We start from the raw sequence: 72,089 nt of genomic DNA on the forward strand, positions 1-72,089 counted from the left end.
TGAGTCAAGACAAATTTTCAAAAATAAAATGACTGGCTTGTGAGAGTTGCAAAATAATCAGTTCATCCTGGTTTGAATGAATTGCTTGGGTGGTTTTTTAGGCATATGAGGCATTGCTGGAGGAGGTGGCCACTGGGGTAAAGCCCTGGAAGCATTCATCTTCCTTGTATGCCATTTCCCCTTCCCTTTCTTTTCTTTCTTGTAGCCACATCCAGAGCAGTTTCCCTCTGCTGGGTCCTTCCTCAATGTGCTGACGCCACCGATACAATGCCATGAAATTAATCAATGAGATTAAGTCTCTGAACCCCTGAGCCAAAATGTGCTTCCCCTCATCTGAGTTGCTCCTTTTAAAAGGGAATTTTTGATTGTTTCTTTATTTTTTGACCAGGTATTTGTGTCAAAAAATGCAAAGCTGACACACAATTACTCAGCATAATTATAGAATGCACTGAATGTGTACCAGAAATATTAAAGATGCCAAAACATAAGAGAATAAATTAATCAGCCACATTATATTAATGGAATGAAGAACAATATATCCACCAAAGGATGTGTTCATTGAAATATTTCTGACATATATATGTAGTGGAATGTCATTCATCCTTAGGGAATGAACTAAAGATACATGCTACAAGTTGGATTAATTTTGAAAACTTTAGGCTTAGTCAAGCCAGTAAAAGATATCATATATTGAATGATTACTTTTTATGAGATTTCACATACAGGTAAAGATTCAGAGTAAATTTAGTGTTTTGCAGTGACTTCAATTAGGGATAATAGGTACAGTGTGTGTAAAGGATTTGACAGTTCATCTGAACTAATAAAAGTATTCGGGAACAAGAGGTATTTGGAAGTTTTAAAATTTTGTCCTAAGGTAAATGACACTGAACTGATAACAATGAACTGTTACAGAGGTTAATTTTATGTCAGGTGGATTTCATCTGAATTATAAGAGTTTTTGCTGCAAAATTGCACACAGTGTTAGCTGTTTTCCGCTTGCAGGTTGGTGAGAGACTGAGAGTTTTCACCACCCTAATGTTAACTGATCCCCATAAACACCCCTAATTCACACCCAGGTGAAGGAGACAGAGATAAGAACACACAGTGAGCCTGTCAGCCTCTCCTCAGTGCTACTCACTTCTCAGTAATGACGTAGGGCGATGCCCAGCAAAGGACTCCCCTGTGTCATCCATTGTTCATGCTGGCATGTGGCCAGGTCTCTCTCCTGGGCTCTGGAGATTCTGCTGCCTACTGGAGTGCTCGGTCTCCTCCTATCTCTGCATACTGTGCTCTGGTCCCCCCAAGGGCCCTGCACCCTCTAGCAGGGCACCAGGTTCACATAAAGCAGAGGTGAATGAGCTGCCCATATCCCTCCTGGCACTGTGCTGACTGCACAGGTCCACCCTGGCTGCAGACAGAGTAGGTGGGAGAAGCCAAGGAGAGACTCTGTTCTGTTCAGGTTGGCAGCATGCGATACTTAGGAATGAGTAATTACATTATGTAAAGACACTAATCATTTACTTATTTTCCTAAAACCGAGGTTTTGGAATAGCTGTAGCCATAATTATGTCATCAATAATGTCTTTTGATCAATTACTGCTTTAGATTTTACCTTATGAATGCATGGGTGGCTAGGATTTTATTATTTCAAACCAACCCAAGTTATATATGTTACAGGAGTGAAGAAGGTCCAAAGCCTATTTCAGTGCTATGCATTTGTAAATCAGTAGAATAAAATCAGTCCACCTTACTGGTTAGTCAATAATGTGACAATACAATTATTAACTAATTACTTTGCAGGATGTCATGTCATTTCTACTAAATGTGTAAAACGATGAACATTACATTGTCTTAAATTCAATGATATGTGACTGTGTTGTGGGGGGTAATGAACACATTCTCATTTCCTGCAATTTAGTATGATATGCCAATTTTTTAAGAAAACAGATGTGTAGAAAAATAAATTAGAATTTATGAAGAGAGTTACAGAGGAAAGTTGCATATGAGCCTCCTTTCTAGTTCCATACATTCTAATGGGAAAATCAGATCATTATGTGACAATAGAAAAAGGGGCTCTAACAGCTGTGACAAGAGTGTCACTGAGGTATGAGTTTCAAGTTTGTGTCATGGAGGAACAGAGATGGGGATCAGATGAGATTGCAGGTAGACTGAGTAGGACCATTTCAACTTCACCATGACTCTGAAATTAACATCAACCCATCCCTGACCCTGGAAGACTCTCACATTTCAGAGGACCCCAGGCAGACTCAGCAGCAAGATCACGTTTCTATGTGTGTGTGTGGTGAACATGGCAAGATGCTGATTGGGACCCAGGTCTACAAAGGGCAGAGGAAAGGGTGATGTAGGTGACTCAGGATTGAGCTTGTCTGAGCTGCTGTAGCAGTGTTACACCAATGATAATAATCCCCCTGTTAAGGATTGCAGTCAGTGTCTTTTTAAGTGATCACGATACCATTGAGAAGAAAGAAAGTAAATGGAAAGTGTCAATGAGACAAAGGCAAATTATTCTAAGCACAAAGGAATCCAACTTCATGCAGTAAAAGCACCAAGGAGAAAACATTATTAACAGTGGATAGAGTGGTAAGTAATGTTCTCAGTTTAATTTGTGGAAGAGAATGATGCTAACTAAGTTACGGAGCATTGAAAAATGCCCCGCAAGACAGGTGGCCCTGCAGAAAAGGAGGTGAGCAACTCCTGCAAGTGCTCTGCATGGGAATCTCTGGAGGTCATGGGAGGCATGATGGAGGAGCTGGGGACATGTCCTGCAGGTCATGTCCAGACCCTGGTCTGCAGACCTGCACACCTGCACTGGGGTATGCACTCTACCTAGAAATGATCAAACATATGAGAAAATCAGGAGTGACCTTTCTTTGCAGGGAAATACCTTGGACATAATTATGTAGCATAAGTGCATTAATCATGTTTTTTGCTTCCTATTATCTCTTTATCTTCCCAGTTAAAGAGAATTTCCTGTAAATGGCCAATTCCACTATGGTAACTGAATTTCTCCTCCCTGGCTCTCCTGATGGCTGGAATATGAGTTTCCTCTATTTTACATTAATCACAGTGACCTACATGGGTACCTTGTTAGGGAACAGGCTCATTGTCACTGTCATCACTGCTGACCAGAACCTGCACACACCCATGTACTTCTTCCTCAGGAACCTGTCCATCTTGGACATGTGCTATATTCATCACTGTCCCCAACGCCTGTGTCAACTCCATCACTGGCAACAGGGCCATTTCAGTGACTGGCTGTGCAACCTAGATCTTCTTGGTCATTTTTTGTGCATGTGTTGAACTTCGGTTTTTCACCATCATGGCCTGGGACTACTATGTGGCCATCTGCCAGCCCCTCCAGTATACCATCATCATGAACCCTCAGTTTTGTGTCCACATGACCCTGGTTTCCCTGCTCAGTGGCCTGGTGTATGCAGGTGTGCACACTGGACACACATTCTAAGTGTCCTTCTGTCAGTCAAACCTTGTCCATCAGTTCTTCTGTGATGTCCCCTCTCTATTGATGCTCTCTTGCTCTGACACTACCAGCCACATGGTCCTTATTCTAGTCTCTATTATAGTAGTTGGGGGTGGCTGCTTTGATTTAATAATCATGTCATATATTCTCATATTTTCTACTGTGATGAAATCTACCACCAGAGCCTCAGTAAAGGCCTTCTCCACCTGCACCCCTCACATCCTCATAGTGTCCATCATCCTCAGTTCCAGCACAGGTGTGTACCTGAGACCTTCATGAACCTCTGACACACTCCAGGACTTGATTCTCTCTGCCTGTTATACCATGGTTCCTCCCTTCTTAAATCCTCTCATCTACAGTCTCAGGAACAAACAGGTAAAGGAAGCAGTGATGAGTGTTGTGGGAAGACAGTTTTTCTCAGGAAAATAGTAAAGATGCATTTCAGCATTATCCTAAGTTTACTGATTGAAGTTCATAATTGTATACAATGTTTTGCACTTCAGGACTTTATGAGTTACACTACCTACTCTGTTATCACTTGTTTTCATTTTGGTATGAGGTGTCCCCCAGAAGCCCACCTGTGAGACAATAAAAGAGGTTCCGAAGAGAAATTATTTGGTTGTAATATTCTCAACCCAATCAGTGATTTAATCCCCTTAGTGGATTAACTGAGTTGTAACTGAAGTGGTATGGTGTGACTGGAGGAGGTGACAATTGGGATGCGGCTTTGTGGTATATATTTGTATCTGGCCAGTGGAGACTCTCTGCTATCTGATCACCATGATGTGAGCTCCTTTCTTCCTTTCCTCCACTACCCTCATCCACCATGATATTCAGCCTCACCTTGAGCCCTGAGGAATGGGGAAAGCCTTCTATGGATTAAGACCACAGAATCTTTGGGTCATCAAAAAACTTTCCTGCTCTACAATTGATCAGGTCAGATCTTTTAGTCATATCAGTGAAATAGCTGCTTTAAGCATCACCTTGTTAGAATTTGTGATTTTGTATAAAATAAATTTATGGGATTACCATAAAATCTCCATGGATCCTTCATAAAATATGTAATATTTTCAGTGCATCTCTTTTTTTGTGGGTGGGTACCTGGAGTTGAAATCAGGGGCACCTGTCTACTGAGCCACATCCCAGTTCTATTTTTTATTTTATTTAGAGACAGGATCTCACTGAATTACTTATCGCCTCACTATTAATGAGTTGACTTTTGAAATCAACATCTTGCTGCCTCATCCTCCTGAGCCACTGTAATTACAGGCATGTACCACCATGCCTGACTCAATTCATCTCTTAATGAGTATATATAATTCAATATATTTGCTGAAATTACTTGAATTTACATATATTGAAGAATCACTGACTATGTTGCAGTGTCTTTATTTAAATATGGTCATACAGGGAAACTTTACCAATCAAATCTGGAGATACTTACATTCACATAACTGGTTCTTATTCAGAGCATTGTCAAACAATATTTAAGAACTACAATACATAATTTTGTCAATTAACTACATTTAAAATATTCTAAAATCAAATCCTAAAGAAAATATATCCAAAAATATGAGAAAATCACAAGAATAATTCTCTCCATCTCCATCTGAACATGTGTGATGGGCTGATAGATCTGGCTCCCATGAGAATATTATAGGTCAGACTATAAGTTAAATGACTGAATAGACTCCATTTTGCTCTGAGACTCTACATTATTTTGGAAATAAGCTTCTCCCATGAGTACACCCTGCCTCTGTTCCCATCAATGATTGCTTAGCTTCTCCCATGGGAGCACCCTGCCTCTGTGCCCATCATCGGTTGCCAGCGAGACATGTTTAGCAATACAAAATGACAATTCTTATGTCATGAAATATTGCTCTTTTGATCTCTATTGCTCTAACCAATGTACCATGTGAACGGTGGTTGTGTGGATGTTAGTAACTATTCTTTAGTTTGTACCTAGGTAAGGGTCATTTTGACCCACTTTCCCCTCTGTTGATGATCTCATGATGTTAGTTTGTAATTTCAAATCTTAGCAACAGACACTTATGATTGATTTGATTTTTGGTATAAGAACCCCTACAACCCTGTGGTCATGGCTGTTCTCCCAATAGCCATTTTTTGGGGCATTGTGAGACACAGTCAGTCAGTCAGCTTAATACAGACTCTCAAATTTGGACATCACAGTGGTGATAGGTCTGTTCATAAGTTGTGCCCCATAACATTTGGAGGCCCCAGCGAGATCCTTGCTGCCTGGTGGGTAACCACCACTCACCACTGACCTAGAAACTCCTGCAGAGTGGAGGCCACAGTTTTGCTCCTAGAGGAAGACTTCTTAGAGATGTTCCTCAACCCCGGCTGCTCGATCTGTGGAGCCCCACCCAGAACTGAACAAAATTCTCTTAGAGAGTCTCCTGTTTCTGCACCCCTGGGGGACCGGTAAGTCTGTTTCTGGCGGATCAGTATCTGGGGATTCTGAGGAAGGCTGGGCACAGCATTACTTCCCAATCTGGGACTGGCAAGACGTTGTCCAGGCCCTCAGGTCAGGAATCAAGAATGGTCACTTGTCATTATCTTTGGTGTATTGCCTGTTCTGTATTTGTTCATCTTTTTCTGTTTTTTGTTGCATTGAGTGTTGACATGGGTCAGTCTCCCTCATGTTTGTCATGTAAACCTTCAATGCATGTTGACAAATTTCCAGGAATTCTACAGAAGAGCTGCTGATGACAGGACCCACTGTGACAACTTTTCTTTCTCTAAATTCTGTGAGAGAGAATGACCAACTTTGGAGGTCAGAAGACCACCAAATTGTTTTCAGCAGCCTGAACTTCCTGATTAAATGTTTTATTGTCAAATTTTGGGAAAAAATGTCAAAAAACATTTTTAACCATGTTCACTAACGCTTACATTAAAATATAAACTGCTGCCAATTGGAACTTCCTACTCCTGGAGTTGGTACACCAAAATGTCAGGCTACAATCTTGATGTCAGCTATCCAAGAGGCCAGAAAAACCAGTTAGAACAAGACCCCAACCTGAGGGAGCTCTCCCAGGAGACCAGAGGAAGCAGTTCCCTTTCCATCTCTTTGGGAAACTCTTTCAGGGAGGGATAGGCCATAACCTTTGTCTATATTCTCTTAATTCCTTTCCATCTCCGATGAGATGTACCACATCAGGATGGAGACCAAAAAGACTTTATAAATTTTATTTTTTTGAGTTCATAATTTTGATCTCATGTACCTAGGTTAAATTTTAAGCAGACCTATTTTATCCAAATATAAAGTGTTCTTAATGCTCTGTTTCATTCAGAGGCCAGTTTACAAGGGTTAACTCTCAGTCTAATAGGTTTTAAAAAATAAACTACAAGACCTTTGTCCATCTCTTTATTTTATGTATATGTACACTGGTGTATTGTCATGTCTACATATTTGGTACCAAAATTAACATGTGAGCCAATGAATTAAAATTTAAATAAATGGATCCAAATGCTTTTGATTCACATGATTTAAAAGGTCTTTAAATTGGGTAAACAAAAGTATGGCTTTCAAATTACTAACACAGTTTTGTTTCTAGGTCAAAAATAAGCAAATATTAATTTTGTAAAATGTCTAATATCCATTGTTTTCAGGTTTTACTTCAACAGGAAAGAAATGACTGAGATGGCCCATTACACTTCTCTGATATCTTCATTTAAAAAATAACTATGTGTTTGTTGGAGACATCTGATTGGTTTAGAGAGTTAAAATGCTAAATTAAATTTACCATCAAGTATTCTTAACTCCTTAATTTCCATAGGGTAACATACTTAAAACATTTTTGGAGTTTTGACAAATTGGTAAATAAAAAGAGGATTTAAATTTACTTTGTGTTATCACTGAAAACATTGGTACTAAAAGTCTTAACAGGTATTATTCTACATAAAGGGTCCAAAAGTTTCAACTATATTTAAATAGATTTCTGCAAGTAACAAAGTTTTTTATCATATTAAAATGGAGTAATTTATCTAAATCCATAAATTTATAAGGATTTTTTCAGAATGTAAATTTTACAAAAGGAAATCAACAGTTTAAAAAAAACATTACAAGGTTTTAGATATAAAAATGTATTTAGTAAAAATGTTTCTAGATAAAAAAGTCTTTATGTGATAAAATAAAGCTGTAATGCATCTAAGTAAACAAAAGTGTTTAATTAAGAGATTAAAAAGTATAAATTAAGGGTAAATTTTAAAATATATACAAGTATATATAAGTAACAAAACAGGTAAAACTATTCAAGATTTTTTTCTAAGGTCAAATATTAATGTACTGATATAAACCAAAGTTCAGTCCATATGCTAAAATGACCAATAATTCTTAAAACATTAATTTACTCCTAACATTGGGTCTGTTAAATTTTCTTCTCTAGAACAACTAGTCTTAAATTGGGGTTTGCACAACTCTGGTTAAACAGCAACTGTTAGATTATTGTACTACATTACAAAGTCTAAATTTTCTTTAAAAGATAAAAAGGGTTAGTATAAAAACATCAATGTAATTATGATTTTATTAATCTTATTTATATATTAAATATGTTCAATATTCCAGGTATACAAGTATTTAAAAGGATTAAAAAGACATTTTATCAAACTGGTGTTCTTCAACCTAAGTTTGTAATGGTAATCTTAAACTTATCAAAATGAGAAATTTTAATGGAGATTTATTTATATCATTTAGTGTTCTGCAACTGGACCTGAACATTATGTTACCTTCTGCACTGGGATAAACATGTATATGTATTTCTAAAAGATAATGAGAGCCTGATCTGTTTACAAGTTAATATCATCAAACAGGAAATCATTTTGCCACTTTAGTACACAAAAGGAAAGTCAAAAACTCTCTCAGTTTTCTTTCATTCATGTTTTAGGTGTAATATCATCATATAAATGCTAATTAACATTTGTATAGACTTAGGAAATAATATATGTAAACTTTATATAATGATATTTAAGAAAGATAAAGATCAGCTTCAGAACTAGATGGCTTTACCTAAGATTTATTATGAGCCCTGCCTTACCTGATATAAGGCTCTTCTTCCAACCTTACTACATGTTACAATGGCACCAAAAATATGTCAATCTTCAGCTCATTTAATGTTATATTCAAAAGATTGATTTTTTGTTATAAAATTACTGTGATCTCAAACAGGGGATATAATATATAGCTCAGTCAAAATTTAAGATAGCTATTACACAACTAAATATGTTTTTACTATTGTTAATTCCATTTTGTATTGTCCTCATAAACTCTACCACTGTTGCCTAATTAATGTTTGGCAGAGTTACTGCTTCAAGGTCAAACAATCTCAATTAATTTGAGATAATAAGTCATCACCTATAGGACAGATAATATAGATCCCATTTAAATAAACATGGGTAAATGATTATAAAGTCATAGACATTAATGTTGAAGCCCAGTACTCTTATGGTATGACAGATGAAACTAACTTGCTGGATGTTTAAGATCAAAACTTAAAAATTAAGATTAAAATAAAGGGGTCAAAAGAACCAACATTTGGCTCTTGCCCTCAGAGGCAGCCTGAACCCAGGGAACAAGAGAATATCTCTAAGGAGTTTTGCAACTATAGGCTATACGACCTTCCATCTGGAGATTGATGAGACCACTTGAGAATGAGAAGTCAATCAGTGCACCTGCAGCAGAGGAGGGTTATTGGAAAAAGGAACCATCCCTAATGCTTCCAAAGGAAGTCACCTCATCAAGGAGACCCTACCTAGTGAATGGCACTAAAGGTGCTAAGAGGTTGCTCTCAAGTTCCCCAAAAGTGACCTCTATGGGAATTCATCTGACTTTAACAGCAGATAGGAACAAGGTCAATTTGACTAGCTTGGTCCTAAACACATAGGAAAAAACATCTAAAACTAAAACACAGTCATTCCTGGACATTTTAAAAACAAAACAATAGTTTTTAATGTAAGTTGAGATGTACACTTGTGTTGGCCACCCCAAAATAAGTAAAACTGGAGGTGACACAAAAAAATTCTTAGACAAAAATGCCTGAAAACTGTCAAGAGAAACTGCCAGAATTATAAGTTTTAGTCATTTTAAGACCTACGGATCATCCTAACCTCTGATACAAGTCAACTTAATCAATGTTTGCTAATATGCTTCTCTAGCCCTAAGTAACAAAAATAAAGGGATCTCTACTAAACAAAGAGATTATGCCAGTAAAATGATAATTTACAAAAATAAGATGACAATAAGTAAATTAACTAAATGTTGTGTTTACATTCCTGATAACTCCAACAGTTTTAAGATTTACAATTAAGGCCTTATCCTCTCCAGTCTTATTAGACTTTATTAGGCCTTTTTATATAAACAACATCTCAGGTCTTCCACCTCCTGGTAAAATACTATTAATTTCCATCTTCTTCATGATATTCATTGACATGTTCCAGGTGCTATTTATTTTGTACTTGTGGTTTTTCATTTCTTTCCTAAAACAAGAATTTACCCCTAGAAAGATCCAATTTCTAAAAAAGGAACTCTTTGCTGCTTGCCCCACCCCACATCATCCCCTGTCAGGTTAAAGCAGCAAGAGCAGTCATCGTCCTTTTTCCTTACAGCAGTAAAAATTCACTAAAATTACAGGGGTAATAATAAAATCTTAAAAGACAGTCAATATAGATAGGTAAATTGGGTTAAACCACAAAAACAAGGGCCAGTTTGGGTCCAGAAAGTTGGAGGCAAATGAGTTCTGAGAGATTAAAATGTTAATGCTTCCAGATCTCTTCCTCCACCCTTACCAAGAACCTGCTCCTGTTCTAACCTGTTGTTAAGTCTCTCCAATGGCTTCAACTTATGAAAGAACCAGCCCCAAGAGACCACTGATTTCCAATACCCATTTCAGTCAGAAGACTATGTCTACATCAAATTTTCCAGAAAGGACTAACACCCGACTGAAATGGGAAGGACCTTACTCACAACATGTATTCATCAGATCTGAGTCAAGACCACAGAAAAATGGACATCTCTCAGAGACTCCAACCATCATCTAAAGATAAGAGTGAAAAAATATTAATTATGTTTTTTTTTCTCTTGCTTGGGCAATGTCAGGAATAAACCATTGCTTGGCCCTTCAACATTTTGAGATTACCAAATGGGATGAATTCTGTGTTACTATTCACATCTTTCCCAAGGTGTACTATTATGATGGGGAGGGAAAAGGGGAACTGATGGGACTCAAGCATTGATCTAAACAAGTCGCCCCTGTGTTAGTTCCCCTCCTAGTGCAAATAAACTCCTCATTATAGGAAACCAAAATTTCAAAACCTTAAGTGGACAAATAGACCTAAACTTAAGTGAATTAAAAAAAAAAAACTCTGTAAGTGACTTAAATGATCCCTTGTTTCACCTGCTGAGGTAGTTTATAAAACAAAAGAGGGTGAAGTTTGCTGTTTTTAAAACAAGGAAAATTATGTATTATCTTAGGGGAGACCTATTGTTTCTATACTAATCACCCAGGTGTCATTCATAATAGTTTATCTTTGATTAAAAAAAGTCTTAAGGAGTGGGAGAAAAACTGAAGACCTAAAAAAATTGGTATCAAAATTTCTTCTCTTGGTCCCCCTGGTTAACTATGGTAATAACCAGAATGGCAGGACATCTCATCCTAATTATGTTAGGGCTTTTAATCAAGCCATGCATGATAAACTGTTTAACTAAATATGTTAGAGATAGAATCCAGTCTGTTAATCTAATGGGGTTGCACAATCACTACAATCACCTATACAATACCAATGAATCAATGATTTGATTATGTACATAAAATCAGTGGGGAGTGTGATAGGGATGAACAGATCTGGCTCCATGAGAATGGTATAGGCCAGACTATAAGAGAAATGACTGAACAGACTCCATTTTGCTCTGTGACTCCATGTTATGTAGGAAATAATCTTCTCCCATGGCAACACCCCGCCTGTGAACCCATCCTCAGTTTCTTAGTGTGACATGTTTAGCAATACAAAATTACAATTCTTATGTCATGAAAAATTGCTCTCTTTTGATCTCTATTGCTCTTAACCAATGTACCACGTGAACAGTGATATTGTGGATGTTAATAATCATTCTTTAGTTGTACCTAGGTAAGCGTCATTTTGACCCACTTCCCCTTCTGTTGATGATCTCTTGATGTTAGTTTGTAATTTCAAATCATAGCAACAGACACTTATGATTGATGTGATTTTTGGTATACGAACCCCTACAACCCTATGGTTGGTCATGTTCTCCCAATAGCCATTTTTGGGGGCATTGTGTGAGACAGTCAGCCAGTCAGCTTAATACAGACTCTCAAATTTGGACTTTTCAGTGGTGATCCATCTGTTCTTAAGTTGTGCCCCATAACACATGAAAAAAGATTCTCCTTGTCCATGAAATAAACACAGGGTCATTGTTACTACACCATACTGACAATAAATCCATACACCATAGAAGAGAGAACCCTGACTTCTTGCCAGTGAGGACTGCCAGTGTTTTGTTATGTCAATGAGTTGCCCAGTGTGGTTGAACAAACCCAGAGGCAGAGCTGCAGATCGGCTTAAGGGTGGTCTTCATCCCACTCATTTAAATTCTGTAATATCTATGCTAATGTGTCATGTCTGATAATTAGGTAAAGATGGACTCTAATTGGTTTCAGTGTCTGATCATGTCACCTCATAAATTACTCTCAGTTTACTGGTATTCATAAAGAAAATATCTATCTTTACTTGCTCCCTAAACCTTGAGACAAACTATTTTTTTTTCTTAAAGAGTAATTGAACACAGGGGCATATTCCCAGACTTTTAATATAGAGACAGGGTCTTGCTATGTGGCTTAGGGCCTCACTCTGTTGCTGATACTAGCTTCATACCTCCCATCCTCCTACCTTAATTCCTGATGCACTGGGATTGCAGGCATGTGCCTCCATGCCTGTCTTGTTGCTATATTTTATCTCAAACAACTTATATCTCTCCAAATATTCTTGCTTCCTCACTATGATATCCTTTGCCAAATATTAATCATGATTGACATATGCTCAATTTAATATTGGTTAGAAATACTTATAAGAAAAATGAGAAAAATATTTATATTATATCACAATCAATAGACTAAATTCCAAATTTTGATAAACAATGTTTTGACCAATATACTAATAGAAAAAAATGGGAGAAAAACATAAATGTATTTATTACCGAGGAAAATATAAAACCTAAACCTATGTGATATATTAATAGAGGCATTTCTTAAAGGGGGCATAGAAGAAAATACTTTCAATAGGAACCAGTGAGCACCCCAGCACTGGCTGATGTCAGAAGCCTTGCCTTCCTGTAACAGGATCCAATCACAACACAAGCTCCCTCCACAAGTTCTGTTCCATGGCTTCTGGTTCTCACTGCTAGAGTGGAAGGATCTTCAGAGAATCCCAGGTGAAATATGCAAACTCAAACTTTATGTGCATTTCCTCCAAATCTAGAGCTTATTGAACCTCAATAAGTGACTTGTATCACAAATTTTTGAGTTGTTAGGTAGGTAAATACCTAATGTATGAATTTTGAAAGAAATTAAATTGCAACCACCAAACCTAATGATATGTATTCATCTTGACATAGATTTTGGATGTTTAACTTATGTTTTAAACTGAAAGACTTGGTGACACAGGAAATGAAAAGAAATAATGATATTTGAACTTGAAAATATCTCACATCTTGTGTCACATATGGAAAACTCTGTGGGTATGTTGGTGTGGTATGGAACGTCTGCAAATTTTAGCAAAAACATTTACTTTTTTTACTATTATTGAAACAGGAAACTCATTTTTATAGTAATATCAATTAAGGCATAAGTACCTATTGGAAAGAAATCTTCTCTGAATAATAGATCTACCATTAAAGGAAACTGTTTTTAGGAGTCTTCATTAGAGTCTATTTCATGATTATGTTTTTCAGTTCTTTATAGGATCAAAACTGCAGAAGACAAAAGCATTGGAGCAACCTGTAGTTACAAATTTGATCAGAGGTTAGTCATCTAAAGGACAATATTGTCACATCATCTACAGAGCATTTTAAGGTAATATTTATGACTAAGAACATAAAGCCAAAACTATCAAACTATTCCAACTTTCATAAAGCCTTTAGAATATTTATATCAATATCATACACATACAGCATTTTAAGAAAGCAGTTATTTTTGTTAGTATAGTTAAAAACCATATTGGACAGAGTTTTAGAGGAATCATTTAAAAAACAGGGCCCAAGGAAGTTATGGTAATAAGGAGATTACAGCCCCTAAAGACATGCAAAATGTGTCACAGTGAGACAATTGGAAAGAAGCTGAGCATATCTAAGGAATTGCAAGTCCACAGGCATTGGATATTCAAGGATGAAAAAGGGAAAATTCTATTGATATGAGTCTCCTGGTCACCCTGCTGGCACAGGGCCCCAGCAAGTGTTTTACCAGGTTCAGGGAGAAAGATATTCAGTTACCACTATAGCAGCAATTTCAGGGATACAATATGGTAAGGTGGCAGCAGACATCTATGTGGTTCTTGCTCTCCAAGATTGCAGGCTGGTCAAGTTAAGGGGTCCTGGATGTTTCCACCATCATTTCAAAAAAAGGCCTGGGAGACCAAGCAAATTGTAATAATTTCTGGGCCCCTGCAAGCTGCCCATGACAGAGTGAAATATGAACCTCTGAAAAAGTGTGCCAATGTTAGAGTGGAATCTCTGGGAATTAACACATGGAAGTAGCATGGACTTTTAGCCAAGTAAAGCTGCTGGCTGCAGAGAGAGGCAAAGAAAAACAAAACCCTTTGCTCTATAACTGGTAAGGTCAAAAGTGCAGGAATTCTCAGGCTATTTGGAAATAGCACATGCAGTTAAGTGTCCTGGATGCCTTATGGTGAATTACAGGGGGATTTGTGTGGCCTGTTTACTCAGTAGATTTTGTTATTCCTCAGGCCTCATCCATTCTTTCTATGCTCCTAGTATTTCCTTTTGTACTTGGAAGATTTACTGTTTTCAACTGGATATAGGATGTATGTAACTTGCTTTTGATTTTTACAGGGAGTCACAACCAAGAGATTATCTTCATTTTCAGTTGATATTTTGGACTTGCACTTGTGGAATGCTGGAATTGTTATGACTAAGTGACACCTGGAGATGGACTAAATTCATTTTGTATTGTGAAATGGACATGAGATGTGGAGGACCAGCAGTGAATGTTATGGATTAAATGTGAGGTGTTTCCCAGTAGTCTCTAGTTGACACAGGAATTCTCAAAGCAAAGTGATTGGATTGTGAGAGTTACAACCTAACCAGTCCATCCTGGTTTCAATGACTTGACTGGGTGGTAGGTTTCAGCAGGAGGAGGCATGACTGGAGAAGGTGGCCACAGAGGTTAAGCCCTGGTATCATTCATATATTTTTTTTCTGATTTGCTTTAGTATATTGGACATCTTTCTAATATATACTATGAGAAAGCAATCCCAATTTAATGGAAGAGATGCTGAAAGCATCAAAATTAATGTTATCCATTATTAGCTTGTAAAAGTGAGGGAAAGATCAGTGAATTGTGCTCATAGAATTTTGCCCCTATGGCAGATGTAAGGGTAAATCCAAAGATATTGATTGAAAGATGAAGAAAGATGGACCCTCATAGCATAGGTTCCTGGTTGGAATTTTGTCCTTGCTCACTATGTCAATTTTTTCTCCCAGTCCCCTCAGGTTGTTTCTCTAGGTTAATATGGTGGAGATCATGCTTGCTGTAGTTGAGAAAGGAAAGTAATGGACTGAACCCAGTGGCAGTGCTGAAAAACTTTTTGAATCACACCTGGCCCATGCTTCTTCAGGGAAGATGAACAGAGGGAAAGGAAGTACTGGCACCACTTGAGAGATTGGCATAGGACTCTGGAAAGTTCAGAGGAGCTGAGGCCCAGGTGGCTGGACACACCTGGATAGCAAAGAACTCCTATTGTCATGAAAGTGTGCAGTGCCCATACAAGGGACAATAGCCCAAACCCTATCATGCATAAGCAGATGGAGCTATATGAAAAATGACAAAGGGACTTACCCTAACCTGTCTCCCATATGGGACAGACTGAGCCCCACTAAGCTCGTGGTGGGTAGCCTGGGAGAGTGCTGGTCAGGATAGCCCAGTGATGGACAGGATACCATGGTATACAGACCCCAACTTGTTTCTGAGGTGATTTCATCTCCATCGCTCAAATCCTCTGGACATGTAGAGAACTGAAGGAGGTCTTGCTGGTTGAGAACTTTGGAAAACTCCCTCAAGTGAGACTGGGCAGGAGTGGCAGGATGGGGACTGTCTTGAGAAAGCAGCTGAGTAATGGATGGATTGGAATTTCCAGAGACTTCAGAGATGATGCTTGTATGATAGGAACCATGATTCAATGCTCCGACTTGGGGTAATTTTCCAAATGAGATGTTTCCATCCTGAACTCTCTAGGTAGCATTGGTCTGGGAAGACAGAAAACTGGCCTTCCCAGGAATCATGGCGATTAAAAGTATCCAAGAAAATATAGGTTGTGGCTCCAAGAATGCAATGAGAAAAATAGAGGGCTTTAAAGATTTTAGGTGTAGGCTGAATTGATGGCACCTTCTATTCATGATTCTGATTCTGACATTGGCTTGGAGACAGAGGTGGCCCTCCCCTGATCTTCCAAAGCCCCTAAGGAGATAAAGTGACCAGTTGGAGGATAGACCTTGGGACATACAAGTGCACAACTGTGTGATGACCACCCCTATGACACTGAGCAGGGACCACAAAGCTCCACACTCAGTCTGTTCTCAGAGCAAAAAGCATGGCATGAGGTTTGGGGGGCTTCAGTTGTGGAGACAAGTGCAGGGTTGCAGGTCTGTCTTCTTGGCCTGGGAATATTTGGGACCCTAGGCTGGCCATCCAAGTAACACTTCTGGAATCACCATCTCTCTCTTCAGTGGGCAGGAGAGCAGATGGGAGAGCAGCTTTGCCAAGCAGGAACAACCATCTCCTCTCTGAGGGACACTCAGCCTCTCTCCTGGGCAGGACCCCTGGGACCACACAGGCATATCTATATCTCCCTGTCCACAGGGTGAATGTCACCCATTTTGTGCTCTCTGAGCCACAACTCTCTGTGTTTGGCCAGGTCCACTTTTCAAAGCAGTTTTTGAAGCAATTTTCAAAGCAGGTTCAACTCTGCTTTGGTTGAAAATGTTTGTCTCATGTTTCAGCTGTATGTACTGGTACAAATGTTGCCAGATAATCTCTATCCTCTCCACTTTCAGCTGCTCCAGCTCCTAGTGGTCGTCACCATCTCTTCAAACCATTTGAACTCGGCTTGGTTGTAGAGGTCCACACAAAGCATGAGGTCAGAGCATGAGGGCCTGTGGGGCTTTCTCCATGCATGTCCTCCTTCTTGTTGCACATCTTGATCTCCAGCTGCTGGGTCTTCATCTCCAGGTCTCTCTGCCAATCTGTGAGTGCTTTCTTGGCCTTCTCCACAAATGCATTGCAGCTGGTGAGTTGTTTGCAGAGGTCAGCGATATGGTGGTCACAATTTTTCATGTCTTTTGCCGCTTGCCGCCGCTTGCCACTTGCCGCCAACCAGCGGGACAAACAACACATACTCTTCAGAATTTCATTAAGCAGCTTCCCGCTTTATTCGGACAGCACCCTCAATATATAAGCAGTCTCATGCATAAGCAATTGTAATCAGATATGTCCATCCAATCCTATTAAAGGTCAAGCAATCAGGAGCTCAAGCATACATGTAGGATACATCTGTCCACGCGCTAGGCGGCTGAAATAAGTGTCATACAGCCAATGGTAAATTCTTCCTGTTTTTCTCCAGGTGATTTCAGCACGCTGTTTGGCTCTCTGCCAGTTGCCATCTTAGATGCATGTGGTGTAACCCTGGGCCCCGGGTCTCGCCCGCCACATCTCCCCTGTCTGTTTATAATGGAGACCATGCCTGTCTTAGGTTGTCCATGGCAGAGCAACATCCTTACCTGTCATTGGACAATGAGACTCTAGTCCTCATTTCCTGTCTTAGTTTGCTATGAGCTCCCCATGAATCTTACCCATCTTTGACTACTGGTCCAGCATATTTAACCAGACTTGGGGGGATGAGCCAGCATCAATCGCAACTAGAGCTTGGAGAATAATGGTTGTTTCTCTGCGCTGATGTATACGCATTTTGTATAAACACTATATGCACAGAACAGATACAACACACAATAGACCTCCCATGGAGAAAAACCCAAACCATTCTTTTCCCCATTGAACAGCAGACTGGAGAAATGTGGCCAATTGTAAAAATAGGAGGATATAGAATAGAAGAGTTGGTAAGAGGTACAGGATAGGGCCACTTCCTTACTATCCCCCATAGTTCATGCAAGTCTCCTCCATTAACTTGGTGAGAAATCACCAATACCATCAGCGGGAGAAGTCTCCTCATCTTCTTCCTGTTTTTGGGTCTCTGTTGAGGCCTTGACCAATCTCTCTGGAACCCAAATTGGTGATTGTGTGTCCTGTGGGAAAACACAAACAGATCCTCGGGTCCAGATTAATACCAGATCCTGGCCTTTCCATTGTCCCGATAGAATGTCCTTCCAGAGTACTTGAGGTAGATGTTTTTTATTAGGCTCTGAATGACAGTCAGCAGCCGATCGGACCTCAGAATCGAGATTTAAAAAATATAAGATGAACAAGGCAACAGATAATTTGTCTTTTGGGGATCTGTATGATGCCCCTATTCCCCCCCCTTTTTTTTTATAAAGCATGTTTTTAAGCGTTAAATGGGCACTCTCAACAATGCTTTGTCCAGTAGGATTATAGGGAATTCCTGTGACATGTTGAATACCAAAGGTGGAAAGGGATACTTTTAACGCCTTAAGGATTAATTCTGCCACAGATTCAGTAAACAAGGACAAGACCTTGTTAGGGGCATAATTCCTGTGAACCCATAGAATAGGACCCCCTTGCCAAAACACTCCTGTGGGTAACTTACTTGTGGCCAGGACAATGAATGATAAAGGCTTAGCTAGGTCAATATGATCAAGATGAACCTTTTCCATAGCTGTTTCAACAAGCTTGAGAGCTGTTCGAGCCTTAGGGGTAAGCACCTGCTTAGAAAGGGGGTCAGAATCACCTTTAAGAATATCAAACAGGGGGCACAAACTTGAGGTGGATAAATGAAGGTAAGGTCTAATCCAATTAATAACACCCAAAAGTTTTTGAAAATCACCTGAACAGTAATTTTTATGGGTTTAACCATAGTTGCATTTATGATAAATCCCAGGAAGTTTTGGTGTCTGTCATTTGTACTTTATCAATGGCAATATGTAAGCCCCATCTTTCCAGTGACTTTAGTAAGGAATTATAACATTGCTCTAAGACAGGTTTTTCCTTATGAGCTAGCAAAATATCATCCATATAATGATAGATTAAAAGTTGAGGATTAATTTGTTGATACACACCGGTGTGGAAATTAATCTCATTACCTTGCCCTTCACATGGTCCTTGACTATTTTTCCCAAGACCTTTTCCCCATATGTGTCCTTAGGCTAACATCATTTGATTAGCTTTTGGATTACTGTATGGGATTTCAGATGTGAGATGTAAATCCATCTTTTCCATGTTATCTCTCCCCCACAAGTTTACTGGGAGATGTTCGAGGATGTAAGGTTGGATGGTACTATTATGACCTTCTTCATCCTTCCATTTTAATATGGCTGCACTCTTGTTAGGATTGGAAGCCATACCCAATCCCCTTAAAGTCTGATCTGCCTTCAAGTGGCCAGGCTTTGGGCCATTCTGTAATTTTGATAATACTTTTGTCAGCCCCAGTATCTAATAAGCCCTCAAAACTTTTGCCTTCTATCACTAACTTTGTCCTAGGTCTATCTTTTAAATCCAATGTTAACATGACCATATTTTGGTCAGTAGAACCTAATCCTTTATTTCCCCTAATAATATTCTTTGATGGATATTGATCATGGCAGCTGGGTAAGACCAACAATTGTGCTATGGGATCACCCTGAGCTATTATTGCTACACCTCTTGATGAAGAAGCAAGGATTTTTATTTCTCCTGTAAAATCAGGGTCTATAACTCCAGGGACAATATTTAATCCTTTTAAAGCAGAAGAACTCCTCCCCAGAATTAGTCCCACTGTTCCTTTAGGTAATGGGCTGACAACTGAGATTGGTACTGGTTGTACTCCCATCTCTGGAGTTAATACTGCTCTGGCGGAGGCACAGAGGTCTGAACATCTACTTTCTCTTTCAGAAGCTTGACTAGATTGTTCTTCTTTTGCAGTTTCTAATATCTTTTGTCCTTCTCTTAACCATTCTTGAAATTTTGATTTTTTGGAAGTCTGACAGAAACGAACAAATGTCCATATCGCCACAACAACAACAAACAGAAATGAAACAAGAAAAGGTAACACAAATAACACCTTACATGCCACAACAACAACAAGGTGAAATGAAACAAGAAAAGGTAATACCTTACACATATTCATTTACTACAGGATGTCGCTTGTCTCTTGGTACAGCCTATCATTACATTCCCTCTCTAGGGGAATCTTCTGTTAGCATTCCCTCACTAGGGGAATCTTCCATTACATTCCCTCTCTAGGGGAATTTTCCGTTAAAACCTTAAGGCCACCATTTCACCAAATAGGGAAACCTTCTCATTAATTATACTAGCAAAACTGTCTTTTACTTACCTGAGCACTCACCATTCCCCATACGGGCCTCCACTTGCCACTTGCTGCCACTAGCCGCTTGCCGCCGACCAGCGGGACAAAGGACACATACTCTTCAGAAGTTCATGAAGTAGCTTCCTGCTTTATTCGGACAGCACCCTCAATATATAAGCAGTCTCATGCATAAGCAATTGTAATCAGATACATCCATCCAATCCTATTAAAGGTTAAGCGATCACGAGCTCAAGCATACATGTAAGATACATCTGTCCACGTGCTAGGCGACTGAACCAATTATCATACAGTCAATGGTAAACACTTCCTGTTTTTCTCAAGGCGATTTCAGCATGTCGTTTGATTCTCTGCCAGTTGCCATCTTAGATGCATGTGGTATAACCCTGGGTCCCAGGTCTCGCCCACCACATCTTTCTTGAAGTTCTCTCAAAAGTTCATTAGGGACTTTTCTATCTCGCTGTGATTCTTGGTGGAGAACTTGAGATGAACTTCTTCTTCATGTGCCAGGCTCTTCTTCACCTGAACCCATGATTCTCCCAGGGAATCTTCCTCCTGTGCTGCCAAAGATTTCTGAGAGAGCTTAGCTAAGTTTCTTGCATATTCTTCTTGAATCTTTATCCACTCTTGGATGAATTCAGACATTTCTTTCTGCATTCGTTTGACTTTCAATTGCTTATGGAGCAGCAGTTCAAATCCTGCATTGGTGTAATTGACTTGGGGGCCTTTTTTATCAGCCCAGAAGTAGTGACATTAGCTCCACTGTATTGGCTTCAGCAACTGCTTTTCAGGCATTGTGTCTCAGAGAGGGAACATTACACAATTCATCATCTTTTATGTGTGGTCAAATTAATTTTAAAAATTATATATTTTGTCTTCATTGCCTGAGTCTCTGTCTTCCAAATGGTCTCCTCTTTTGGTTCTAATTTCCATTGAATTTTATTTAGGTTTATTGATTCCTTCATTTCAAAGATTTCTTCTAGATTTATTTTCAGGATCTTCATCATTTTATCTAAGTTATCTTCCATTTCATTAAACAGCTCTGATTTCACTCTTTATATCCTCCTTAAAGTGGTGGAGCAGTTTTACTAAGTAAATTCTGAACTCCTTTTCTGACATTTCTTCTACTGTGTTGTCAATGGAGTCTATAATTGGAGCATGCTGGTTTGTTTGGAGTGCTTTATTTTGCCCCCTTTTTTTTTTCATTTTGTGTTTCCTCCCATCTACCCATAGGGATCTGAAGCAGTACACATTCTACCCTGTAGACTTAGAGTGTCCATGAAGGTTTTCAGTACCTCATAAACCTGAGTTTCAGTTTCCATAGGCTCTGCCATGCTGCATTCATAAGATGGCTTTTGGATTGCAAAAATTCATGTTCTTTGCAATCCATTTCCCCTTCCCTATCTTTGCTTCCTGAAAGTCACATCCTGAACAACTTTCCTCTGCAGGGTCTTTCTTCAGGGTTCCCACACCATGGGCACAAATTCATGGAACTGGCCAATGACAAAATAAAACTATGAACTCATGAGTCAAAATAAGTTTTTCTTCATCTGAGATTTTTATGGACATAATTATTAAACATGCAATTACAGAGTTTAAATTGTATACCAGAGAAGTCAAAATTGGTAAAATATATGAATACCAATAAGTCAGTCTCATTATATGTAGAGAAAAATGGAGTCTTGTTTAAGAGTGCTTTCAAAAAGTGAAATCAGGGCAAGGAGTAAACAAATTGCTTGAGAAACTTAGTGGTCTGGCAGTTCCTACGTTCAAGATAGATAAGCTCTCTGCCCGAGAACAAAACAAAACAAAACAAACTTAAAGATATCTGGTTTCTGCTCTCAAGGCTTGGCTCCTGGCCAGATCCAGTTCTGAAGACCAAATGTACTGATGGCACTGAGCCCAGTGACTCCAGATAATAACTTTATATGTTTACTCCAGTGTATTTAAGAGAGATGAGAAGAACTCAAAGGTGACAAGACTGCTTTCTTTGGTTATGTATGCTGCAAAATGCCCATAATGTCTCTCCAGTGCTGAGTTGGTATGCTATTTAGGATGGTTTTCCTTTTGTATATACTTTTTATGTCTTAATAAATACTATCATTTCCTATATGACTTGTGGTGGTACATTCAGTGGATCAGCCCATATAAATTATAAGTCTGTTTGCAGAAAAGGGAAATATGTTCACAGACAAATTGGCATAGTCAGAAGGATCAGCTAGGGTGCCAAAAACAATGCCATTATTTAAGAAAAAGGACAGGTTTGGGTGTGTCATATGTGATACTCCAGGATGGGAAGATGCTCAGTTTAGCTCCTTGGCTTGGGAATGGGCCATAGGGACTGGTTTGGGGGAACAATGGATGTTAAATTATAAACAGCTGATCCCCCTCAAGTGATTGAGATCTTGCAGATTGTGGCCGGAGATAAAGGCAAAGAATTTACTGCTATTGCTCATAGAGGATGGGGTATGTTGCCCACCTATGGGAAAAAGTGCTTGCAGACACAAGATTTATTGTGGGAAAAACTAGCTATGGAAAAGGAGCTCATCGAACTACAAAGTAAATTGACTATACTGCAATGTCAGAATTTCATTTTGGGAGATCAGGCTCCAAATTATCAGAATGTATCTTAGAAGGCTGCAGTGTGGTGTGCTAAAAATATATATAAAAAATGGAAGGGTAAGGTAAATGTAAAGAAAGTACATGCCGTAATTGCTACTACAAAGCTGATTGAGATCCTGATATATGGGATGGAGACATTTGGAATGATACTGAGGATGAAGATGATGTAAAGCTGGAATAAAATACCCTCCTTTTGAAAAACAATTATTGGCTATTTATTGGGCATTGGTGGATACTGAGCATTTAAAAATAAATCATGATGTGGTTATATGACCTTATATTCCTATTATGACTTGGATAATGATTAACCCTGTATCTCATAAAATTGGACATGCTTAGGAGTCAAGCATTATAAAATGGAAATGGTACATACAAAATAGAGCCAAAACAGGACCTGCAGGTATTTTATAATTGCATGAGCTTATAGCAAATTTGCCTGATGCACAATTACCTGAAGTATCTAATAAAGAACTTGTAGAACAATCTCCTGTTAAATATAATGAAAGATATGATAAGTTAACACCTATACAACAAGAACATGCATGGTTTACACATGGATCAGCCAAATATATAGGAAATGAACACTATTGGAGAGCCATTACTTTTAACCCATCTAATAAAAAGATATTATAAAAACAGGGTAAGGGACAAAGTTGTCAATATGCTGAATTATATGCAGTATTCCTGGCTTTACAATATGAAGAGGGAAAGGAATGTCATTTGTTTACAGATTCCTGGGCTGTAGCAAATGGATTAACTATTTGGTTACCTAAATGGTATAAAAATTATTGGAAAATAAGGGATAAACATTTATGGGGAACAGAAACATGGAAAAGTATTTGGGAAATGCTTAAATGTACTAACCTGTCTGTGTTTCATGTAGATGCTCATTCTCGTAGAGACACCCTGGAACATGAGTGTAATACAACGGTAGATTATCTGGCTAAAATAGCTTGAATAGAAGAAAACACTTCCCAGTCTGAAGAAGATAGAATTATCTAGTTGGCTAAATGGGTACATCAAAAGACAGGACATGCTGGACTTGCTGCTATATACAGGTGAATGAAGCATATGAATAAAGAATATCTATTCCATTATCTAAATGTAAGGAAACAGTTATGCAATGTCCCATTTGCCAATTGCATAAAGCTCGGCCAGTGCCTCCCATTGTCACTGGAGAATTAAGTAGAGGAACTCATCCAGCTCAGATTTGGCAAATAGATTATACAGGACCTCTGCCCATGTCTACAGGATGTAGATATATTTGTACTTGTGTAGATACATACTCTAGGGTGTTAGCAGCTTGTGCATATAGAGATGCTACACAAAGGAGTACTATTAGAACTTTAGACATAATAACTTTATATTATGGAGCACCCTTGAAAATCCAAAGTGATAATGACTCTCATTTTAAATGAAAATTAATACAATTATACTGCCAGGAAAATTAGTATTGAATGAATATATTATATTGCATATTTTCCACAGGCTACAGGGCTGATAGAATGAATGAATGGTCTTTTAAAGGAAAAATTAAGAAAACTGGGAAATGGTAAATATGGACAGTGGAAAGATAATTTATTTACAACTTTCAAACAATTGAATAATTGAATATTAACCAAATCAGGAACTCCCTTGTCTCGAATGATGACTACAAATTTACAAATTCGGGATGTTGAAATTTCTCATATAAAATGGTGGGCCTTACATCCTAAAGCCCAACTTCCATGGTAAGGCACTCCTGCTTCTGCTGGTTATAACTTGTATGTGTAATAGATGTTCTTATCCCTACAAATCAAACTCCAGTAACACCAATAGTTCTGGGGATTGAAATACCTCCCCAACACTGGGCAGATCACTCCTTGATCTAGTCTGGCCCTACAAGGAATCCAAATCATGGTGAGGATAATTGACTTTGATTATTGAGGAGAAATTAAAGTTATATTATATAATGTATCTCCTGATCCATTCCAAGTTAAAGCTGGAATGCGAGTTGCTCAAATAATTATAATTCCCTTTGTAATGCACAATCAATGGACTCAAATAAAACAATCTAGTCTGGATACGAACATGAAAGGTGGTTTTGGATTGACAGATATTATTGCAGGGACCAAAGTATGGATAAAAGACAAGAAACTCCTATAGCTGCAGATATTCCTATAGCTGCAGAAATAATAGCACAGGGAAAGCATAATATGGTAATAGTAATGATTCCTGGAGATAAACAAACTAAATATTACCTACTAATCATCTATTATTACAGAACTAGATTATGAGCTGGATCTTCATGACAATTCCTTTAATATAGGCCTGGACTCCTGGAATAGAACTTCATGCACCATCAACAGCTCTTGATCAGATGGTATTGGAGGAATGACATAGGCAATAGGACACAAGATAATTTTACCTGCTCAGCTTTGCTAATGTAACTTTGCTAATATGACTGTGAATAGACAAAACATAACTAGATGGAAGGGAAAATCATTTGTATATCAGTTAATATTCTCCAGCAGTAAGGAAATACAAATAAATATTATCTCTAAATTATTAATAGGATGTTGTGAATTTTCCACATTAAAATTGCAATTCAAATATAGATATCATTTGACACAAGCCATAAATAATTGCAGTATTAATGGTACTGAATTACAATGGATAAATTTATCCTCTCCTTTTGTGGGATGTTTAAAAGATGTGGAAATCTTGTATTGGGCTGGAGAAATATTCTATTTATCCCCTGATGTTAATAAAGAACTTAATATTACTTGGATTCCTACCTCCTTACCAATGCCAGATATTTATATTTACTTATCCCTACCTACAATCTTAACACATTCAAATTTATTGCATCAATATCTACAACATAATAAACGTTCTCTAGCAGAGCACTGAATAGCCACAACTATTGTTTCCAATAAGTTAACTTATTTGTCAAATGAAATAACTGAGGACACTAATCATAATTGGTCTGATTTCTTGTTTTCTAGCACTAGTACTTCTAAACACTTTTCAGCTGTGTTTTCTCCAAACTTCTGTATTGCTGACATTTTAATCACATTATGTATATGTAATTGTCAGATGTGTTATGGAATCAAACAAATGTATCCTGCAATGATACTGAATTCCTTTACTTACCCTCTTAAACAATCCTAGGACTGAAATTCAGAGAAAAATGGAGTCTTGTTTAAGAGTGCTTTCAAAAAGTGAAATCAGGGCAAGGAGTAAACAAATTGCTTGAGAAACTTAGTGGTCTGGCAGTTCCTACGTTCAAGATAGATAAGCTCTCTGCCTGAGAACAAAACAAAAAAAAACTTAAAGACATCTGGTTTCTGCTCTCAAGGCCTGGCTCCTGGCCAGATCCATGTCTGAAGACCAAACGTACTGATGGCACTGAGCCCAGTGACTCCACACAATAACTTTATATGTTTACTCCAGTGTATTTAAGAGAGATGAGAAGAACTCAGGTGACAAGACTGATTTTTTTGGTTATGGATGCTGCAAAATGCCCATGATATCGCTCTGGTGCTGAGTTGTTATGCTACCTAGGAATGTTTTCCTTTTGTATATACTTTATATGTCTTAATAAATAGTATCTTTTCCTATACATCATGTGATGGTACATTCATTGGATCGGCCCATATAAATTATAAGTCTGCACAGAAATGGGAAATATGTTCCCAAACATTATATTAACAGTATGAAGAAAAATATGTGCAAAAATGAATGTGCAGATGAATATATTTCCAGCATATATTATATACATATAATGAATAGTCATTCATTCTTAAGAAATGAATTAATGATACAAGCTACCAGGTGGATTAGTAGTGAAAACATTAGGCTTAGTTAAACCAGAATAAAGATCACATAATAAATGATTTTATTTATATAAAATTTAACCAATGTTGAATTCAAAGATACCCAATGTACATGCTCATTTCCAGTGACTGTAGTTAGGAATCATAGGGATAAGTTGTACAATGGATTAGATAGTTCATCTGAAGTAATGAAAATATTTAGGAACAAGATGTAGTTGGAATATGTATACATTTGAAAATATGGTAAATAACACTAAATTGATATCATTAACTCTTACAAAGATTGATGTTATATCATGTGAATTTCATCTCAATGATAAAAAAATTTTGCCGCTAAACTACACATAGTGTTGGGGGATTCTCATTTACAGGTTGGTGAGTGAGTGAGAGTTTCTCATCTCCCTTAATGTTAACTGGCCCCCAAGAGCAACCATAGCTCACACTGAGGAGGAGTGCAGAGATGAAAGCAAACAGTGAGTCCATCAGTCAATTACATTGTCATTAGTTTCTCAGTTACAAACTAGGGCAATATCCAGCACAGGAGTTCCCCTGTGACTTCCACTGCCCATGCTGGCACATGGCCAGTTCCTCTGCCCTGGGCTCCTAAGATGCTGCCTCATGCTGTGCTCCAGCTTCCTGCTGTCTCTGCATGCTGAACTCTGGGATCATGGGGACCCTGCTCCACTGGCAATGCACCAGGTTAACATAAAGCAGAGGTGACTGAACTCCCCACATCCCACAGGGCACTGTGCTGGCTGGAGCAATCCACTGTGGTGTAGACACAGTTGATGGGAGAATCCAAGGAGAGACTCTGTTCTGCTCCCACATGGAGATTGAACAATACTCAGGAGTGAGTTCTTGGCAGTTAGAGTGGAAACACATCTGATCCTCAGTTTAATACTGCTCAGCAAATTGCAATCTCAACCAAGGGTTAGATAGTCTAGGAATAAAAAAATGTGTTAGTTCTGTGAAGAACACAGCAAGTCCAGAGGGTCCTTAAAATCACATAATTCTATTTTCTATGATTGCCAAGATTGCCATAGGAACACAATGAACTTGGTGTGTGTCTGCAAGTACATGCAAATAAAGTGTGTGAGAGTTCCTCAGGTGGCTTCTGGTTGGTTTACAATTATTTTCTTTAACTTACTCTTACTTAAATATACTCAGAAAATTCACAGAATAGTCTGCACAGAAATTCCAGAGAAGACAAATAAATACATTCATTTTAAAGCAAAAAGTATAACATGGAAAATACCTGATAGACAATAGATAGGTAGACACCAAATTATTTATATAAATAATATACCTTAAAATGTACCAGATACTGTAGGAAAAAAGAATTCAACGTTGTATACAATTTTCATGGAAGCATTTTGAATTCATCCACCTCATCTTGTTGCATTGATAAAAATTAAGTTCTTTTTCAACTAATTTTACATTTTTTACTATCAATATATGGGACGTGACTGTGAGGAAGTCTCTGTACAGTGGTAACAATACAAAAATGAAATTATAAAATTCTGAAAGCATACTATGAATTTCAGAAACTGTAAATATCACCTTAATATTTGTCAAAGATTTATCAATAGTAGTAATTACTAATTTAAAAATGAAAAAATGTAATTTAGAAAATGATAATTCTCTGTGCCTTGCAACCTGAATTATCCTTTTCAGTTTTTAAATGGCCTAATTGTCATTCATTTCCCTATTTTAAGCACTACCTGGAGAAATACAGGAAGTGAAACTCCCAGCTTTCCCCAATTGTGGAGGCATCCCTGGGCAAGGCCTATTCATGTCCCTGGCATTAAGACCTGCTCACCTCTCCTCAGAAGCATTTCCCTGCCTTTAGTTTCCACCTTTTATTTTATTTTCTCTTCATCTAATTGTTTATAGAATGGAATTTTTTGATAGGCATTAATATGCCCTTAAATATTAATACTGTTCTGAATAACACTAAAATTATTGTGGAGCAGATATATGAACTAAAGCATATTTGATTTTTAAAAAGTATCTGTCTTCCTGAATAAATGATGTTTGAAGTCTACTGAGATTGACTGAGGCTTTCTGTCAAAATCGGGGGTTTTACCTATTCTTGTTTTTCCCATGTTACACATGAGGATGGATCAGTGCTCCATGATCCCAGATATCCTCTGAGACAGAAGGAACGTGAGATAAAGTCAAATTCAGGAAATTTCTAGAACTACAGTTTAATCACATAAATAATGAGAAAAACAATTAAGTTCATATAACTCAAAATACTTAGTGGGGAATGCATCAAGTTCTGTTGGAGAAATGAACACAGAATAGAGTATATAGTGTTCAACAATGAAGGAAATGACTCTATGGTTCAATGCACCTCCTGGATTGTAAACACATGTTCTCTTTTCCATCATAGATTTTATACAAAGAAGAAAAGAAGAAAAAAAACCTGTCCTATAGTCCTATAATTCACAGCAATGGTGAGAATCCTGACCCGTGTTCATATTAATTCATTACATCACTCATCACCATCCAAATTTTTTCTATTTATTAACGTTCTTGCATAGTCTATTGTCATATTTCCCTATAGAGTAATAAAATTATGTAATATTCCAATAATTTTCTTGTTTCTCTAACCCAGCATCAGGAATTACTTGGCCATATTTGTGTTATCAGTAATGTTTTCTGACCAATTACTGATTTAGATCTTACCCTGCAAAGGCATGGAGGGAGGAGTATCCCCTTATATCATTTCAAATCAGTGTGCATTGCATCTGTTACAGGACATAAGAAAGCCCAAAGCCTATTGGGGGACTATTCATTTGTAAAGTAGTTGAATAAAGTCAGTCCACATTAGTAATCAATAATGCTACAATTTTTTTTATTAATTACTCTGCAGAAAGTCAGGTAATTGCTACTAACATGTAAAATGATGAATATCACATGGTTAAAAATTCAAAGATGTGCTCAGTGTTGTGGGGATGATAAAAACACACATATTAGCTTTCAATTTAGTATAATATGTCAATATTTAAACAAAATACAAAAGTGGAAGAATGAATTAGAAATTACAAATAAGTTTTCAGAGGAAAAGTGCATTTGAGCCACCTCTCAGGTCCAGTGGATTCTCATCATTCATCTAGTAGAAAAAGGCATGTCTGTCAGCTCTGAAGAGGAGGTCACTCAGGAGTGAGTTTCAGGTTTGTTTCAGGGAGGAGCTGAGATGGGGACCAGACACAGATGACAGGCAGACTGGACGGGACCGCTTGAACTTCACCATGATACTGAAATTTAAAGACTTGCCTGAAAAGGGCCACCAACCCCCAGCCATGTGGAGCAAACACATTGCAGAGGAACCCAGCCAGTCTCAGCAAGAAGGTCACTCTTCAAAAAAAGAGTGTGTTTAACATGGCAAGGTCCTCAGGAGACTCTGGTTTGCAGAGGGCAGAGGAAAATATGATGTAGTTGACTAGGGATTGAGCTGGTCTGAGCTCTTCATAAGTGTTGCAATTATAAACACAACCTTACTTTTAGGATATAGAGTCAACATGCCTTTAAAATATTATGAGGACATAGAGAATATAATGGAAGGTGTCAACATGAAATGTGAAAATTATCTTAGATAAAAAAAATCAAATATCATGGAGTAAAATCACTGAGTAAACATTACTAACACTGGAGAGAGTGGCAATACATTGTTTTCATTTGTGATTCACAGAAGAGAAGGAAGGTAACTAAATTACAGAAAATTGAAGAATGCACCTTAAGACCAGTGGTCCTGTAGGAGAGGAGGTGAGCAACCGCTGAAAGTGCTCTGCATGGCAGCCTATTGAAGTCAATGGAGGCATGATGGAGGAACTGAGGAACTTCCCTGAAGGTCCTTCCCAGGGAAAAGGGCTACAGACCTCCACATCTGCACTGGGAGGTTCATTCTGCTTAGAAAGACTTCAACAATCAGAAAACCAAGAGCGACCTTTCCTCTGCAAGAAAAGTAACTGCAAAATACAAGCAACTACATTGGACAAGAACATGCAAGGAATGGCTTTAACCATGCTTTCCTTCCTCTCTCTTATCTCTTTATCTTCCTAGAACCACAATTTCTAATATATGTCCAATTCAACCATGGTAGCTGAATTTCTCCTCCTGGGCTATCCTGATGGCTGGAAACTGAATTTTCTCTATTTCATGGTATTTTTATTGACCTATCTGAGTATCATTTTAGGGAACCTGCTCATCATCACTCTCACTTCTGCTGACCAGAACCTGCACAAGCCCATGTACTTCTTCCTCAGGAACCTGTCCATTTGGACATGTGCTTCATTTTCATCAATGTCCCCAATGCCTGTGTCAACACTCTCACTGGCAACAGGGCCATTTCAGTGGCTGATTGTGCAACCTAGATCTTGGTCATTTTTTGTGCATGTACTGAACTTCAGTTTCTCACCATCATGGCCTGGGACCACTATGTAACAATCTGCCAGACCATCTAGTTCTCTATAACTATGAACCCTCAGCTTTATGTCTGCATGACCCTGCCTTCCTTGTCCATTGGTCTGGTGTATGCAGGTGTGCACACTGGAAATGCATTCCAGCTGTCCTTCTGCCAGTTAAATATGGTCCATCAGTTCTGTGATGTCCCCTCTCTGCTGACACCACCAGCAACATGGTCTTTCTTTTCTCTCTGCCATATGGTCTGTGGTTTTGATTTACTTTTATTACCATGACATATATTCACATATTTTCTGCTGTGTTGAAATTTTCCACCAGAGAGACAGGGAAGACCTTCTCCATCTGCACCCCCCATATCCTACTGGTGTACATCTTCTTCATTTCTGGCACTGTGTGTACCTGAGGCCTTCAGAAACCTCTGACATACTGCAGAAAATTATTGTCCTTGTCTTTTATCCCTTCCTTCTTGAATCCCCTCATCTACACTCTCAGGAACAAACTGATGGGGGAAGATGTTAGGAGTGTAATGGAAGCACAGTTGTTCTCAGGGAAATAATTAGAATGAATTCATAATTATCCTAATTTCACTGAGTAGACTTCAGAGTAGATCAAGCACTCTTCATATCTGGTTTTATAAGTCATACTACCTGTCATAATATCACCTTACAAGAATCTGAGTCGGAGATCCAAGATGGCAGACTAGAGGGAGGCTCCATTCCTTATTGCTTCCTAACTGTGGTTTCAGGCAGATGATATCTGTTTCTTGGTGAGGCAGTTTATGCTGCTTATTGATCCCCTGCTGTTTGCCCCATCTGCATACTGTGATCACCTGCAGTCTCCCAGCATATCGATGACTTTTTTGAGTGCAGATTGCTCACTGTCTGGCACCTATCATCCACTATTTGCCTGCCTCTTGCCTGTCCATCACCTGCCTTTTACCTACCCATCAACAACCACCCGAGTTTCACCTCCCAATCATCCAACAGCTGCCAGCAGACTGACCACAGACTGCCAGTGGAGTGCCAGCTGCCTGCTCTTGCCTGGAAGTTCTCTGTCACAGTACCTGCAGGTTTGGTTACAAGTGACTGCTGTCATTTTGATACAACAGCCATGTCCTATAGGCACCCTGGCCAGAATGACTGAGCCCCAACTCCAGGATCCGTCAGCCCAACTGATCACTCCCTACCTCTAGGGCCCCTCACATCGACTAACCCCTTCCTACCACCAGGAACACCAGACCAACTGACTGCATCCTATCACTGGGAACCCAGACTGACTGATTGCACCCAGCCCCCAGGATCCTGTAACCACACCAAACACACCCGACCTCCAGGACCCCTGCCTGCCCAACCAGACCCCGCCTCCAGGACCTCCAGCCTACCACGTCCATACCCGAGCTGCAGCTCCCCATTTGCCAACACATTTGGAAACCAGAGGAGCCATATTGGCTGCTGGAGACTTGAAGCTCATTGTCAGGTACTTCTCATGCCTCAGGCTACTGAAGACTGGGAGGTTTGAATATTATACAACTGTTGTAGTGTAGATTGTCTTTCTTCCCCTTATTGAACATTTGTAAGTTTTTATTTCTTTACTTTTTTTGGCTCATTTCCTTTTGTTCACCCATTCCCTCAGAGTCTCTTTCTCCCTTTTTGCATGCTAACATCCAAATTCTTTTGATTACACTTTCACCCATTCTATTATCTAGAACTTCTCTATATTATTTTCTTATCCCATTAACAGCTACATAATACATACCTCTGCATCCTCTTCATCCTCCATTAGAAACAGCAGTCCTTATTGCAAATCTGTTTGTTATACTGAAGATAATATGAACTCATTCTGTGTATTATGACAATTTTGTTATTGTCCTTATAGGGGTTATTTGGTCTAGGATTGCATAGTGTCTGAATTGGGCACTGCTAATATTGATCTCCCCTTAAAAAAAAGGTCTTGGAAACCTATAGGGCCACGATAAGCCAATAGGGGCCAATCTGCAACACCTCAGATATGCACTGCTACAGGGGAAGGTACATGAACAACATGAAAAAACAAAGGAATAAAATGATCCAAACAAATCTAGATTCTATATTAGTAGAATCCAATGACAGTATGATAGAAGAAATGTCAGAAAAGGACATGATTAAGATGATTCGTGAAGCAAAGGATGAGATAAGAGAGCAAATGTGCGCAATGAATGTTAATACCAATAAGCAGTTGAAAGAGCAAGTGCAGGAAGCAAAAGATCATCATTTCAACAAAGAGATAGAGATTCCAAAATAAATAAATAAATAAAAACCAAACAGAAAAGCTTGAAATGAATGAAACAGTAAACCAAATGAAAAATTCAATGGAAAGCATCACCAAAAGACTAGAACACTTGGAAGACAGCACCTCAGACAATGAAAACAAAATATTTAATCTGGAAAATAAAGTTGCCCAAACAGAGAAGATGGTAAGGAGTCATGAACAGAATCTCCAAGAACTATGGAAAATCAAATATAAGAGGCTTACAGAACACCAAATGCATAAAATCACAACAGATCCACACAAAGGCACATTATAATGAAAATGCCTAACATTCAAAATATAGATAGGATTTTGAAGGACGCGAGAGAACAGCATCAGATTACATATAGGGGGACAACAATACAGATAGCAGCAGTCTTCTCAACCTAGACTCTAAAAGCAAGAATGGACTGGAACAACATATTTCAAACTCTGAAAGAACATGGTTACCAACCAAGAATCCTATACCCAGCAAAACTAACCTTCAGATTTGAAGATGAAATAAAATCCTTCCAAGATGAACAAAAGTTAAAAGGATTTACAAATAGAAAGCCAGTACTACAGAAGGTTCTCGACAAAATATTCCATGAGGAGGAAATGAAAAACAACAATGTAGGTCAGCAAAGGGAGGAACTACCTTAGAGAACAACCACACAAAGTAGAAACCAAGCTAACTTAAAAATCAAAAATAAGCCCAAATGACTGGGAATACAAATCATATCTCAATAATAATCCTAAACACTAAAGGCCTAAACTCATGAATCAAAAGACATAGACTGGCAGAATGAAACAAAAAGAAACACCCAACAATTTGTTTCCTGCAAGAGACTCATCTCAGAAAAAGACATTCACAGACTAAAGGTGAAAGCATGGGAAAAAAACCTTCCATGCACATGGACTCAGTAAAAAAGTGGGGATTTCCATCCTTATATCAGATAAAGTGGACTTCCAGCCAAAGTTAGTCAGAAGGGATAAAGAAGGACATTTCATACTGCTTAAGGGAACCATAAATCAGGAAGACCTAATGATATTTAAATATTTATGCCCCAAACAATGGTGCATCTGTGTACATCAATCGAATGCTTCTCAATTTCAGTTATCAAATAGACCACAACACAATAACTCTGGGTGAATTTAACACACCACTGTGACCACTAGATAGATCTTCCAAATATAAACCAACCAAAGAAACCATACAATTCAATAACACAATCAATAACCTAGACTTAATAGACATATATGGAATATTCTATCCATCGAGCAGATTTTCTTCTCAGCAGCACATGGTACCTTCTCAAAAATAGACAATATGTTATGCCACAAAGCAGCCCTTAAGAAATGCAAAAAAAAAAAAATGGAGTTGCTGCCTTGTGTTCTACCAGATGATAATGGACTGAGAGTAGGAATCAATGACAAAATAAAATACAGAAATTACTCCAACACCTGGAGACTAAATACTATGCTATCAAATAAAACATGGATAACAGAAAATATCAGGGAGGAGATAAAAAATTTTGAGACATCAATGAGAACGACAATACAATGTATCAAAAACTGTGGGACACTATGAATGCAGTACTAAGAGGAAAATTCATTGCATGGAGCATATTCCAAAAAAGAATGAAAAGTCAAGGACCTCGGAATCAGACCAGAGACGCTGCGTCTTATAGAAGAAAAAGTAGGTCCAAATCTTCAACTTGTTGGCTTAGGATCAGACTTCCTTAACAGGACTCCCATAGCACAAGAAATAAAAGCAAGAATCAACAACTGGGATAGATTCAAACTTAAAAGCTTTCTCTCAGCAAAGGAAACTATCAACAATGTGAAGAGAGAGCCTACAGAGTGGGAGAATATCTTTGCCAACCATACTTCAGATAGAGCGCTAATTTCCAGAATCTATAAAGAACTCAAAAAACTCTGCACGAAGAATACAAATAATCCAATCAACAAATGGGCTAAGGAAATGAACAGACACTTCACAGAAGAAGATGTACAAGTAATCAACAGATATATGAAAAAATGTTCAACATCCCTAGTAATAAGGGAAATGCAAATCAAAACTACCCTAAGATTTCATCTCACCCCAATTAGAATGGCGATTATCAAGAATACAAGCAACAATAGGTGTTGGCGAGGATGTGGTGAAAAAGGAACACTCATACATTGCTGGTGGGGTTGCAAATTAGTGCAGCCACTCTGGAAAGCAGTGTGGAGATTCCTCAGAAAGCTTGGAATGGAAACACCATTTGACCCAGCTATCCCACTCCTTGGCCTATACCCAAAGGACTTAAAATCAGCATACTACAGAGATACAGCCACATCAATGTTCATAGCTGCTCAGTTCACAATAGCCAGATTGTGGAACCAACCTAGATGCCCTTCAGTTGATGAATGGATAAAGAAACTGTGGCATATTTATACAATGGAATATTACTCCGCAATGAAGAATGATAAAATTATGACATTTGTAGGCAAATGGTCGAAATTGGAGAATATCATGCTAAGTGAGATAAGCCAATCTCAAAAAACTAAAGGACGAATGATCTCGCTGATAAGCGGATGAGGACATATAATGGGGGGTGGGAGGGGCTACCATTAGGTTTAGGGTTAGGTTTAGAGTTAGGCTAAGGAGAGCAGTAAGAATGAAGGAAAGAAGGACTGTGTAGAGGGAAAAGAGGGGTGGGAGGGGTGGGAGGGAGGGGAAAAATAAAATAAACATCATTACCCTATGTAAACGTAAAAAAAATTAAAAAATTAAAAAAAAATAAAAAAAAGAAAAGTCAACAACTAACTGAATATTACAGCTCAAAGACTTAGAAAAAACAAGAATGGAATAACAGTAAAAGTAGTAGAAGGCTGGAAATAATTAAAATCAGAGATGAAATCAATGAAATTGAAACAAAAGAAACAATTCAAATAATTTACAAAACAAAAAGATGGTTCTTTGAAAAAGTAAACAAAATTGATCATCCTTTAGCCACACTAACAAAGAGAAAGAGAGAGAAAACTCAATTACTAACATTCGTGATGAAAAAGGAAACGTAATGAAAGACACCACTGAGATACATAACATAAAGAGAAGCTACTTTGGAAATCTGTATTCCAACAAGATAGAAACTACCGAAGACATTGACAAATGTCTACAGACATATGCTCTTGCCATACTTAACCAGGAGGACATACACAATTTAAACAGATCAATATCAAGCAATGAAATAAAAGAAACCATTCAACACCTACCAATCAAGTAAAGATGAGGACCAGATGGATTCTCAGCTGATTTCTGCATGACCTTCAAAGAATTTATTCCAATACTTCTCAAAGTATTCAGGAAATAGAAAAGGAGGGTATCCTACCAAACTCATTCTATGAAGCAAATTTCATCCTCATACCCAAACTGGATAAAGACAAATGAAGGAAAGAAAATTTTAGACCAATATCCTTGATGAATATAGATGCAAAGATCCTTAACAAAATATTGGCAAACCGTATTCAAAAGTATATTAAGAAAATTGTGCAACATGATCAAGTGGGTTTCATCCCTGTAATGCAAGGATGGTTTAACATCCATAAATCAATATACGTGATCCATCATGTCAATAGATTTCAGGATAAGAATCATATGGTTATTTCAATTGATGAAGAAAAAGCGTTCCAGAAAATACAACGCCCCTTAATGCTCAAAACACTAGAAAAAAATAGGGATAGTAGGAATATACCTGAACATTTTAAGGACTATTTATGCTAAGCCCATGGCCAACATCATTCTTAATGGAGAAATACTGAAAGCACTCCCTTTAAAACTGGGAACAAGCCAGGGATTTCCTCTTTCACCGCTTCTATTCAGTATTGTTCTTGAAACTCTCGCCAGAGAAATTAGACAGACTAAACAAATTAAAGGGATACGAATAGGAAAAGAGGAACTTAACTCACTATTTGCTGATGACATGATTCTATATTTAGAGGATCCAAAAAACTACTCCAGAAAACTTCTAGACCTCATCAATGAAATCAGCAAAATAGCATGCAATAAAATCAGCATGCATAAATCTAAAACATTTTTATATACAAACGATGAAATATCTGAAAGGGAAATGAGGAAAACATCTCCTTTTGCAATAGCTTCAAAAAAATAAAATTAAAATACTTGGGAATCAATCTAACCAAAGAGGAAAAAGATCTCTACAATAAAAACTACAAAACATTAAAGAAAGAAATTGAGGAAGACATTAGAAGATGGAAAGATCTCCCATGTTCTTGGATAGGCAGAACTGATATTGTCAAAATGGCCATACTACCAAAAGTGTTATACAGATTCAATGCAATTCCAATTAAAATCTCAATGATGTTCCTTACAGAAATAGAGTAAGGAATCATGAAATTCATCTAAAAAAATAAGAAACCCAGAATAGCTAAAGATCCTTAGCAGGAAGAATGAAACAGGGGGTATTACAATACCAGAACTTCAACTATATTACAAAGCAATAGTAACAAATACGGCATGGTATTTGTACCAAAATAGACAGGTAGATTTATGGTACAGAGTAGAGGACATGGACACAAACCCAAATAAATGCAATTTTCTCATACTACACCAAGGTGCCAGAAATATGCAATGGAGAAAATATAGTCTCTTCAACAAATGGTGCTGGGAAAACTGGAAATCCATATGCAACAGGATGAAACTAAACCCCTATCTCTCACCCTGCACAAAAATCAACTCAAAATGGACCATGGACCTCAGAATCAAACCAGAGACCCTGCATCTTCTCAAAGAAAAAGTAGGTCCAAATCTTCAACTTGTTGGCTTAGGATCAGACTTCCTTAACAGGACTCCCATAGCACAAGAAATAAAAGCAAGAATCAATATCTGTGATAGATTCAAACTAAATAGCTTTCTCTCAGCAAAGGAAACTATCAGCAATGTGAAGAGAGAACCTACAGAGTGGGAGAAAATCTTTGCCACTCATACTTCTAATAGTGCAATAATTTCCAGAATCTATAAAGAACTCAAAAACTCTACACCAAGAATACAAATAATCCAATCAAATGCACTAAGGAAATGAACAGACACTTCACAGAAGAAGATCTACAGGCAATCAACATGTAAGGAATCTGGTCTCCCAATCACCTGTCAATCTGCGTTCTGCCCTCCTCTCCCATTACAGGAATTTCCGACCTCCCCATCACCTGTCAGTCTGCATTTTTCCCGCCTCTTATGTTACAGGAATTTCCAGCTTATGCTGCCATAATCTCCCTGCCTCCCATGTTTCATTCTAACATATTATTGGTTCCTCCAAGCCCAAGAGATTTTAATATCTGGGAGAGGCCATGCGCCATCTTGGTTTTTTTTTTTTTTTCTTTCCTTTTCCTCCTGAGCAAACGTGAATCGTCCACATAAAATAAAGTCCCTTGTGTGAGACCTCGTGTCTGCAGAGTGTTTTTCTGGGAGCTGTCGAGGAGCCACAACTGCTCCTAACATCTGGTTCTGAAAACCCGGTATGGGTTTTTTCCACTGACTAAGAAAGCGGATTCCCATCCAATAGCTCCAGCGTCCGTGGGTACAGGCTCTCCTTGCATTTACCTGGATGCCCAGTTTTCTGCATGCAACACCGGACTCCAAAATTGGTGAGTTCTGCTTAGGCAGGTCCCTGACCACTTAAACACATCTTGGCTGATCTGAGAAGTGGCCATTCCCAGAGTTGCCTCCACCACCACCACAGCTCCCGCTGCAACCCCTCTATGTAAATCCAGTGCTCTCAAGACTGCCAAGGTGTGGGGGTACCTCCTTGGTCCCCATATCTGGTCCTAGTTTCTGGGTGGATTCCTGGTTTTATGGTGCTGAGATTCTTTCTCAGGGTTTGAGGCTCTTTTATATTTTTTCAACTCACTCAAAATCCTGGCCAGGTCTTCAAACTCTCTCAACTAATGCCTGGTTAGACACTGGTTTTGGTGATGACCAAACCTCTGTACTAACCTCTTGTTGCCTGGCATCGTGGTTCTTGGGATGCCAGTAATCACTAGCCAGGTGGGTCTCAGTTTACCACGGGATCCAGGACATCCAGTCCAGCAAGCTTGCCCCTGAGATGTTTATTAAATCATCTCAAACCCCTTCACCTGTTCCCTGAATTATAGCTAAATTGTCCTTTAGATAGTAAGTGAGAATAGTCTATTTATGACACCCTAAATTCTAGCTTTATACTAGGTAGAATTATATACCTAATTATACTAGTTACATTTAAGTACATATGTGGGCAACCTGATGAATGGAAAGGGACTTTTCCCCTTCGTGTTTTTCCTTTCTTTCAGACTAAACTTCTCTTGGCTTCTCTCCCATCTTTTAACCCTTCTTTCTCTTCTGAGTTTGATCCAGCTGATGAGTCATCTCCTTACAGGCCTCCTACTGCAGAAGTTCCTGTTCATTCCTCTCCTTTGCCTCATTCTGTTTCTCCTTCTGCTCCTCCATTCAACCCACCAAGTCCCCCCACCACGCGGTCTCATACACACATTCTAGCTCCTTTACGGGAGGTGGCTGGCACAGAGGGAATAAAACCTGAACACGTTCTCTTGGCTGATTCCTTATTTTCAAATATTTTCTTTCTCGCTTCTTAGCTCTCCCTGCAGGCTCAAGAAATTAAAAGGACCTAAGCATCAAGTTTCTGCTAGAACATATTAGCCCCTTTCAGATTCAGATCTCAGTCAAGGGTTACATTGAAATGTAAATGAAGAAAGGTGCTGTAGGAGACCAATTTCAAACCCAAGAAAAAAGTGTACATTTTAAATTTATCCTGGGCTACAACTCAGAATACTTTTCTCCCTTTCAACTTTTCTCTACATACATCTCATTTTCTAATGCTTTAATTAATAACCATTATCATTTTTCTTCTAGGACTTTGTTTATCTTAAATGCTGTATTTTTGAGCTCACAATTCTGATCCTACAGACCTAGGTTAATGATTTTTGATCAGTTCCTTGTATCCAACTCTAGAGTTATTTTGAACATCCATTACATTGCAATGGAGATAAATATTACAAGGCCTTTGCTTTTGTGTTAAATATAAGTGCGCATAAAAATTAAAATTTTAAAAATGGATCCAATTATTTTTAATTCACATGATTTAATGAGGTTCAATTTAAATTGGGTAAACTAATAGAAGTAAAATGTCATTAAAATTAACTCAAGTCTCTAGGTGATCACACTAAAAATATCAATGTTCATAAAATGTCTAACATCAATTTTTCTAGGAATTTTCTTCAACAGGAAAGAGACGGCAAATACTGTTGGTACACTTGTGTGATACCTTGCATTTTCTACAATAAGATGAGTGTATTGGAGTTGACATGTATGGGATTACTCAAATGTGTTTGTTAGAGATATCTGATTAATTTATAAAGTTATTCCATGGAGTAACATACTTAAAAACATTATTCTTTGTATATTAAATGTGTTCATATTTTTCAGGTATACAAGCCTTTAAAGCAGAAAATTTATCAAGCTGCTTTTCTCCAAATTAAACTTGTCTGTAATGGTAAACCTATCATTTAATGTTCTATTATAGGACCTGTCATCAATAGGGTATATGTAAAATGACATTAAAGAAAGAGTGTAATATGCAGTAGCAAAAATGGAACAACAGTGACTGAAATTGGGGTCTCTGATGACCTCATGGCTGTGGCATGCCTGGTGCCTGCGAGTACTCCTGTGCAAGGACACAAATGACTAACTGCTGTGGCACTACATTAATTTCAGGCACACAGCTCTTGGGCAGGAAGGAATTCTTTTGCTAAATAACCAGTGTTTCATCAGCTCCCTTCTCTAGTTCCTGCCCGCCTTATAGGAACTTTGGAACCTAACATTGCACACATATAAAGATTGCTGACATAACTCTTTAGATCCACATTTCCATCAGAGAACAGAGCTCCAACTGATCTCAGCTTAATCTTCAAAATCTGTGTTTATATACTTCTTTGCCCCTCACTGAAAAGCCCCGCGTTACCTCTGCCTCAGTACCCTGCTGCACATTACAATGACTCCAAAGTAAGCCTGACTTTAACTCATTTAAAGCTGTGTTCAAAAGTTTAATGTTTGTTGTAAAGATTACTGTGATCTAAAATGGGAACTCAGCCAAAATTCAAGATAACTATTGCACAAACTGAATGTTTTACTGTTGGTAATTCCATTTTGTATTTCCCTTGTAAACTCTAATTGTTGCCTGATCAATATTTTGCAGAAGTACTGCTTCAAGAGCGAACACTGTAAATTAACATGGAATAGTAAGCCATCACCTATAGAACAGATAATGTAAGCCCCAATTAGATAAAAGAGAGTAAATAATTGTAAAATCATAGACATAAAGATAAAGCCCAGTACTCTTACTTTACGACTCATGAGACTGACTTGCTTGGTGGTTAAGATCAAACTTAGAGATAGACATTAAACACAGAGGTCAAGAAAAGTCCATATTTGGATCTTGCCCTCAAAGTCAGCCAGAACACAGGGAACAAGAGGACTTCTCCAAGGAGCTTTGCAATTCTGGGTCACACAACCTCCTGACCAAGGAGATTGATGAGGCCTCTAGAGGAAAAGCCACTCAGTGCCTCTGCTGCAGAGGAAGATCATGGAAAAAGGGAGAAATCCCAGATGCTTTCAAGGAAAGCCACATCATCGAGAAGACCCTGCCTAACCAAATGGCATTAATGGAGCTAAGAAACTGCTCTTAAGTTCTCTATGAGTGATCCCTGTGGAAACTCAGCTAACCCTTTAACAGACAGGAACAGGTCACTTTGACCAGCTTGACCTTAAACACCTAGAAAATCAGTTAAAACCAAAGTATAGCCATTCTTGGGCATTTAAAAATAATAATAACTATCAAGAGAAACTGCTAGAGTCAGAAGTTTTTAGTCAGTTTAAGGCCTACAGACACAGGTAGACTTAATCTTTGTTTGCTGGTAACAGAATTATAGAGATCTCTACTAAAAGGTGTTCACATTCCTGATAACCTAGACAATGATAAAGCTCCCAAATGAAGGCCTGTCCTCTCCAGCCTTTGCTAGGCTGGAGAACTTCTCAGTTCTTCCACCCCCTGGTGAGGAATTATTGACTCTGTCATCTTTATAATATGCATTAGCATGTTCCAGATCCTGTAACATTTATATTGTATCAATCTCACATCAGTACTCATGTCTTCTTTGTTCTTCTCTCATAGAAGCATCCATCCCCAGATGCCTTTACAGCCTGCTCTCCCCCAACCGGACTTCTGTCATGAACCCCTCAATTGACCCAATTTCTAAAAAGGAACCTCCAAACTGCTTGCCCCACGCTGCCCACTTCCAGCTCAAAGAAGTCAGATCAGTCATCACTCCTTTTCCCTACAGCAGTGAAGGAGTTCCTAGTATTAGAGGGGTAAATGAAGTCAGAATTGGGGACAGGCAGTTAGTGTAGAATTAAGTGATCAGTCAAATTGAGAAAATAAAGTCCATGAAAGTCATCTGCCTTTGGAAGCCTAGAAGGAGAATGATCTTTTTACATCTCACCTGCAAAACCAACCCCAGTCACCTAGGCAGGAAGGAGAGAGAAGGCTTTGAAAAGAACTGGAGAGGAAGATTTTTTTTATATTTTATAAAAAAAGAAATGGGGGGATGTAAGGAATCGACCTCCAAACCACCTGTCAATCTGCATTCTGCCCACCTCTCCCATTACAGGAATTTCCGGCTTCCCCATCATCTGTCAGTATGCATTCTTCCCACCTCTTATGTTACAGGAATTTCTGGCTTATGCTGCCGTAATCTTCCTGCCTCCCACGTTACATCCTGTCATGCTATTGGTTCCTCCAAGCCCACGAGATTCCAATATCTGGGAGAGGTCACGCACCATCTTCCTTTTTTTTTTTCTTTCCTTTTCCCCCTGAGTGAACGTCAATCGTCCACATAAAATAAAGTCCCTTGTGTGAGACCTCATTTCTGTGGAGTGTTTTTCTGGAAGCTGTTGATTAGCCACAACTGCTCCTAACACAACAGATAAATGAAAAAATATTCAACATCTATAGTAATAAGAGAAATGCAAATCAAAACTACCCTAAGATTCCATCTCACCCCAATTAGAATGGTGATTACCAAGAATACAAGCAACAATAGATGTTTGGGAGGATGTAGAGAAAAAGGTACACTCACACATTGCTGGTGGGGTTAGGAATTAGTGCAGCCACTCTGGAAAGCAGTGTGGAGATTCCTTAGAAAACATGGAATGGAACCACCATTCGACCCAGCTATCCCACCTCTCAGCCTATACCCAAAGGACTTAAAATCAGCATACTACAGGGATACAGCCACATCAATGTTCATAGCTGCTCAATTCACAATAGCCAGATTATGGAACCAAATTAGATGTCCTTCAATTGATGAATGGATAAAGAAACTGCAGTATACATATACAATGGAATGTTACTCATATAAAGAAAAATAAAATTATGGCATTTTCAGGCAAATGGATGAAAGTGGAGTATATCATGCTAATTGCAATACAGAAATCTCAGAAAACTGAAGGACAAATGGTCTTGCTGATAAGTGAATGGTGAAAAATTATGGGAGGTGGGAAGGGGACAAGAATGGAAGAAGGAGGTATAAGAGTGGTGGGAGGGATGGGGGTGAAGGAAAAAATAACAGAATGAATGAAACACCATTACCCTATGTACATGTATGTTTACACAAATGAAATGCCGTTACCTCATGTACAAAGAGTAAAAATATGTATCTCATTTCTTTACAATAAAAATAAATTTAAAAAAAGAATCTGAGTTATTTTATTTTGTAATTTTTGAGATTTACCACATCATTTCCATGGATCCTTCATAAAATGTGTAATTTTATCAATGCATCTTTGAATGCTTAAATATGATTCAATATATTTGCATAAATCCTTTTTGTCTATATCTATTAAAGATTCATCAAATATGTCAAAGAACCTCTGTCAAATACTCTCACAGAGGAAAACGTTAGCAATCAAATCAAGATAACTTACACTCACATAATCTGCTCTTATTCTGAGGAAATGTCAAATGAATTTGTAAACACAGTCTTATGTAATTGTGTCAATTTAATTAATTTGAAAATATTCAAAGATCAAATCCTAAAGAGTTCTGGTCAATCTATCTGGCACATGAGAAAAGAAAATCCTTGTCCATGAAGTACACAGAATGCCATGGTGATCACAGCTCTTGGCCCCACAGTCAAATCCTTCCACTGGGAAGAACACCCTGAGCTTCCTTGGCCATGATTGACACCAATTTATTATGTCCATAAGTGACCCAGTGTGGGGGTGCATGCCTAGGGGCTGAGTTGCAATTCAACTCTGAAGGTTTACCTTCCACACATCTTACTTAAGTGATGTCCATGCTAATGTGTCATGCATGAAAAATTATGAAAAGATGCACCGTTTTTGTGTGGCTAAATTTCTGACCTAGTTCAAGTCTTTGAGTCCTCTCAGTTTACTGGATTTCTTAAAGGAATCTTTTCTCTGTAATTGTTCCCTAAACCCTTGTGGCAGTGTTTGTGTTTAGTTTTTGTTTTGGGGTTTTCTTCTGGTTTTTTGTTTTTGATTTTTGTTTGTTTGTTTGTTTCCCAGAGATTGAACCCAAGGGCTCATCTCTAGCCCTTTTTTGTGTTTTACTTAGAGTAGGGTCTTGCTAGGTTGTTTAAGGCCTTTCTAACTTGCTGATTCTGGCTTAGAAACCCCAACACACCTGCCATAGTCTCCTGATGTACTGTACCTTCAGGTGTGCACCACCACACCTGTCTGGTGCAGCCTTTCAGTATTTCCTACATTATTTCTCTCCAAATAATTCAGTGTTCTCACTTGGAAGTGCTTTGTGAATTATTAATAACTGACTTATGCTCAACATCACAATATCTAGGATTACTTAACTGACAAATGAAAAATAATTTTGTATTATCACAATCAATAATTAAATTCCAAATTCTGAACATCAATTTTGTTCAAACCTACACTAATAGAAAAAAGTGGAGTAAAACACTTATTTACTATTTATTGATCTTAAAAAATATTCTGAATATTTAATTTATGTTTTATAATGTTTAAAATTGCCTGAGCAGTTCGACCACGCATGTAATCCCAAAAGCTCAGGAGGCTGAGGAAGGAGGATGTTGAGTTTAAAGCCAGCTTCCACAACTTAGTGAGGCCCTCAGCAATTCATTGAAATCTTGTCTCTAAATAAAACACAAAAAGGGGTTGGGAATGTAGCTCACTGATTGAGTGCCCCTGAGGTTCAATTCCCGATAAAAAAAAAAAAAAAAAAAAAAAAGAGCAAAATGTGTTTTAAGATGTTTTAATTTGAAGGACCCACTTGCAGAGGATATGAAAAAGAATGTTGATATAAGGAGTTCATGATGTCCCACATCTTGTGTGAATAAAATCCTGTAGTTTTGTAGGTGTGCTATTGACGTTCTGCAGAATTTGCCAAAAACATTTACTTTGTGTGATAGTTTTGCACCAAGAAATAAAAATTTCTATAGTAACATCAGTTATGTCAAAAATATATATTGGAAAGGAAATTTCTAAAATTTTATGTCTGCCCTTATAAGAAAACTGTATTTTAGAGTGCTTGTTAGAGACTTTTCCATGATTATATTTGTCATTTCTTTGTAGAAAAAAACCTTCAGAAGGAAAAAGATTTAGAGCACCCATAGTTAGAAGTTTGATAAGGGTATAACAGCTAAAAAAAAAATGTAGTAACTCATTCTATATAGCATTTTAAGGTAATTTTCATGACTGGAAATATTATACAACAACCATCAGAATTTTCTGTTTTATAAAATCTTTAGAATATTTGTATCAATACCATATACAAAGAGAATTGTAAAAAAAATGAAGGGGAATGGGTATGGGCTTAGGAAGTATAGTAGAATGAAACAGACATTATTACCTCATGTACATATGTGACTGCATGAATAATATGATACTACAATATGTACATTCAGAAAAATGAGAAATTATTTTCCTTTTATGTCTGATTTATCAAATTGCATAAAGGCATTCTACTGTCATGTATAACTAAATAGAACAAATAAAATTTTATAAAGAAGTGATTTATATTAATAGAGTTAGAAAACAGGTTTGATCAGAGTTTAAAGATATCATTTAAAAACCTGTGACCAAGAAAGGTATGGTCATAATGAGATTGTAGCCCCTAAAGAGATGCTAAGCATTTCAAAACAGACAAAATAAGAAAAAGAATGAGAACATCTAGGAATTTGAAAGACCACTCACATTCCGTACTCAAGGATGAACTACAGAAAAATTATGTGATTTTTGGACTTGCCCTTTGGGGAAAGAGTGGAATTGTTGAAACTATGAGAACCTTGGAGATGCACAGAATTCTTTTTGTAATGTGAAATGTGCCTGGGTCCAGCCCTAGCAGGAGTCCATGGGTTCCACACAGGTAAACGGGGCGTGGGGAGACAGCATAGGGGATGGATGGAGAATGAAAGACACAGACTCTAGTTCTGGTGCAATCAATCCCACTTTATTCTGGGGAAGGCTGGGTTTGTATACATTTTTCTTCAGGCTATAATGGCAGTCTTGTGGTTAATTTTAAAGAAGTTTCCAAAGCATACGCAGAAAATTTTTTAACAAGGAATAGAAAGATTATGAGGAAACAGTAACCTTACAGATTATTCTTACCTAATCACAATTATTTTAAGAACATCTGACTATGTCAATGACCTAATACAATGTTTATTTCCTTAATATCAAAACTCTATGTGACCTAAGACTATTCTTATTATTTTTGTAGTTAAAGCGATAGACAAGTAATCTCTTGTGAAAACATCTCTACTAGATCCATCTGGCTAATATCTAAATTGCTGAGTTAAGGGTACAGGAAGGCAACGGTCGCAGTGGTTCTTATGGCCAAGTTTTTTTACTGAATAAATTACCTTGTCTTATGTAGCTCTTTTTTTCCAGAACAGGGCATTGTGCGCCAACGTTTATTATAGGGGTGACCTATTCTTTGTAGGAAGGAAGGAATGTTGTAAAACCTTATTCTTTTACCCCACCATCATCGTTAGAATTTAACCAGCCTGTCGGAGATAAAGGCAGATCGATAACTATTTTCTCCAGAGGCTTTCAGGGACTCATTGCACGGTTGCAAAATTATTTTTGACTTTGTTAGTGGTAAAGATCCATTGTTTTTCAGATTGTAGGTAATATTTTCTGGAATTTTTGTTGTGTTCCCCTCATCCTCTTAAGCAATCCATTCAGACTGAAATGAGTAATATATTATCAAAAAAACACAGCAGAAAAAACACCATGCTTCGGAGCAAAACATCTGGCAATTCCTTTTAGGATGAGCCTTTGCAATCATCCTCCAGAGGATCTTTGTCAAGCACTGGATGGAATTCCAGACACCCCCGCAGAAATGTACTTGCAGATTGGGAGTCCAGTGTGGAAATGTTATTAATGGTATGTGAGATGTCTCCCAAATCTTCCTGTGTTGATGCAGGATTTTCAAAGGTAAAATGATTGTACCATGAGTGCTACAACCTAAACAGTCCATCTCAGTTTGAATGAATGAATTGACCAGGTGGTAGCATTCAGTATGTGGGGGCATAGCTGGAGTAGGTGGCCACTGGGATTAAGCCCTGGAAGCAGTCATTTTCCTTGCATCCCCTTCCTCTTTTCCTGTCTTTGCTTCCTGGCAACCACTTCCTGAGCAACAATCCTCTTCTATGTCTTGCCCCAATGTGAAAACACCATGGATACGAAGTCATGTAATTGGCAGATGATAGACTAAAACTCTGAATCCATGAGCCAAAATGTGTTTTCCCTCATCTGAGTTGGTTTTTTGCTTATTGTTTTATCATTTGGTTTTGAGTAGTTATTTTGGTAATGGCAATGTAAAGCTGACAGACAATTATTAAACATAATCATACAGAGTACGGAGCATATACCTTAGAGGTCAATGATGACAAAACATATGATAACCAATACATCAGTCACATTACATTAACAGAATAAAAAAATATGTCCACAAATGGAAATATTGCTTGCATTTACATACAATGAAATGTCATTGAACCTTAAGGAATGAACTAGCAATACATGCTACAAGGTAGATTATTTAAAACAAAATTAGTCTAAGATAAGTCATAGAAGAAACAAATGTTGAGTGATTCTATTTATATAAAATTTCAAAAATATGTGAATTCAAATATACAAGATATGCTTAGTGTTTTCCAGTGAAAGCAAGTAGGAATAATAGGGACATTGTAACGGATTAGACAGTTCATTGGAAATAATAAAACTATTTGGAAATAAGAAGTAGTTGTAGCTGTACAATTTTGCAAAGTCATAAAACACTGAATTGATGCCCAAGAACTGTTATAAACAGTTTTATGTTATATGGATTTTATCTCAATGATAAGAAATTTTATTGTGGAACTAAAAATAGTGTTAGATATTTCACACTTACAGGTTAGTGAGTGAGACTTGTTCACCATCCTTATTGTTAACTGTTCCCCATGAACACCCATAACTCACACTGATGTGAAGGAGTGGAGATGAAAATACACAGTGAGCACCATCAGTCTCTCCTCATGTTACTTGTTTCACAGTAAAGACTTTGGACAATGCCCAGCACAGGAGTTCCTCTGTGTCATCCACTGACCTCACTGGCATGTGGCCAGGTCCTTTCTCCTGGACTATGGAGATGCTGCTGCCTGGTGGTGTGCTCCCCTCTCCACTGTTGTCTCTGCAGGCTGAGCTCTGACTCCTGAGGGCCTTGCTTCCTGGCAAGGAACCATGTTCACATAAAGCAGAGATGAGTGAGCTCCCCACATCCCACATGGCACTGTGCTGGCTGGACAATTCCCACCCTCGCTGCAAACACAGGTGAGTGGGGAAGCAAGGAAAGGCTCAGTTCTTCTCCAACCTCATATTGGCAACACTGAGGAGTGAGTGCTTGGCATTTAGCATTCAAATGCAATCTGACCCTCATTTTTATTCTACTCAACAATTTGCAATCTCATTCAGAGAATCAGTTAGTCCAGGAAACAAACCATCAATTGTACAAAGAATAACATGTCCAGAGAAGTCTTGTAAACTCTCTAGTATTTGCTATGATTCCTAGTGATTCATTAGTAATGTACCTGGCGTGTCATGAACAAGTGCAGTGTTTGCAAGTTCATCTTGTAATAGTTCTTCATGTTGCCTATTAGGTGTTTAAAATTATTCTTTTTATATTACTTTTACTGACCACATGCTTAGAAAATGCATAGAATTATCTGCAGAGATTCAAAAGGTAACAAAGAAATGCATTCATATTAAGGCAAGAGGGACAAGTTCCACAAAATCTAGTAGATTACATGTTGGTAGATAAGAATTTATTTAGCAAATAAAATATTATTTTTTCAGTGGCTTTGAAAGTAAAACTTCTAACATTTTATAAAATTTTCATTGAAGCCCTGATAAAAATTTATGTTTTCCTTTTCAATATTTTTCATATTTCATTCTAAAGGTATGTCAAGTGCAATGAGGATATGAATCCCCTGGGAAAAATTGAAAACTAAAATTGATCAGCTTTTGGAAGCATATTATAAAGGTCAGGATGTAATAAAGTGCCCCTCAGCATTCCTCAATGACTGATCATTAGCATTAAGCCACAATTGTTAAGAGCAAAACATGTAATTTAGAAAATAGTTAATAACTCTGTCTTACAACCTAAGCAGTCCTTTTGATTTAATGCAATCTGTTTCCCATACTCTTCCTTATGTTAAGCTCTATTAGGAGAAAGACAAAAATGAAAACTTCCAGCTTTCCCCCTTACAGAGGAAAGAACTTGGAGTAGTTCCTTTTCATACTTTTGACATTAAACATGTGTTACTTCTCCTCCTACTTCTTTTTCCTGACCGTCATGCTACCTGATCTTTATATTTATTTTTCAATCTTCTTATTTTTGGGGGGCATTTTCAATGATTTTCACTCCATAAAAATCAAGAGTTCTGAACCCTGTAAACTTATTGAGGTCAATCTAAAGAAATTAAATCTTATTTCTTATTTTAAAAACCAGGATTCATAAAGTAATCACATTGTAGATGTGCAAGAGTATTCTGAGTTCCTATTAAAGTTAGGTGATGATTTATATATTTATTGTATCATATCCATAATATGAAGTTCCTGTTAGACTGATCCATGAGAAAATAAGTCAAATTTAGAGAAAAGTTTTCAGGTTATGGTTAAGTCCCTTAATCAAAGAAGAACATACATTACATTGGTATGATTCAAACTACTTACTGGAGAATTTACTACAATATATATGAGAAAATAAAACAGTACATGGTTAGTAGAAAATGTATGTATTCACAGTAGAGGTCTCTGTATTTCTGTGCCAGCTTTGAAATCCTAAACACACAGATTATTTTCCATCTTATATTTGACACAAATGACTGGGGTTGATCAGCAATAACCCATGCAGTGTGTGGCGGTCAGTAGGAAGGGTGAAAAGCTACAAGGTATTTAATATTAATTTACCTTATCACCCATCACCTTCTGAATTTGTCATATATATTTACTTTCTTACATACTGTATTACAGTTTTTGTCCTCTAATAATAATCAAATTACTATAAAACAAATATATTTCTTCTTTTCAAAATGTCATCATCTCTTTATCTTCCTAGACAACCAGTCATATTTGTGTCATTGGTAGTATTTGTTGAGCAAGCACTGCTGTAAATACACCTTACCTTGCAATGTACAGGGTGGTGGGCTTGATGGCCTCACCACAGCCTTGCACTGTGTGTGCTGTAGCAGTGAAGAAGGGGCAGAGCCTGCTAGGGAGCTCTTCATCTGTCAATCAGTAGAAGATAAAAACTCAGTCTTGGTAAGTGGTCAGTAAACAATGCCACCAGGCATTAGTTAATTGACCACTGTGTAGGAAGTCATGCATTTGCTACTGAAAGATAAAATGATGAGTGATACATGGACCAAAAGATGATTACATACTGATTAACCAAAAGGTAGTATAACATGTTGATTTCTAACACTATCCAAAATCTGAAGGAAAATTGGAGATTATGGAAAAGATTACAAAAGAAAGGAAGCATTTGATTCTCCTTTAAAGTTCATTACATACAAATTGGAAAATTAAACATCAGATCACAGTAAAAATCCCACAGCAAACAAGAGGGTCCTTCAGGTGGAAAGTCATGTTTGTTTCAGGGAGGAATGAGGGATGGGGATAAACAGATTGTATGTACACCCAGTAAGACCCCTTGACTTCACACTTATTGTGAAATTAGCACCAACCTACCAGTGTCCTGCCACCCATCCCTGAAGCTGTGGGACAGACACACTGTCAGAGGGTCCAAGGCAGGCTTCCCAGAATAGTCACATTTCTACAGGTGAGTATGGGTAACCAGGCAAGCGCTTGGCAAGGTGCTGAAGAGGACCTATTTGCACAGGGCAGAGAAAATGAAGATGTATGAGAAATAGGGTTGAACTGATCTCAACTGCTAGAAAAGTGTTGCAACAATGAGCTAAAACTTCCACTCAGTGTGTAGAGTCAGTGTCTTTCTGCATGATTATGACATTGTGCAGGAAAGAATATAATGGAAAGTGCTAATCAGAAAAAGGCAAATTATTGTATAAACAAAGGAATCTTCAACTTCATGGTGTTGAACACTGAGTAAAGGCATAGTAAGGTTAAATTAGAAGTATAGGAGAAAGTCAGCTGATTTGGAACCTGGAGGATTTAAACATATTACAATGGTCCATTGGAGAAGAAAACAGAGCTCCAGAGGGTGCTGGAACTGGTCTGGCTGAGGGTGTGTGGCCATGAGCGTCAGCAGAGTGGAGAACTGAGGGGAGTCCACATGCAGTCAGGGCACCTTAGATTACCACAACACTGGACATTTGAGCCTGGAATGGGAAAGTTTGAATTCCTAAGATGGTTGACTGATGAGAAAAATTTAATCATGTTCCTGAAGATAAATACTCCACCATTATATATAGATTTCTACCTGAAAATATAAAAAAAAATTATAATTTGAATTATTAATGATAATGTGTAATAATTGTGGATACAATGATAAAATAAGTTTGGATTGCATTTATGGAAAATAAACATGTTAACTAAATCACAGATAATTTAGAACCTTCTGTCAGACAGGTGGAACTGCAGCAGAGGAGATGAGCAAACCCAGCAAGTGTTCTGCATGGGAGTCTCAGGAGGTCATGGTAGGCATTATGGAGGAGCTGAGGACAAACCTTGCAGGTCACTCCTGACACTGGGCTGCAGAGCTCCACGCCTGACCTAGGAGGTGCACTCAGCTTAGAAATAATTAAATGTTTCAGAAAACCAGGAGTGACATTTCCTCTTCAGAGAAAGTAATTAAAAATACAAGAAAATTCTGTGCACATGAATATGTAAAGTGATTTTATTAATCATGCTTTGCTATTTCTCTCTTATCTCTTTATCTCCTACACAAACAAAATTTCCAGTTTAATGATCAATTCCTCCATGGGAGGCCTTGGGTAGGCTTCTCCACCTGCACCCCACACATCCTCATGGTGTCCATCTTCCTCAGTTCTATCACAGGTGTGTACCTGAGACCTTCAGCAACCTCTGACACACTCCAGGATGTGCTTCTCTCTTCCTTTTATACCATGGTTCCTCCCTTCTTGAATCCTCTCATCTACAGTCTCAGGAACAAACAGGTCAAAAAAGCTGTGGGAAGAATTATACATAGACAGTTATTCTCAGGGCAATGAAAAAGTTGTGCTTTATTATTATCATCATTTCACACATTCAAGTTCATAATTATATAATTTTCTTTGAATCTGCACTTTATTAGTTCTACAGCTTAACTTAACATCAGTAAGAAGTCCCCATTATATAAATTTTCAATATAAAAATTTTGTGAATTACACTATCATTTCTAGTCATCCTTCATAAAATGAAAATAGGTTCAACTATAGAAAAAGAGAAAACAGTGACATATTTAAATTTTAACCATATGTGAGGAAACATGCTAAGGTATGAAACAATTTAATACATTTCAGCATTAACACATTTCCTCACAATCACAAGTAAAGTTACTAAATATCATTCTGGAAAAAAGGTATTTTGTCTCTGTGTTCCTCTGCTTTTTAGAAGGTATAGATGTATAAATTAAAGTTGAAAGTCTTGGCAGAGGAATCAGGGTGTTTCTCTAGGAATCAGCAACTTTGTCCACCTGCCACTGAATAGTATTATGGGGTGTGGTGGACATGACTCTGTGCGGGGGCATCTGGAATTCCATCCAGTGCTTGACAAAGATCCTCTGGAGGATGATTGCAAAGGCTCATCCTAAAAGGAATTGCCAGATGTTTTGCTCCGAAGCATGGTGTTTTTTCTGCTGTGTTTTTTTGATAATATATTACTCATTTCAGTCTGAATGGATTGCTTAAGAGGATGAGGGGAACACAACAAAAATTCCAGAAAATATTACCTACAATCTGAAAAACAATGGATCTTTACCACTAACAAAGTCAAAAATAATTTTGCAACCGTGCAATGAGTCCCTGAAAGCCTCTGGAGAAAATAGTTATCGATCTGCCTTTATCTCCGACAGGCTGGTTAAATTCTAACGATGATGGTGGGGTAAAAGAATAAGGTTTTACAACATTCCTTCCTTCCTACAAAGAATAGGTCACCCCTATAATAAACGTTGGCGCACAATGCCCTGTTCTGGAAAAAAAGAGCTACATAAGACAAGGTAATTTATTCAGTAAAAAAAAAAACTTGACCACGAGAATCACTGCGACCTCTGCCCTCCTGTAGCCCTTAACTCACCAATTTAGATATTAACCAGACGGACCTAGTAGAGATGGTCACATGAGATTACTTGGCTATCGCTTTAACCACGAGAATAACAAGAAAACTCTTAGGTCATGTAGAGTTTAGATATTAAGGAGATAAACATTGTATTAGCTCATTGACATAGTTAGATTTTCTTAAAATGATTGTGATTAGGTAAGGATAATCTGTAAGTTACTGTTTTCTCATAATTTTTCTGTTCCTTGTAAAAAAAATTTCTGCCTATGCTTTGGAAACTTCTTTAAAATTAACCACAAGACTGCCATTATAGCCTGAAGAAAAATGTATATAAACCCAGTCTTCCCCAAAATAAAGTGGGATTGATTGCACCAGAACTAGAGTCTGTGTCTTTCATTCTCCATCCATCCCCAACACTGTCTCCCCACACCCCGTTTACCTGTGTGGAACCCATGGACTCCTGCTAGGGCTGGACCCCGGCAACTCTGAGCATGCTCAGGCATATTCTCAGAGCACACGGGCTGCTGTTGGCTGCCAGGATCACTATAACTCCAAACTGTGCTCTAGAAAACCCTGTGTTTACATTGCTTGCTATAGCTCAGAGGCTCAAAGCATCCTTCCATGGAAGTAGCCCACTGGACAACTAGATTTGCTCTAGCTCTGAGCACAGGGTTCCCACCTCTACAGAGGCCACCTGCCTAGGAGGCCAGGCCCCCACCTCACATGCCCCACCCTGACTAGTATACTGTGCATGAGATTCGATAAATATTGTGTGGATCAGGATTCTGCAATTGACTCAGTCCTGGGTGATGTTGCTGAGTTCTCTGGGGTCCTGAGTGGTTGGCATAAACAACAATTCCAATATTCATTTACAGACCAAGGCCAGGATGAGTCAGGATTCCTCTGCAGGTGACAGGGATCCTCTCCCTCAAAGACCAGCAGGGCCATCATCCCTGTGATCGCTGGAATCTTCCATGGCCCAAGAAGCCTATTTCCATCCTCCATTATTCAAAACTATTTTTTCTAATTACTTATTCATTTCTTTTCAGAAACACACACAAAAAATAGAGGAATTCTTTTTATCTTCTCTCCCTCCCTGTGGGAAACCTGTTCCTGGACCTAAAGAGGTTTTCACCCATACACTCCTTTCTCCTTCAAAATTATCTCTAGACTTTTGACTTGATTTTGTTTTTACAATGCTTTTTCTATTCTTGTGCTTTGTCCACAGAGATTGGGGAATGTAATAATAGAAATGGGAATTAAAAAAAAAACACAAACCTTATAAACCTAGACTGATTAAGAGTCCACAAGAGAATGGTCTAGTTTTAAGAAGCTACATAGCTCTGATGACCAGCACGGTGTCCTCCTCACCATGAGTCATGTGGAATAGCCATAATAGCATGGAGGCTGCTGCCTTGGCCCAAATTTGCTGAAGAACTTGAGTGAGACAGGGGGAGGATGCTCACTGGTCACTCTGTGACCTCCTTCAGCATGCTTCCCTCTTTGATCATCATGATCAGTGTTTCTCCAATATGCTAGGCTCTGGGCCCCAGGCAGTGTGTTCTGTACTCATACAAGTGCCCTAGATTAAAATATATTTTTGTTACTTAGAATTTTCAGGAATGCAGGATCACTCTCAAGCTATCCAACAGGGACCAACTCAATTACCAACACTGTTCCTGGATATTTTCCTTCTTTTCATTGGCCAAGAGACATCAAGTAAGAGAAACTTGTAGACATAGTAACTAACATCGTATCCTTTGCCTGAAGTCACTTATACTGTACACTTTTACCAGACTGTGAAACCCCCAGGTTCATCTAGTGAGACATCAGCTTTCTGCTGAGGTTGCTCCCTGTGTCCTCCAATCTGTCACACTTCCTGGCCTAATGTCCAAGGTGTCCATCTCTCTTGGTGGCTCTCAAGATAGCATCTTGGTTCTTTCTCTCTCTGGATAGATTGACAGCAAATTTTTTCATTATAACAGGCAAAGAGTAGAGGTTGACCAGCTAAAGATAGTATGGAAAATGCCAGAAAAAGAAAAGAAGACAGCAGAACAATATCCCTTATGAGAACATAGAATACATTTTCAAAAAAATCTTTCTAAACAAAGCATATCTACCAAGAGCACATCAACAGGATTATAAACCATGTTCATATGGAACCTTTCCCAGCATGCAATGGAGCCTCAACAATCACCAGTTAATTTCCCCATTGTGTTAACAGTGTGAAGGTCAAAATGCCCATCAATGCACATGCAGATTTTTAAAATGCTGGTGGATACATATAAAGGAATCTCATTCATCTCTTAATGTAATGATAAATGTGATAAATGCTACAATGTGCACTAGTTTGAAAAACATCAGACTCAACCCAGAGCACATATTGAATAATTCTAGTCATACAAAGTAATCAGGACCTATAAATTCAAACATGATCTGGTCGAGTTCTGACTCTCAGGGGTCATAGTGGCAGCAGCATATGTTGTCATCTGAGCTACTGAGTGTGGTTCCTTGGGGTTCCACCTTTGGAGATTTCCTTAGGGGCACCACAGGCAGCAAACCAATATGGTTTATGAGTGAAAACATGATGAGCAAGGGCTTCAGAAAATCCTGCCACTGCTGAAGAAGTCCCAGTCCCTAGACACAACCCTCCAGAGTACCATGCAAAAATGACCTTTTCATCCATGTTCTTTTAAGCCCAAAAAATTTAATCCTGTTTTAAAAATTGCCTACTTTCATTGTCAATAAGCAGCAAACTATTTAATATGGAATTCAGTTACACAAGGAAGTTTCCTTAAGTAGAATTTGTTCTAGAAACTGTAAGGACTCAATCAATATTCAGATTTTAACAACATCCTGATTTTTGTTCATACAACATTAAAATTGGAATGTGAACCCACAAGATTATTGAGTGGCTTCTTTCTGAAGAATAATGTGAAAGTGCATTTTCCAAACCTCCCAAATGTGTGACAGACTTTATTAAAAGTGAATGCTTAAATAATATCGGTGACACCTCTCCTTTATCAGAGTCACTGATATTGACTATAGTCATCGCCTCCCAGGGAGAATTTCAGAATTGGTCTGACCGGTTACCAAAACTTTGTAGTCTATTGATTTTGAAATCACAACATCTGTAAGCAAGCATTTGGGGTCCTTCAGAAAATATGTAAAAGTTCTGCTGATATATTAGATAGTGAACTTTCAGATCACACTGTCAACCTCATCATTCCCAAATGTTTACAGTTCTTCAAGCACAGTAGCCCCCATATAAGCTTTTATGCTCTTGCATGTGTCTCTCAGTTTATCTTTACTAGGATTCAAGCTCTGATGTTGCACATTGATTCTTTTATTGAAAATCTCTTTGCAATGCCTGGTGATGAGGAACCAAAGGTACAAATCATGTGTGCTGGGCTCTTGTGATCTTGCCTGAAGATTGAATGGATTGCCTGCTTCCTCATGTGAATAATGTCATTGAATACATGCTACAGAGGACTCAAGATCAAGATGAAAATGTGGATTTTCCATCCTATAAATTGTGACTTACTTCGACTGAGCAGCCAATATGCAAAGATGTACTTATGAGGTATATTTCTAAATTAATTCCCGTGTTAGTGAACGACATGAAGTACTCAGATACAGATATGCTGCTCAAGGGTGATGTTGAAGAAGATGAAATATTTCCTGATAATGAACAGGTTATAAGACAACATTTTTATTGATCAAGGTCTGTGGCTCAGCAGCATGATGAACAAGGGATTGAAGAGGAAGATGATGATGATGATGGTGATGAAATTGATGATAATGATACAATTTCTGACTGAGATCTAAGAAAATGTTGTGGTGCTACACTTGATATTCTTGCAAATGTGTATTGTGATGAGTTATTGTCACATATCTTGACCCTTCTGAAACAACTGCTTTTTGTTTATGGATGTGACATTGAAAAATGAGGCATCTTGATTTTTGAAGCAATTGCTGAAGGTTGTGTGCAGGGCATGATTCCATAGTTTCCTGAGCTTATTCCTCCTCTTATTCTGTTCCTCTATGATGAAAAGTCCCTTGTGCATTTCATAACATGCTGCACACTTAGCCTTTTGCACACTGGGTAGTCAGCCAGCCACCAGACACATACCTGGAGCCATTAATGACAGAGTTGCTAAAGCATATCCTGGATGGGAACAGAGACTAGGAGGTGTGCAGTGCCTTTGATATCCTAGAAGAGGAGGCTTGTACAAAACAGGCTCCTTACTTTGCTTATAAGCTTGATACCTGGGTATTCACATTTAGAAAATACCAACATAACTACTTATTTTTATGATGCCATACAAATGCTAGCAGATTTAACAGAATATGATTTAAACCAACAGAACATATTCAGAATCTAATTCCTCCACTGATCCAGAAATGGAATATTTGAGAGGATGAAAATAGAGATCTCTTTTTTTTTCTTGAGTTCATATCTTCAGTTGCCATGGCCCTGCAGTCTTGCTTCCTTCTCCACTGTGAACCTATCACCATTGTGTGAACCAAGTATAAAAGACTCTTGCACAAGGCCTGCTGAGCAAAGCTCAACAAGTTCAATATGAGGCTCCAGGAAAATATTTTATGAGAATGGCTACTGATTTACTCAGTGGCCTGGCTGAAGGACTTGGAGGTAACATTGAACAGCCGGTAGCCTGAAACAATTTCCTAACACTAATGCACCAGTGCATGGTGCTGAAAATGCCACAAGGTTAACAGAGTTCCTTTTCCCTATTAGGTGACCTGACTAAAGCTTTATTTCATCATGTTAAACTTTGTATAGCCTGTTTCATGCTGATATTGGGAACCTACCAAAATTCAAAGTTCATTTCAGGCTGCAACAATGCACATGAGCAACTGGAGAAATCTCCATTCAAATGGGTATAGATATGCAGCTTTACTTTCCTATTGTTGCACCAGCTTGTAGAAATCATTAACATCCTAACACACTAAAGACCTTGTTACAGAATACAGCAATAACAAGTGGTTGCCTTGGTTATATTGGGCTCAAAGGTGGCCCTCATTCTACAGCAGTTAATAAGACCCTGGTGTAGCTCTCCGAGAAACATAAGAGACAATGAAGAAAAGGACTCAGCATTCCATGGGATTTGTACCATGACCAGTTTGATTCCTAGTGGTGTAATCCAGGATTTTATACTTTCTTATGATGCTGTTTCATCTTGGATTGAACCTCAAGATGATCTCAGAGACATGTTTTGTAAGATCCTGCATGGATTTAAAAATCAAGTTGAGGGTAAACATTGGATACATTTCTCTGACCATTTTCTCTACCCTTCAAAAGTGTCTTGCAGTTTTTTATGGTGTTTAATCTCGTATGCTTAAACTGCAGTCCTCCAGAGATTGTGAGTGAGCTCCTGCACCCAGGGAACGTGGTATCCTTTATGGGGGAAGCATCTACCAGTAAGGAATACAGTATATTCCCAACTGTACTGGGAAGGCCTGAAGGGAGGTGTGACATCAGTGTATTAAGTCAGTGTTGGGAAATATTTTAACATCTGGAACCTTTGTGGGTAGAAATCTGTCTTCAATTACAACTCTGCATTTGATGTGAAGAAGCAAAAAAAAAAACTATTCAGCTATTCACAAAACAGTGCTTTCTAAATATTATGGGGAATTGTACCAAAACAAGAACCACATAAATAATGCATAGGGATAAGAAAGAGAAAAAAAATCTATAATGCACAATAAAGGAAACTTGAGAATGGAGGCTACAAACACTAAAAAAATTTATTTTTTCAACTGAAAGGTTTTAGTACAAATGTTCCCACATTATTGTGCCTTGTTTTGCATGCTAATGAAGAGCTACACAAAAATACTAATAGAGTTAAAAATCAACTGACCTTCCCACTGCAGAAGCAGGATCTTGGAAATAATATTTTAAGACCCTCCCAATGTTTCAAATAAAACAAATCAAATTTAAATAATTAGGACCCCTGTGAAATGCCAAAAAGTCACTCCTTTTACCTTTTTGAGATGGGGATGGAGGAGGGAACAAATGGGATTGGGCATATCAAAACTGAAGTTGACACCTTGATTTTTCATTAAAATATTAATGTAGTGCATATAACTTTATGGCTGCACTTCATTAGATTTAACTACAACAAAACATGTGAGTTAAAGTGCAGTGTAAGGTTCAGGCATGGATTCTGGCTCATAGTGATTGAAGGTAAATCAGTGGGAAGCTAGTATGCTTGCATCACATAGAGTGACATTGGTGTTTGTTGACCTATGCGGCACAACTTCATGTTGTCTTTTACCAATTCAGTGTCACCCTGCATTTAAAATATCTTTGTTTGACCTACAAGTATCTCCAGTACCACGCCACCCAGGTCCAGCCCAACCACATGGATCTCCAGCACCACAGCACCCCAGGAGGAATCAGCAGTGGATGCTGTGGCTCCCCCATCTACCAACACGTGGGGATGCCTCTGCCCACCATCTTGGATTATCCCTGAGCAGGACACTTCCATTGATAGTTGGGGCAGATCCCATTCTGGGACTCCTCATTATCAAATACCTTTCACACATTGGACTACTGAAGCCTGTGATGTCTTAGTAGTATATTACGGTTTTGTTGTAAATTTTATTATTATTATTAATCCTATTTCTCTATCTTTTATGATTTCTCTCAATCTCTCTATTCTCCTTATATCTGTTCCCTTGAACTCTCTTTCTTCCTTTTCTCATGCTAAAAACCAACTTCTTTTGAATCCATATTCACTCTACCTATGATGTAAGACCTCTACATACTCACTTCCTAGCTCATCAATTGTATTTTTAAATGCAATGTTTCACATACACTTCCTTATTTTAAGTACCATAAGAGAAGGACCAAAAGGGAGAGCCCATATGTCACCATTTACCAAGGAAGGCACTTAGAGGACTCCTTTTTCATACTTCTGGAATTGAACAATGCTAACTTGTCCTAGTACTTCTTCTCCTGACCCTCATGCTACCTAACCTTTGTATCTTTTATGTTGCATCACATGGTTTTTAGAAAGAATGATTCAAAAAGCATTTTTCTAAATTTAAGTCCTTTGGATATAGTCCAAGGAGTGGAATATCTGGGTCAAATAGCGGTTCCATTTCAAGTTTTCTAAGGAATCTCCAACCTGCTTTCCAGAAAGGCTGCACCAATGTGTAACCCCAACAGAAATGTTTCAGTGTGCCTTTTCCCCCACTTCCTGGGTAATACCTATGGTTGTTTTTATTCTTGATAATAGCCATTCTAATTGGAGTGACATGAAATCTTAGGGTAGTTTTGACTTGCATTTCTCATTACTAGAGATATTGAACTTTTAAAAATATATCCAGTTACTGCTTGTTTGTCTTCTTCTGTGAAGTGTCTGCTCAGTTTCTTAGCCCATTTATTGACTGGATTCTTTGTATTTTTGGTGTAAAGTTTTTTGAGTTCTTTATAAATTCTGGAGATTAGTGTTCTATCTGAAGTGTGTGTGGCAAATATTTTCTCGCACTCTGTAGGCTATCTCTTCACATTTCTGATTGTATCTTTTGCTAAAAAAAAGCTTTTTAATATCAATCCATTGCATTTATTGATTCCTACTTTTATTTCTTGTGCTTTGGGTGTCTTCTTAAGAAATTCTTTTCCTAAGCTGACATGATGAAGATATGGGCCTAGTTTACTTCTGTTTGTTGCAGGGTCTCTGGATTAATTTGTAGGCCCTTGATTTATTTTGAGTTGAGTTTTCAGCAGGGTGAGAGCTAAAGGTTTAATATCATTTTGGTGCTTATGGCTTTCCAGTTTTCTCAGCACAATTAGTTGAAGAGGCTATCTTTTCTCCACTGTATGTTTTTGGCATCTTTGTCCAAAGGACTTAAAATCAGCACACTACAGTGATGCAACCACAACAGTATTTATAGCCATTCAATTCACAATATCTAGAGATTGGATCCAACCTAGATGCCCTTGAATGGATGAGTGGATATAGAAGCTGTGACATTCATACACAATATTCATACACAATATTACTCAGGCACATAGAAAAATAAAATTATGAAATGTGCAGGTAAATGGATGGAACTAAGACAATCATGATAAGTGAAATTAACCACTCCCCAAGAAACAAAGGTTGAATACTTTCCCTGATAAGCAGATGATGATACATAATAGGTGGGTAAGGGAAGAACTGAGGAATGTTGGATTGTGTACAGTGAAATGATGTGTGGGAAAGGGTGAAGGAAAGATAATGGAATGACACAAGAATCCTTATCCTATGCACAAGTATGATCACACAATAGTGACTTTATAACATGCAGAACCAGAAAAATAAAAAGTTGTGCCCCATTTGGGTACAATGAAACAAAAAAATTAAGAAAAATTTAATATATATTTTTTTAACTCTTAAAGGACAATGTAGTTCTGAACACTCTAACATCACTGAGGTCAAACTACAGAAACTAACGCTTATCCTTATTTTCAAAATGTAGCTTCATAAAGTAATCAAATTTTGTTGACCTGCAGGAATACTCTGAGACCTATGACAGTATGTGGTGATTCATATGTTTATTTCATCATATCCACATTCTTAATTTTCCCTGAGACTGATCTATGAAAAAAGTAAGTCACATTTAGACAAGAATTTTTCAAGCTGAAATTAAAACACAAAAGCAAAGATGGACATTAAATAAAAACAAATAAACCAAACTATATACTGGAGAATTTACTAAGTTATTCTGGAGAAACTAAAATAGCATATGGTTTAGTGGAAAAAAGTAGAAACAAGAAACATGCCTCTATAGCTCTATGCCAGCATCTGGATTCCAAACCCATATTTAATTGTCTATATTACATTTGACACAAATGTCTAGAGGTGGTCACCCAAGACCCCTGGTAGTGCACAGAGGTCAGTATAGAGGCCTAAAAGTTTGCAAGGTGTTAATATGGATTTGTCACATCACGCATCAACTTCAGAATTTATCATTTGTATTTACTTTCTTACATATTGTATTATTATATTATTTCTCTTATGGTGATCAAATTATTTAAAAACACCAATATTTTTCTTCTTTCCAAACTGCAGTATCTTAAATTGTAGTGGTCATATTTGTGTTATCAATAAGCACATGTGTAGTGATTACTGCTGTAGGGAGATCTTACCTTGCAAGTGCACAGACCCTGGACTTGCATGACCTCACCCCAGGTTGCACTGAGTGTACGACAGCTGTGTAGAAGGAACAGAGCCTTCTTGGGAGCTCTTCACCTATAAATAAGTAGAAGAATGCCAGTCCAGGTGAGTGGTCAGTCAACAAGGCCACCAGGCATTAGTTCATTAACAACTGTGCAGGAAGTCATGCACTTGCTCCTGAAAGGATAAAAAGGTAATGATACATGGTCACAAATAAAGGAATTTGTACCAGCAGATTTGGGTGTTGGATACATACGGATGTATTTAAAGGTCGTATAACATGTCCATTTCTAACACTACAGAAAAGTGCACAAATTTTAAGGTTGTAAAGCAGTTTCCAGAGGAGAACTTTCAGTTAACCCTCCTCTGAAATCCAAAACATTGTAATTGGGAAATATAAATCCATATGTGACAATAGAAAAGGGTTTCTGTCAGCAAGTTCCAGAGCATACTGTGAATAATGATGTCACTCAGTTGTCAGCTTCAGGTTTGTGTCAGGGAGAATGGGGGATGTGGTGAGAAACAAATTGCTGCCACACTGAGTAGGATCCCCTGAACCTCACATTCACTGTGAACCAAGCACCAACCTACCTGAGTCTGGCCACCCATCCCTGATCTTGGGGGACACACACATTTCAAGAGAAGCCTAAGCAGGTTCAGGAGCAAGGTCACTCACTTTTCTAAGGGTGAGTGTGGTTAACTTGAAAAGGTCCTGAGGAGGACCCAGGTTTGCAGAGGACAGAGAAAATGACAGTGTACGTGACTGGTGATTAAACTGATCTAAGCAGGTTCAGAAGTGCTATAGCAATAAGAAAATCCTTCCTTTTAGGATATACATTCAGCATCTTTTTAATGATTATGATGCAATTGAGAAGAAATGACCATAATGGAAGGTGTCAACAAGGGAAAGTAAATTATTGTATAGATAATGGAATCTTCAACTCCATGGTGCTGAACATGAAATAGAAGCACAGGATGGAAAAGTAGTAGTCTAGGAGAATATCACATGGGCTGGATCCTGGATATGTTAAAGAGCTTAAAGTAAAGTGGTGTAAAGGAAAAGAAAACCCCAGTGGGAACTGAAGCAGGTCCATGGTTGAGCTCCTGCGATAGCACCTCCATGTCCTGAAGGAGAAGAAGGAGAGTGGGGAACTGCAGGAGGGTCTGGGAGAAGTCAGGACACCACAGATTTCCACAATTCTGGACTTGCCTGTCTGAAAATAAAAGAGTTGTTTTTAGACACTCTCTCCTCATAAGTAAATTTTTTTCAATTTCACGGCAATAAACACTCCAATGTTATGAATAGTTTCTTACATAAATATATAAAAATAATTATCATTAGAATGATCTAAGTGTGGAAAAAAGGAAAATCAATGTGAAATTGTATTTATGGAAGAGAAAGAAGGGAAATAAATCACACAATATTGAAGAGCACATTGTCAGACAGGTGGCCCTTCAGGGGAAGATGTGAGCATCACCTGCAAGTGTTCTACATGGGAGAATCTGGAGGTCAAGGGAGGCATGATGGAGGAGCTGAGGACAACCCTGCAGATCACTCCCAGACCCTGGACTGCAGAGCTCCATGCCTGCATTGGGAGGAGCACACTGTTTAGAAATGCTTACATATATGGGAAAACAAAGAGTGATATTTACTCAGAAAGGAAAGCTATTACAAATTACAAGAAAACACTGTGGAAAGAAATAAGTAGAGTAATTCTATTAATCATGTTTTTTGATTATTGCCTATTTTCTCTTTATCTTCAACTAGAATTTCCAATAAATGAACAATTCCATCACAGTAACTGAACTGCTCCTCCTGGGCTCTCCTGATGGCTGGAATATGGGATTTCTCTATTTCACAGTATTCCCTCTGACCTACCTGGGAACCTTAGTAGAACACCTGCTCATCATCACTGTCACCTCTACTGACCAGAACCTGCACACGCCCATGTACTTCTTCTTCAGGAACCTGTCCCTCTTGGACATGTGCTTCATTTCCATCACTGACAGGGCCATTTCAGTGGCTGGCTATGCAACCCAGGTCTTCTTGGTCATTTTTTTTGCGTATGTGGAGATGATGTTTCTCACCATCATGGCCTGGGACTGCTATGTGACCATCTGCCAGCCTCTCCAGTACCCCATCATTAAACCTCAGTTTTGTGTCCGCATGACACAGGCTTCAATGATCAGTGGTCTGGTGCATGCAGGTGTGCACACTGGAAATACATTTTAGCTGTCCTTCTGTCAGTCAATCATTTGAACATCAGTTCTTCTGTGATGTTCCCTCTGGGCTGAGGCTCTCCTACTCTGACACCACCAAAAACAAATTCTTTCTTTTTATGTCTACTGTAATAATAGGTGATAGCCCATTTGGTATAAGAGTCATGACATATATTCACGTATTTTCTGCGGGGGCATCTGGAATTCCATCCAGTGCTTGACAAAGATCCTCTGGAGGATGATTGCAAAGGCTCATCCTAAAAGGAATTGCCAGATGTTTTGCTCCGGAGCATGGTGTTTTTTCTGCTGTGATTTTCTGATAATATATTACTCATTTCAGTCTGAATGGATTTCTTAAAGGGATGAGGAAATACAACAAAAATTCCAGAAAATATTACCTACAATCTGAAAAACAATGGGTCGTTACCACTAACAAAATTAAAAATAATTTTGCAACCATGCAATGAGTACCTGAAAGTCTCTGGAGAAAATAGTTATAGATCTGCCTTTGTTTCCAACAGACTGGTTAAATTTTAGCAATGGTTTTGTCTATGTGTGGTGGTGAGGTAAGAGAATAAGGTTCCACAACATTCCTTCCTTCCTACAAAGAATATGTCACCCCTATAATAAATGTTGGCACACAATAACCATTGGGACTGCTGCCCTCCTGTAACCCTTAACTCAGCAATTTAGATATAAACCAGATGGACCTAATAGAGATGGTCATATGAGATTACTTGTCTATCGCTTTAACCGTGAGAATAATAAGAATAGTCTTAGGTCACATAGAGTTTAGATATTAAGGAAATAAACATTGTATTAGCTCATCAACATAGTTAGATATTCTTAAAACAATTGTGATTAGGTAAGGATGATCTATAAGGTTGTTGTTTTCTGCCTATGCTTTGGAAACTTTTTTAATATTAACCACAAGACTGCCATTATAGCCTGAAGAAAAATGTATATAAACCCAGTCTTCCCCAGAATAAAATGGGATTGATTGCACCAGAACTAGAGTCTGTGTCTTTCATTCTCCATCCATCGCAGATGCTGTCTCCCCACGCCCCATTTACCAGTGTGGAACCCATGGACTCCTGCTAGGGCTGGACCCCAGCAAGTGGTGTCCAACGTGGGGCACTCTGGTAAACCCCCCATTTATTAATATTAATTTCTTTCCTTTTCGAGACAGCTAGGATCCTGCCTGGGGTGCTGCGGACCTCTCGGTAGAGAAGGCCAAGAAAGGATAGGCAGGGATAGAAAGAACAGCTACTATTGGAGGTAGTGAAAGCAAAGAAAGCGCATTATTTATTGATATTGCTAAGCACTTATTAACTAAAAGAGGAACGCATGTAGGAACAGCTCAATTAAAAAGATTTTTTCATTTTGTGCAAGAATGTGCCTCTTGGTTTCCTGAACAGGGAACCTTAGATGTTAAAACCTGGAAAAAGGTAGGTGATGCTATGCATGCGCATCATAGATTATATCACAATGAAAGAGTCCACATCGATGCTTTTGCATTGTGGAATCTTTTTAGGGACTGTTTAGACCCTAGACATGAAAGTGAGCTGCTAAGTAAAAGGGTAAGATCACCAGACGAAAAGTCAGAAAAGGAACCTTTGCTGACAGCCTCGGTTAAAAAATGTACAGAGGAAACTCAGAGTGAAAGTGAAAGTGAATCAGACATTGATGAAGATGGGGAAAAGGAGAAAGCTCTGCCTGATCAGCTCTCCCCGTCTGATGAGGAGGACTTGGAAGATGCCACTTTCAGATATCATAATGAGGATCCACCTTTGGTCGCTCCTGTTGTGCTGGCCCTTCCTAAACCCCCAGATAAAATAAAAAGGAAAGTCCAAAAGGTAGGATTTCTAGGTGCTGTTAGTGAGGCACAAAAACAGGGAGAAGTTAGTATTTGTTGCCCTATAGTATGGGCTATAGATGAGGGAGGAGAGCCTCATTGGGAGCCTCTCTATTTTAAAATGTTAAAAAATCTAAAAGCAGTTGTAAAAGATTTAGGACCTACTTCCCCTTATACTCTGCAGCTAGTGGAGAATGCCCTTCTCCTGTGGCTGTCCCTAAAAGCTATCATATTATAGTCATTGATTTACAAGATTGCTTCTTTACTATTCCTTTAGCTAAACTAGATAGATGGCGTTTTGCTTTTAGTTTACCATCGCCTAACTTACAAAGGCCTTATCAAAGATTTCAATGAAAAGTATTACCTCAAGGAATGAAAAATAGTCCTACATTTTGTCAAAAGTTTGTAGATCAAGCCTTGATTAATTGTAGACGAAAGTATCCAGACTGCTATATGATTCACTATATGGATGATATACTGATTGCACATTCTCAAAGCCATTTGTAGCAAATAATATTACAGGATTTAATTAAAGATTTACAGAGGTGGGGTCTGATAGTGGATCCTGAAAAAATTCAATAGGAACCTCCTTATAATTATCTAGGAAGAACTATAAAAACAGATTGTGTCAGCTCTCAAAAGTTACAAATTCGAAAAGACAAACTATTAACGTTAAATGATTTTCAAAAATTATTGGGAGATATAAATTGGATTAAACCTTATTTAAAACTCTCAACTAATGATTTAAAACCTGTGTTTGAAATACTAAAGGGTGATTCAGATCCTAACTCAAGTAGAATATTAACTAAAGAAGGAGAACACGCCTTACAAGTTGTTGAAACTGCAATTCAAAAACATTACTTGCAACAAGTTAATTATAACTTGCCTTGGGTTTTTATTGTGGTAAAAATGAAACATACTCCAACAGCTTGTTTATGGCAAAATGATCCACTTGAAGGGATACATTTACCAGTATCAGGAAAGAAAATATTAATGTCTTATCCTACTATGGTAGCTTCTTTGGTATTAAAGGCCAGATTTAGAAGTAAACAATTGTTTGCTTGTGAAATGCATGAAATAATTATTCGTTACACAAGAGAACAATTTCACCAATTATTACAAATTGATGATCAATGGGTTATTGCATTTCTAAATTTTACAGGAAAAATTTCTTTCCACTTGCCCAATAATCCTTTACTACATTTTTTTACTTCAAACAGAAATAATATTTCCTAAATGGTGCTCCTCAACCCCAATTAACAAGGCTATGTTAATATTTACAGATGGGTCATCAAATGGAAAAGCAGTTACAATAATTAATTCTCAACCCACAGTTCAATGGACACAAGAAACTTCTGCACAAAGAGTTGAATTAGAAGCAGTCATCTATGCTTTCAAGACTGTTTCTCAACCCTTTAACTTATACACAGATTCACTATACATTGTTAAACTGTTTCCAAACATAGAAACAGCAACACTCTCCTTTTCATCTAAAATTGTACATAGGCTACAAGAACTTCAATATCTAATTCATAACAGAACTTCACATTTCTTTATAGGTCATATTCGGGGACATTCTGGATTACCTGGTCTCCTTGCTCAGGGGAATACCCATGCTGATCACTTAACTAAAAATTTTATTTTAACAGCTATAGAAGAAGATATTATATTACACAAAAATTATCATCAAAATTCATCTGCCTTACAAAAACAATTACATATTTCTAGAGAAGAAGCTAGAACTATTGTTAAAAATTGTCATGTTTGTCTTAAATTTATTCCTTCTCCACAGATGGTAGTTAATCCTCGAGGACTTTTACATAATATCTTATGGCAAATGGATGTAACTCATATATCAGAATTTGGAAAATTGTCTTATGTTCATGTTACAGTTGATACCTTTTCTCATGTTATTGTGGCCTCAGCCAGAACTGGGGAAGCCTACAAGATGTGATTCAACATTCCTTTGTTTTTTCTGTTTTAGGAAAGCATAAAAAATTAAAAACTGATAATGCTCCTGCTTATACATCAAAACCATTTAAAGATTTCTGTTCCAGGTTTGTTTAATATTTCTCATTCTACAGGAATTCCTTATAACCCACAAGGACAAGCAATAGTAGAAAGGAGCCATCAAAGATTAAAAATACAAAAAAAATAAGCTAAAAGAGGGAGAGCTTAAATACTCCTTCCCACATCATATTTTACAACATGCTTTATTTGTTTTAAATCATCTAAATACTGACAAGGAGGAAAATACTGCAATGATGAGACATTGGGAAAGTAAAAGGTCAAAACAAAGTTTAGTAAAATGGAAAGATTTATTATCTGGTCAATGGAGAGGACCTGATGTCTTACTAACATTAACATCCAGTCGAGGCTATGCTTGTGTATTTCCACAGGATGGCAAGACACCTTTGTGGATTCCAGACAGGTTGATACATCACTACAATGAGCCCTATTTGAAGGAGGAAGAACAAAGAGTATTGGATCCCTTACCAACCCAATCCGACAGATGAAAATGGACTAGTATTTAAGGTGAAAAAGTTGCATCTTGCACAATCATCTGCAACTCACAACTCAGACCTGCCGACTTGGGGACAAGTGAAACGCCTGACTGCCACTGCTGACCACATGGTAAACAGCTCCGGAAAACCTAAAACCCCAGAGGCTTTGTTTTTTGCATTGTTTGCTCTCATTTCGACTCAGGTACTGTCTATTCATGCTTATGATAATGAAGGGAAAGCTTACTGGACCTATTTTCCAAATCCTCCCTTACTGCATCCAACTACTTGGAGCAGATCTAATATTAAAGTATTTACTAATGAGCCTTAATTACTTGGAGGGATTTCAGATTCTTTAATACCACATAAATTAGCATTTACAATTACATTTCATGGAATTACTGAAGAGACACCAATGTGCTTTAGTACAGATAATCTACATGTGCCATTGGGATGTCTCCCTTTAAGTTATAGGACTTACATTAATGATTCTCCAGGAGAAGAAGACAACAAAAGAGATATATGTTCCCTAGAGATAACCTTCCTTGGATATGCTAATTATAATGATACAAATATTTCAGTGGGTTTACAACCTCCTTTTAAATTTTGTGATGACTTTAACAGTCATAAATACAGCTCTTGGAATCTACTCAATTTAGAAACAGATTTCCCAAAATGGTGTGAAAGTGGTTTTCATCATACTGCACTACAGTTTAAGCCACAAGGCTCTGCTACTAGTATTACAGATTATTCTGTGTCTTCTCCTGATTTTGATTATAAACTTTAGTTAAAGATAAGACAGAATAAAATGGTACATTTTAATTTTAACCCTTTTCTTACCAATGAGCCTATTCATACATGGTTTAATCCTGGATGGGTAACACCCATCTATCGGAGTGACCTTATAAATGGCAAATTCTCTTTCTTTCCTGATTTGTATAAACTATTAGCAGCTACTAATATAGTATTATTACAAAGACCTAAGTTAAGTAAACCTAATGACTTTGTAGTATGTGCTTCTATAAATGCTCCTCATGCCATTCTTATGTCTACCATAATTTCAATAACACTAAAAATAAGGAAGCTTATAACATTTATTTCCATGATTGTGTTCTTACTAATTATATTAATTCAATCATGTCTAAAGATTAAAGGTGTTTTTAATTGTACATCAGCCTAATTATGTTATACTGTCAGTTAATCTTACAGAATCTTGGTATGATGACCCAGGTGTTGAAATTTTAAAAACCGTTAATGAACTTTTAAGACCAAAAAGATTTGTTGCAGCTTTTGATCCTAGGAATAACAGCTTTAATCAGTATAATCACTTCTTTATCTCTCTTGACCACAGCCCTTGTACAGGAAATTCATACTGCTTCACATGTAAATGATTTATCTCATAATGTCTCTGTGGCTTTAGCGGCACAAGAAAAAATTGATAAAAAATTAGAAACAAGAATTAATGCTCTTGAAGAAGCTATTCTCTTCATGGGAAATGAGATTCAAAATATTCAAACTAGAATGTCCACTAGGTGTCATGCTAACTACAAATGGATTTGTATTACTCCCTTAAAGGTTGATAATAATACTAATTGGGAACAAGTTAAAACTCTCCTTAAAGGAGTTTGGAATAATACTAATATAGCACCAGATATCAATGTTTTACTACTACAAATAGGAATGTTGACTCAGGCTCATCTCTCGGTTGTTCCAGCAGATAATTTGGTCTCCCAAATGTTTCATAATATAAAAACAACTATATTTAATAGTATGTTCCTAAATACAATATTACAATATGGCTTGATTAGAGTATTATTTTAATTCTTTGTCTTCCAGTCATCCTCCGAGTAATCCTCAGACTAGTCAAGAGAGTAAAAATTCAAGAAGGCTTCTTCTCTTTACAAAATAAAAAAGGGGGAGCTCCAGGAACGTCCAGAATTCCATCCAGTGCTTGACAAAGATCCTCTGGAGGATGATTGCAAAGGCTCATCCTAAAAGGAATTGCCAGATGTTTTGCTCCGGAGCCTGGTGTTTTTTCTGATGTGATTTTCTGATAATATATTACTCATTTCAGTCTGAATGGATTGCTTAAG

At 37.9% G+C, this 72,089-nt stretch overlaps 3 pseudogenes; 2 read left to right on the forward strand and 1 right to left on the reverse strand.

Moving 5' to 3' along the window:
* The first annotated feature begins 2,997 nt into the window (after nucleotides 1–2,997).
* Nucleotides 2,998–3,928, forward strand: LOC124973507 (olfactory receptor 14C36-like; annotated as a pseudogene).
* A 12,672-nt stretch (nucleotides 3,929–16,600) lies between these two features.
* On the reverse strand, nucleotides 16,601–21,082 carry LOC124973397 (growth arrest-specific protein 7-like; annotated as a pseudogene).
* A 35,715-nt stretch (nucleotides 21,083–56,797) lies between these two features.
* LOC124973427 (transportin-1-like) lies at nucleotides 56,798–59,582 on the forward strand (annotated as a pseudogene).
* Nucleotides 59,583–72,089: the final 12,507 nt, after the last annotated feature.

This window comes from Sciurus carolinensis, assembly GCF_902686445.1.
Source record: "Sciurus carolinensis chromosome 19 unlocalized genomic scaffold, mSciCar1.2 SUPER_34, whole genome shotgun sequence".
NCBI lineage: Eukaryota > Metazoa > Chordata > Mammalia > Rodentia > Sciuridae > Sciurus > Sciurus carolinensis.